General features: G+C 39.7%; 6 protein-coding genes across 6 annotated transcripts in view; 4 read left to right on the top strand and 2 right to left on the bottom strand.

Moving 5' to 3' along the window:
- Positions 1-2,510, top strand: part of LOC122657774 (scopoletin glucosyltransferase-like) — a 10,204-nt gene extending 7,694 nt beyond the window's left edge. The window contains exon 2 of the mRNA XM_043852568.1: positions 1,075-2,510. Coding sequence (XP_043708503.1) covers positions 1,084-2,508 — 1,425 coding nt within the window. The 5' untranslated portion in view covers positions 1,075-1,083 and the 3' untranslated portion in view covers positions 2,509-2,510. The remainder of the gene's footprint in view (positions 1-1,074) is intronic.
- A 14,092-nt stretch (positions 2,511-16,602) lies between these two features.
- LOC122659156 (zinc finger BED domain-containing protein RICESLEEPER 2-like) lies at positions 16,603-18,604 on the top strand. The gene is made up of 2 exons (XM_043854299.1): positions 16,603-16,828; positions 17,430-18,604. Exons 1-2 carry the CDS (start codon positions 16,603-16,605, stop codon positions 18,602-18,604), a joined length of 1,401 nt encoding a protein of 466 aa, XP_043710234.1.
- A 3,684-nt stretch (positions 18,605-22,288) lies between these two features.
- Positions 22,289-22,771, top strand: LOC122659155 (scopoletin glucosyltransferase-like). Its single transcript, XM_043854298.1, has one exon. The coding sequence runs from the start codon at positions 22,289-22,291 to the stop codon at positions 22,769-22,771; it is 483 nt and encodes a 160-aa protein (XP_043710233.1).
- Positions 22,772-22,856: 85 nt separating this feature from the next.
- LOC122659154 (UDP-glycosyltransferase 90A1-like) lies at positions 22,857-23,450 on the top strand. The gene has a single exon (XM_043854297.1). It carries the CDS (start codon positions 22,857-22,859, stop codon positions 23,448-23,450), a length of 594 nt encoding a protein of 197 aa, XP_043710232.1.
- A 20,988-nt stretch (positions 23,451-44,438) lies between these two features.
- Positions 44,439-45,129, bottom strand: LOC122657545 (RING-H2 finger protein ATL56-like). The gene has a single exon (XM_043852279.1). It carries the CDS (start codon positions 45,094-45,096, stop codon positions 44,518-44,520), a length of 579 nt encoding a protein of 192 aa, XP_043708214.1. The 5' UTR covers positions 45,097-45,129; the 3' UTR covers positions 44,439-44,517.
- A 2,609-nt stretch (positions 45,130-47,738) lies between these two features.
- Positions 47,739-63,775, bottom strand: LOC122659682 (trihelix transcription factor ASIL2-like). The gene is made up of 2 exons (XM_043854783.1): positions 62,104-63,775; positions 47,739-47,885 (listed from the first exon to the last, which is right to left on the bottom strand). Exons 1-2 carry the CDS (start codon positions 63,173-63,175, stop codon positions 47,881-47,883), a joined length of 1,077 nt encoding a protein of 358 aa, XP_043710718.1. The 5' UTR covers positions 63,176-63,775; the 3' UTR covers positions 47,739-47,880.
- Between the last annotated feature and the right edge of the window lie 8,314 nt (positions 63,776-72,089).

The raw sequence follows: 72,089 nt of genomic DNA, 5'->3' as shown, positions 1-72,089 counted from the left end.
AGCTGGCAAACTCTTCTTGTTGGACGTGCACTATGGTGTTGAGAGTGGTTTGTAGGGACTCCTTGAGCTCCCCCATTTGGCTCACTAGCTCCTCCTTGAGCTCCATCTGGCTCACTAGCTCCTCCTTGAGCTCCATCATGTGGCCTTCGAGTTCCTCCCCACTTTGCTCCACAACATCGAGGCGCTCCTTCACCTCGGCCGTTGCTAGCTCCACCCGAGCTAGGCGTGGCTCCATAGCTCTACTAACGTCCACAGACTTGTCCTTGCCTCTTTGCCTCTCCTTGGTGGGAACGGCCTCCCTCCCACGGGCTTGCTCGCTCACCATCATGTCTAGCACTTCCAATTTGTTAGCCATGATGTCGAATCCACAAGTATCTTCCCTCGCAACCGAAGCTTTGATACCATACTTGTCACGGCCTTAGACCTTACTAAGCAACCGCGTCGGCACTTAGCACTCACTCTAGCACTAAGTCAACCTTTCACCAACTCTAGCAAGGGACTTGGGAAGAGAACTTAGAGAACACTAGAGGGACTCAATTACTACCTTAAAATACCCTCAAGAAGGAGGAGCCCTTCTTGAGCCACCTGGGGGTAAACGATGCTACGTGGGGAAAACTTCAAATGTTTTGTCTACGTTCTCCAAACTCCAAAGTTTTTTTGCTGTTTCCAAAGTCCAAAGTCCAAAGTCCAAACTCCATCATCTTTTTTTTTATCCTTTTGTGCTATTACTTTTTTGATTTATTTCCATGTACCTTCTATGCTGACACTTGAGGGAGCCTTTGTTTATGGAAAAATATGGTGGCAACTTGATTCATTCATGAACAAGACAGTTAAGCTTATTAAATAGAATAGATAGAGGTTGCTGTTTCTGTTGCACCCCGGCCTATTCTCATCCCTTGTTTATATGATCACCTGCCTTTTTCTTTTCTTTAGATAGAGTTCTCTACATCTCTCTTCTTTCTTTACTCTTCCACAGCAGACAGAGATAGAGACGCTTATTTCTCTCTCCTTTCCTCTATCATTCTTCCTGCACATACAAAGGTGAAGAAAAGAGAGCAACAGCAACAGAAGCAGTAGTATTTCATGGGTTCTTCACCACCACCCCACATAGTAATCTTCCCTTTCATGGCTTATGGCCATATCATCCCATTATTAGATCTCTCAAAAGCTCTCACACACAGAAACATCAAAGTCACCTTCATCACCACTCCAGGAAACGCTTCATTCATCCACAAACGCATCTCCAAACACCACCCACAAATCCATCTTACTGAGATTCCATTCCCCATCACCCAAAACCTCCCCAAAGGATGCGAAAACACAGCCCAGTTACCTTCCATGGCCTTCTACTTCCACTTCTTAGAAGCTACGAAACAGCTACAAGAACCCTTCCACCAACTCCTCCAAAACATGTCTCAATCCAATGATCTCCCTATCTGTGTTATCTCCGATTTCTTTCTGGGTTGGACTCTCCCGATTTGTAGCGAATTCAGTGTTCCTCGACTCGTTTGCCATGGTATGGGTGTCTTTGCACTAGCCATGAGTAAGACCGTGTGGGTTCACACGCCTCAACTTCATGTCTCATCAGATTCTGAACCCCTAAACTTGCCTGGTTTTCAACTCAACTTCACTATGACCCGGTCCGACGTGCCGGAGATGTTCCTGACACCGGACCCGGACAACCCGCTTTCCCGGCTCACATCAGAGGCGGGTCAGTACGAAATGGCTAGTTGGGGGGTGATCGTTAACAGCTTCATGGAGCTAGAAGGGCCGTACGTCCCCACCTTTGAGTCTTTCTTTGTTAATGGAGCTAAATCATGGTGTGTTGGTCCACTCATACTCTATGACCCACCGGCTGAACCAGTCCAACCGGAGAATGGCATGTGTGAAAAGTGGCTTGACGAGCATGCCATGCCGGAATCAGTGATCTACGTGGCATTTGGTACACAGGCTGATCTGTCAGATGCCCAGCTGGATGAGGTTGCTTTCGGATTGGAGATGTCGGGTCATCCTTTCATATGGGCCGTGAGGTCCAACACTTGGTGTACACCTAATGGTTTGGAGGAGAGGGTGAAATATAGGGGTTTGATAGTGAGGGAATGGGTCGATCAACGGCAGATCCTTGCACACGGTTCGACCGCCGGATTCTTGAGCCACTGCGGATGGAATTCTGTTCTAGAGAGCATATCAGAGGGTGTTCCGGTTCTGGCCTGGCCCATGATAGCGGACCAGTTCTTTAATGCTAAGTTTTATGTGGATGGGTTGGGTGCAGGGCTGAGTATTGGGAAAGTGGGGCCCGAAGGCGTTGTCGGGAGGGAGACGATTAGTGAAGGTGTGAGGGAGCTGATGGGAGGAAAGAAGGGGAAGACTGCGAGAGAGAAGGTCAAGGAGTTGAGCCGAGTGGCCCGGAAGTCCGTTCAGGAGGGTGGTTCATCTTATGAGAACTTAAGCCGGCTACTGGACCAACTAGAGGCCTCTAGTCTTACTAACGGTTTGGGACCACACTAGTCTAAGGCTTTTTTTGGTATGATAAGTATATCTGTTCTTTCTTTGACATACTTCTATTTCTTCATGCTTTGTATGGTTTCTATCTCTTATTTCTTGTCATTAGAAATCAAAATAAATAGTTCTATCCTAAAAAATAAAAATCAAAATAAATAGAATTGAGGCTTGAAGTTAGTGCACTTGAGCCTATCCCCCATGAGATTTGGAGTTCAAGATCTCTTGTTTCTCATCTAGTTTAAGAATCTCTCCCTCCCCCCCTCCAAAAAAAAGAAATATTTGCGAGTTTGAAATCATGTATGCCTGTTTATGCACAAGTTGCTAAAGAGCACATGTGCATAGATAGAAGTCAAGGGTAAAATGGTCACTTCAACCTTAAGCAAACAAATCAAAATAGGGATATAAGTTGCCTATACTCATCCAAAATCATAGAAATGAACCCTAGCATAGAAAGAATGGAGAAAAGAAAACTAAGAAAACTAACATGGAGAGTTTCTCTCTCCTCTGTTTAATTTTATAAGTTAAGCTTAGCTAATACCTATTCCCCAAGATATTATTAATATCTTTGATTTGTTTAGTACGAGTTAGCCATGTGAATTAAATTATGAGAAAATATAGATCATCAAATTTAATTAAATGGGCATTTCATGTGTCCTATTTCATCTTTGTACGTAATTTGTATTCTTTTTTTAGTTTTTGACGGAAAATGACCATTGATTTGTCTCACATGGGAAAAGGTATAAAAGTGTGGAAACACTGCATGAGTATCCAATCCTTACAGGTCCTTTCCTTAGTTAATGTTTTAGATTAACTGTGTCATATTTCCACGTGGTTGAAACGTAAAAGCTCATTTGGAAAACAAAAAAAAGGGGAGGGGGGGGGGGGGGGAGAGGTAGGGGGAGAGAACAAAACACTGCTCATAACATTCATCATGGTTGATGAAACTTGCAAGTTTTTATGATCTATCACATGGTAGGAAATTTGTGACACATTAGGTGTATATATTTAAACATATGTGTGTATCCATCAAATCCATTTTAATAAAGATTATATATTTATTAATTTATGTTAATATTTTAGTGTGATGATTGCCCTAGGTATGACCTTTAAGTTAGAATTAGGCATTTTGTAGTCAATGCATTATGCGTCTGTAATATACCAAAGATTGATCCTACATTAGCAATATACCTGTGCGATCGATGTACGGTGTTCCACTGTAGATGGATGAGATGCACAACAAGGTATCCACTTCTGGAAAGAAATAACATCTTGAGAGAGTTAATTGTCTAACTGTGATGGGGTACCGGGTGACATTTTTATAAATTATTTACATGTATAAATTATTTTTAAAAATGTTGTGTCCAATCATCAGTTAAGTCTCTTTGATATTGGTTGTTGGCGGTGTCCATTTCCATACCCTTAAGTTCATTATGTGATGTCGCTATTCAGAGGGACTAAAATGTAATGAAAGTTTCTATCAATTGGGGGTTAAATGGTTATGTCCCACATGGATTGTCTTTATGTGTGATGATAAACAAGTTGTGAGATTAATCTTTTGGATCACACCACTTGGTTCAATCACAACCATTGGATCAAAAGAGGTTTTGTTATAAATATGATTGACATGAGAAACCTTGATGACTTTTATGAATTTAATATTTAGAATTCCGAATTGAGTGAGGATTACAGAGAGAGAGAGAAACAGATAGTCTCTTCTCCATTAGGTTTTCACCATTGAACTAGTTTCTTCCATCGAACGGTGACAAATACAAGTGATGTATTCATTTGAGGATTTACCTTTACCTTTGTGAATCTTAAGGTAACCCTAACCCCTTTATTGTTTTAATAATTTATTCCCTAATGCATGAGAAGAGGCGTTCTCAATGACCAAATTTTAATTTGACATTCTACATCCCCAACACTTACAAGGATTTAAGAAAGGGACTTATTATTATTATTTCACTTGTATTGATTTCTAAATTAATTCCTTCCCCCACAACCTACCAGCAGCAATCAAACTCTGAAATGTCTCTCAAAGTCTCGGCAGCTCCTCTACTCTTCATTTCTTTTCTTCAAAACCTAAAAGCAAAAGCCTCTTCAACAAACTCAAGTAAATATGATGAGATTTTCACACACATGTGCACGGACGCACGCATGTAAGGAGTTACTTGTTGAATTCACGTCTCCATATCACAGCGAAAAGACACTTAGTAATAGTAGTGTTTTCATGGTATAAGAGTGCATAGTAGGGTTCCATCGGTCATACATCTTCTATTTGCAGATGATATTTTTATATTTTTTAAGATAATAAATGTTGAGGAGATTTATCATTTGCAAGATAGTCCGTCTCTCTAATACAGAGAATCTGGACAATCTATAAATTTTGGAAAGTCCTCTTTGACCTTTACTCCAAATACCCATTCAAAGTTAAAGAGATGATTTTCTTGAATTTTGAAGATTTCATATGGTTCTGGTCCAAGGAAATATTTGAGATTACCAACAGATTTTGGAGTCTCAAAGGCTGCTCTATTTGAGGATATCTCTACAAAAATCGAAGGGCGTGTTCAGGGTTGGAAGTCTAAACTCTTATCTCATGTTGGTTAGGAAGTGCTATTAAAATATATGGTTTCTTCTATGGGTATTTATGCCTCAATGTATACCAGCATCTCATCATCAACATATAAGGAAATTGGCTGTCAAGGAGATAATGATGGACACCCAAAAATTCATTGGGTATTCTATATATTGGGATCGCTTATGTGAACTAAAAGAGAAAGGATGCATTGGTTTTCGTGATCCTGCCCTTCATAATCGTGCCTTATTGTCTTGTTAGAACCTGATTGTTTACTTTCACGTTTTACTAATTAAGGCTATAAAGTATCTCCACGATCAATTTTTTTGAAATCATCTACTGGTCATGAACCTAGTTGGGGTTGGTGTAGTATTCAGATTGGTAAAGATGTCTTGTTAGAAGGACTCGGCTGGTGTGTGGGTAATGTCCTCTCTGTTAATCCTTGGAGTGATAAGTGGATACGTACTGGCTAGGGTATGAAGTGTGCAGTTCCAAGACTGATGGACCCGATTCTCACAACTATAGCAGATTTTGTTGATGAGGAAAATGTGGTGTGGAGAAGAGACTTATTGGACCTCTATTTCTATCTAAATGATGTGGCGAGGATTAAAGAGATTAAACTTCGGTTGTTTCTGGCTGAGGAAGACTCGTCTGGACTGCTTCTTCTAGTGTTCTTTTCTTAGTGAAAAGTGCTTATTATTTATTAACAAATACTAAACCACAAGTGGAGTTCCAGAGGGCCTCAACTTCCTCTACTATATCTAATAGAAGGGTACCGAAATTTGTTTGGAAGTCTATGTGTAGGACACTCCATAAGATCCAACGGTTTCTATAGAGATCTTGTGCATCCGGTCTTGCTTCGGGAGATGTGTTAAGTCATCAACGTCTTCAGGTAGTTCCTAGTTGTTGTCGTTGTAGGTTACCTGAAACGATCTTCCATATTTTTTTGAATGTGTTTATGTAAAAGCTGTGTGTTGTGGGAGCAGTTTGGGATATAATGTTTGTTCAACAGCAACTCCACATATTACTTCTTTTATTTTAGAGTGGATGTCTTTTATGGCACCCATGGATTGCAAGATGTGATATGGTTTTTGGAAGGTGTATAAGGAGTCCAGAAGATGTCATTTGATGTTCTTTACAAGCTTTTGAGGAATAAAAGTGCACTTTCTTGGTAGCCAACACTGAGTTTCAAGTTCAGCCAGATAGACATCATCTATGGAATGCTCCTCCTGTTGATTGTATGAAGGTGAATTGTGATGCAAGTTTGCAAGTAAAGGATTCCAAAGGAGGTCTGGGTTTTGTTTTCCAGAATCACTTGAGCCATTCTCTACTTGCTTTTTTTACACCAACTGCCTTAATGGTGGTGGAAGCACTGGCGATCAGAATAGCTTTACTAGAAGGAATCTCAGAGGGTTATGATCATTTGTTGGTTGAATCTAATCACAAAGACATTGTTTCTTATTTGCAACTTAATGATGCTTCTCATCCCCTTGTGGTCAAGCCGATTCTGAAAGATATCATTGTTAATGGTGATAATATTCCTTGATTCATTCATAATCCCAAAAGTGTTATATATACAAGATACACGTTGAGATTCTAGTTCTGTTAAACTAGGTAACCCAATATTGGGTGATACAAGAGATATAGAATTCCTAAGAATTGATGATCTCAACAACCGATCAATATTGATATGCTATAGATAGCACAAATCATATCACATGTAAATCACATGTGATAATAGACCGAGAAAGAAGGTGAATTGTCTCCAGTGTTCTTTCTCTCAATACACCCCCTCAAGATGGAGAATCGGGTAACCGAATCTTCAGCTTGTCCCTCAGACTTTCAAATCTGGAGTGGGCTAGTGGTTTGGTCAGTGTGTTAGCTAGCTGATCATGAGAAGAGATGAACTAGACCTGTAACTGGTTCTTGGCCACACGATCATGGACAAAGTGGAAGTCAACTTCAACATGCTTTGTACGGGCATGAAATACTGGATTAGCTGATAGATGCGTGGCCCCTAGATTATCACACTAGAGAATAGGTGGGCCAGATAAAGGATAATCGAGTTCAGTAAGGAGTGATTCCAGCCAAATTAACTTTGCCGACGCATCAGCCAATGCCTTATACTCGGCCTCGGTGGAAGAACAAGCAACAGTGCGCTGCTTGCAAGATACCGAAGATAAGATTTGAGCCAAGAAAAATAGCAAAACCCCCAGTAGATTTACGGTCAGACCCATCATCGGCCCAGTCAGCATCGGTGAAGGCTTGCAGGGAGCGAGATGGAGAACGCTTAAGATGCAAGCCAGCCGAGTAGGTGCTTTTCAAATATCGAATAATGTGCTTGGCCAGTTGCCAATGCTCCTCCATTGGGGAATGCATGAATTGACATGCACAATTGACGGAAAAAGAAACATTGTAGACACTGATTTTTGTCACCCCCTGATTGGCGATGATGACAACAGGACATGGACGGTGGACGACGCATTATACCTGACCCATAAGCCCAAGAACCATTCTGAACACAAAATGGCCCATTTTAGGCCCAAAAACAAAGGGGAAAAGGTACTGCGCTCCCACGGCACCGTGGGGCTCCTTCCCACGGCACCGTGGAGACGTGTACCTGATTTCCACAGCGCCATGAGGGGGTGTGACATCAGCTTGCTGACGTCACCCACGACGCCATGGAAAAGTCCCCCACAGAGCCGTGGACATCTCCATGGCACCGTGGAGGACTTATTTGGCCCAAGAGTGAGGGGTCCCCTCCCCTATAAATAGGAGGGTCCCCCTCCCCCAAAAAACAAGGAATTTTGGGTAGAGAGACCCTCCCCAAGTGATTTCCACCCCTCTTTGTTCCATTTTCACCCTCCTTTCTCCCCTTTCCCTTATGAGAGTGTGAATGAGTGAAGCCTTCTTTGGCGTGGGTAGATCCTTCGATTATCCCTTCGAGCGTAGAGCATTTCCGCTCATAGGCATTATTATCCCGTCAGTGTACGGCTAACAGTCAAAACTCCTTATTACGGACGTTATTCTGTCCGTTTGCTCCCCCACCAAATCACTTGAAACAACTGTTGCTCTGCTCAGAAGGAATCGGCATCAGTCCCTTTGTCCATCTACCCCTAAGCCAAGGGAATATAACCGTACAGGTATAATTACTGCATTCTTGTTGTTTCAATGTAGTCCTTTCATATTTCATCGTCTTAGTCTGTGTCTTTCATATATGTAAGGTAGTTTATTATGTTCTAGTTCAATTTATAACGTCTGAATGTAGTTCATAATATCTCCCATCCCCGTAATAAAAGAGAGAGAACATTCGTCCTTATGTAGCATCTAATACAGAGAGACCGGCTTCGACCGGGCGAGGTGGGTGCCTAACACCTTCCCACACTCGTAACCTGATCCCTTACCCGAACCTTTGGTCAGACCATATAGAGTCACGTAGTCCGATTCCGTTCACAACGGATAGGGCTACACTTAATGGGTCTTAGGCCCTAACCCTAAGTGGCAACTTCACATTATGTTAGCATATTTTCATGCATGATCCCAATCCCCATTTATCACATTATTTGTTGTTATTGGAGTGGAAGAGGCAGCAACATCTGTGATGGAGAGTTTCTTCAATGATGTGCCATAAAGGAATTCATGACTCAAGAGCATGGCATGGAGGTCATCGTAGCAGATCGGGTCTGTCTGAGTCAGTAGGGAGGACACCATAGACTTAAACTTGGATTTAATGCCCCGATAGATATGAAGGTTGAAAGCACCAGGGCGCAGTGGATGACCAATAGCAGATAATTCCTTAGCAATGGACTTAGCACGCTGCAGAAAGAGGGAAACTGGTTCGTCTGGCTTCTGTTCAAGATCAATCAAAGCCATATTTAAAGACATCAATCGACTCTCAGAGGGAGAGGAGAAGGTAGTACACAAGGTAAGCCAAATACCATGCCTAGTATGTTTGCCAACTATTAGTGGAAAAACCTCTTCAAAGAGGGATGAAACAAGCATGCTATAAATTAGTGAGTCTTGACGACACCAAGCAGTAGCAGCAATAGTATGGTGCGTTGCCATCGACATGACCAAATAAATTCTATCCGTCAAGAAACGGTTCTATTTGGGTTTGCCAGAAAATAAAAATTTTGGATGTAAGTTTTAAGGAGATGTAATGGTGAGCATTATTCAAAGAGGGGGAAGAAAGAGACGGTGGAGAGGATAGAGGAAACGAGTGGCTGAATCATGGAGAGTGCTAAGTGGGGCATCATTAGTCGTAGTGTTGCCTTCGTCCCCGATGAAGAAGAAGATAAGAGTGGGAAGAAAAAAATCAAGATGAGCTCGGTGGAGCTTATCTGACTCTGGATACCATGTTAATGGTGATAATATTCCTTGATTCATTCATAATCCCAAAAGGGTTATATATACATGTAACTACCACAGTCCTCGGGACAAGGGTTCCTCAGCCTTATGGCGACAAGGATTGGTTTTGATGAATAACGACATATTGTTCCGACATATCATCATGGGGATTGAGATTATGCTTCATAAAGAAATGGAGTCACCACCTAGGATTAGAACCTAGGACCCAATGGGTGTAGTCCCATCTGGGATTAGCAGAAAGGGCTACATGATTCCATATGGTCTGGTCAGAGATTCAGGGTAAGTAGTCAGGTTACGAAAGTGGGAAGGTATTAGGCACCCACGTTCCCTGGATAAACAGGTCTTTCTATTAGATGCTTGTTTTTTAATATTCTCCCTTAATAATACATCATATATCAACATGTAAGGCTAGATTATGATGTACTAAACATGACAAAGAAAGAAAAAATAATCATTTACTATATAAGCTAAAGCAAGTTAGTTTAATGATCCACCTTATACAAAAAATAATAGGAAGGAAAGAGACAGATACCTGTCAAGAAATACAAGACATAAATGAAAATGTACCAAATACGAAATATACGATGTCTCACGGCTCAGGTGGAGACGGACGATCGGCTTGCCTCGCTCTTGTCGGACAGAGTAAGGACTATATGAGATGGGTTTCATTATTCAGACTTCGGGCAAAACAACGGCTATATAAGGGATTCTCGTTATCTGTATACAGACAAAATAATGGCTATAAAAAAGAGATTATTGCTATCCGTATGCTGATGGAATAGCAGCTGGGTTGGGACGGGAAAATTCATCACTCAAGTGGGTAATCGAAGGATCTACCCACGAATTGAGAGAAACCTCACAAAAATCACTCAAAAAGGCCAAAAAAATGGGCTAGGACCCTCTCCCCACTCTCCTCTTGCTTGAAAATTAAGGAGGGGGGCCTCCCTATTTATAAGGGAGCCCCACAAATCACGGCGCTATGATGCTCCTCCACGGCGCCGTGGAAGGCCTTCACGGCTCGGTGGATGACGTCACTTTGGTGACGTCTATCCTTTTCCAAGGGACAGCCGTGGTTGGGGAAGGTGAGCAGTACCTCCTTCAGCATTTGGTAAAATGGTCTTATAAGTCATTTTGCGTACCAAATCATGGGGATGTCAAGGTAATTTGGCTCAAATATAGGTGCAAGAGCCCTTCTTGAGAGATATCGATGTCTGTCCGTGTCTAGTTGTCATTATTGTTGGGGGGTGACAAAATTTAGTGTCTACAATACAAGATACACGTTGAGATTCTAGTTCTATTAAACTAGGTAACCCAATATTGGGTGTTACAAGAGTTATGGAATTCCTAAGAATGGATGATCTCAACAACCGATCAATATTGAGATGCTATAGATAGCACAAATTATATCACATGTAAATCACATGTGATACTAGATTGAGAAAGAAGGTGAATCGTCTCCAGTGTTCTTTCTCTCAATAATCTTTTATATATCTTCTCTCTTTGTTTCATGTAGTTTCTCTTAAGTTTCAAGGGAGCAAAATAGCTTTACTGACTCCTTGGCAAGGAGGATAATTTCGATAGTGTGTACAACAATTTGACCTAATTCCGATCCATGGATTAAGAATTTGTGTTTTTCATGATCTATGTGTACTACAGGTTAATCTAGATAACGTCTCCTATTTTTACTAAAAAAAAAAACAAGAGAAAGAGAGAGTTCCATGGTGGGATTATACATTGTTGTGTATCGTAAGGGGTTTGATTTTTTATTTTTGGTGTTATGATCCAGATTGGCCTCGTCCCTTACGTGTTATTATTCCAAATCATTTTTTTTATAAAATAATTTATTTATTTATTTCCTTTGCTGGACCTTTTTCCTTTTTTATTTTTTATTTTTATTGTTTGTGTGTGTGTGTAGGGGGGGGGATTATATTGACTACTTTCCTATTTCAGCATTTGGAAAGTTGTTCAAAGATGATAAACTTGTTGAGACTTTTAGTGGAAAGTCTCTATCAACGTGGAGGATGTTTATGATCAATATAGCTGATCATATTATATTTGGAAAATCATTAACATTGGAGGATTACACGACATTAACCCAAACATGGACAACAGCCATAGCCCACGATTTTGGGTTCTTTCCCTTTCATTGTTCATATTTATTTTGAAGAAAATGGGAGATTGTGAACAAGTTTCACTTTTCATATTTATATTTGAAAAGTCAATCTTGAAGAAACCAGTAGTATTGGGGGATTGGTTCTATTTATCAAAAGTATTGGTGGACAAAAATTGGTTCTTGGAGGCTCTCTTACAAAGCATTATTTTTTGAAGGAGTTTTACTTGTTGAAGATTGCAATTAGGGGAGCATCTATCCTAGCTGAATTATGGAATCATTTTCCCTCTAATTTGGTTTTATATTTAGTATGCCTTTTGTTCAAAGGAACTTAATTATCTTAGTAAAGATTACCTTGTTTAGGCCTATTTTCTCTGGAAATTCTCAAACGTAGGATTTAGGTCTTTATTGTTTAATCTTAGCCGAAGGATTGATAGATTAGAGGCTATAAACAATATGATTTTATTTTCTCTTTAAATATGTAAGAGCTATTTTTTTTTTTTAAAGAGCAATTTTATTGAATATATAAAAGGGGGCCTAACAAGCCTAATACAGAATACTGGCAAAGAAAGCTAAAACTTAAAAAGGGGAATTCAGTCCTAAACCATATTAGCGTGGGTTAACCCGAGAAAAATAATAAAACAAGCCTACGGGGGATCTACGAGGCGCACCGAGGGGGTCCTTGTCCTATTTGATCTTCGGGGGATCCCAGCATATACACCAGGCCGATCAAAAGCCACACGAGCCAAAAGAGCCTCCTCCTCTGGTGAAAAGGGAGATGAAGTCTCCTTGTCAACCAAGGGTTGTTCTACTGCCGTGTCCACCGCTTTAACACCATGCTTTGCCTTCTTTTGACGATGAGTTCTACCAATAACTAGGGTTGCCATATGGCTACTCATTCGACCACCTTGAGGGGGCATTCCTACGGCCTTTACAATTTGTACGACCCAACACCTGAGTCCACCCACCTTGCATCTCCTCATGATCAAATTGGTCATAATCCGGCCCACCCACATCTGCCCCAGATACACAAGCAAAACCCATACCCATATTTAGGCCCGAGTTCACTCGATCCAACCCACCTACGTGAGATGAACGCATCTTATTTGAACATAAAGACTCCTTTCTCAACTCAACCTCCACCTCCTCATTACTTTTAAAATCCTTATTTGAAAATAAAGAGTCCTTTCCTAACTCAATCTCCACTTCATCATTACTTTTAAATCCTATATTCCTTTTTGCAATAAAAACTCCATATTGATTGTCAACATCCTCATCTACAACCGTATGAGATCCACAATGGGATCAAGATGATTAATATCTTTGATAGACAAATCTTTACTTACCAAATTATCACCAATATCTTCACTATTGGACTCCAACGAATCCTCCACCAAGTCCACCAACAATGCAAAATCGTTATCAACAATAACCGACTTCCCTATATTCTCTCCAATGGTTTCAAAATTTAAATTTGAATCTTGAATTTGTGAAATTTGTTTCATCCCCTTGCCACCCTGGCCGGCTGCCGGATAACCATCTCCTCCAGACAAAACCACCATTGAAGGCGGTGGAACACCACCCTTGGCAACAACCACCCCCAACTCCTTCGCCTTGGAACAGCCATGCACACCTGAACCTGCCCCTTCGGCCACAACCAGCCTATCCTCCTACAATCCAGTCCCCATGCGACACCCCTCCTTTCTGCCTTGTACCCCCTCCACTACTGCTGCTGTGTTGCTCGTCTCGGCAACACCCTCTACCATCATGGCAGCACCCGGCTGCACAGGTTCAACACCATGAACCCCCTCTCGCTGCACACCTTTAGAATGGCTCCTGCATTGCTCCACACAGTGCCCCAATTTAGAGCAACCAGTGCAATAAACAGGTAGCCTTTCGTATGCTACTTGTTGGAAGAAACCTGTGGCACCACAGCCTATCCACACCCTCTCCGGCAAACAAGACTTCAATTCAATCTCGACGCAAGCTCTGGCAGCCACCTTGCACGACACCGCCGTGGTTGCACCGTCCACCTTAAGAACCTTGCCCACCTCACCAGCCACTGATTTGAAAAAATTTCCTTGATAAAGATTCATAGGAAGACTTGGAAACGACACCCAAATTGGCACAACAGACACCTCAACCCCTGCCTTGAATTCACGAGACCACTTAAAGAACCTAAATGGGTATCCTTTAATGTAGGTCTGCTCCTTAAGCCACACACGAACAAAGTCTGATTGCATCATAAAACGAAGGAGCAGATGCCTTGAATCCAGATAGGATACAAGAACATCCGCAGCTAGATGGAATGTTTCCTGCAGCGCTCTTTTAACTTCAAACAAAGGGGGCCTGCCCTGTGTGCACTTCGCAACCAATGCAAATTGCAGAAATTCTTCTGATCATGCAATCTCCTCTTCAGAAAAAAAGACCGCTGTTGCCCCCAAGTGCATCGTTGGAGCCTTCAGGGAAATCGAAGCAACTCCTTGGACATTCGATTTCACCACCACTACCGTAAAACTTGCCGCCGCTGGCTGGCCAGGGTCCGGCGGTTGCTCCCCCCACAGGGGAAGAGCAGCCATGAAACCCTGCTATTGGTATTCAAATATGTAAGAGCTATACTCATTGAGAATAATGAAGAAATTGAATTGTATTTATTCAACTATTGAGTTGTTTATCGGAACCTTGTAGTGTTCTACCCTATAACCTTGGAAAGTTACATAGCATCATCATTGTTGATAAGTTGCAATTTTCTCATGTCCTTGAGGAGTCATATTAAATTCTTTAAAACCACAGAGAGTTTTAGTACAACCTCAAAGAGTTGTAGTTTTCCCCTCTTGATCGATTGCTTTGTTCTCATGTTAGTGTTCACAGTTACACCTATGATAGAGTGTATTCTTTTCTCTCTCGATTCGTAACTCCCAACGAGGCTACATCTTAATTAGGGATGTAAATGGATAGCCGAAAATCCGTATCCGATCCAAGTTCGAATCCGTTTAGGGGCTTCCGAATCCGGAATTTTGGTTTTCGAATAATATCCGAATCCGTCCGAAACTTAATCGGATTCGGATTCGGATAGTTCCAATTCGGATTGGATAATATCCGGTTTTTTTTTTTATCCAATTATAAATATTATTATTTTAATATAGAATAAAAACATATGGCATATTACTATATTACCCTAATCTAATCCTAATTTCTAACCCCAACCACCCAAAGTCCCAAACCCCAATCGATCACGGTCTCACAATTTCACAAAGTCGAAGGGACTCATCTTCTTCTCCCAAACCCTAACTGAGTTCCGCCGCTCTCTCCACTCTCCAACTCTCCAAGCCCACTACTGTGTCTGTGTCGATCTTCTCCAGTTCTATGTAGGTATGTCCTCCTCTCTCTTTCTTTTCCTCTTTCCATGGATACATATCATCTAATACAACCTATTTGGCTCTTCCTACAGCCTGCAACGAGCGGTCATGGCAAACTAATTTTTTCTATAGTTGGATTCTGCGACTTCTTCTCTGCCTCGTGGCAAGTACCTACACAATCGCCATACCATAGCAATTCCAGATAGAATGACACTAACTTATGCGACTTCTTCACTGCCTTTTTTTTTTTTCTATAGTTGGATTATGACCCCTTTTAAGGTTATATTTTTGTTTTTTAATATTGGGTGGAAGTTACAAGGGTTGGCTTCTTCTCTATTCCCTAAATTTAGCCTAGTTGTAGATGCGGTGATGTTTAGCTTTTGTGTTTAAAAAAAGCATATGTATGTGTTTGAACTGGCTGACATTCCAATACTAATCCTTAGCCACCATGAAAATCAATAGACAAATTATGATCTGGTCTCAAAAGTTTTCTATGGAATTAATAGATGCGGGCAGCTGAATGAAAAAAGATCTGTAGCAATATTTACCAAATTTAATATTGTTGATTCTCAGACTCACTTGTAAGGCTCCTTGCCAGTTCGAGCAGAGTCGTTTTCACAAAGGTTACCTTAGTTTGGAGTTGCAATGATTCTGCGACTCACCATGTTGAAACTAACCTATTTGTTTGCTTAATTTGTGAACTGTTTTTTTTTTTTTTTTTTTGGGCTTTTTGGTGTGTAACTGTGTATAGAGAAGCATTTTCAGCTAGCCATTGTGACATGCAAGGTAGCCTCAGGATTTGTAGCCAACAGACTAGTTGGCTAATGCTATGAGCACTTATGTTAGTCTTATGTTGATTTGTAACAAATTCCTCATGGCCAGCAACTAGTTTTAGGCCAAATGGATTGAACACTTAAAGAAAAACTCATCTTAAAAGAGAATTTAATAACATTTCTGTCCGGAATTCAAAAGAAGATAAACATGAAATAAGATCCTCATCTGCCTACAAAATTCTGGTGCTTGGGATATGGATGCATTAATGGGTCATGAACTTGATCATGGGTGGGTTTCCACATCCCTCTTTCTAGATCTCTTATTTATTTATTTATTTTACTTCTGTTGAAAGTTCAATTTTCTTAAAGATATATGAAGATAAAATATATATATATGTGTGTGTGTGTTCAGTACTTGGAAAGAAATTCAACCTCAAACTTGTGAGATTGAGAAGTTAAAATTTGGCTCTTGGACACTTGGAGGAGCCACCCAATCTCTATCCAGTTGATGATTTCTGCCCACCCGGGTTACCTATTAAAAAATAGACCTAGCAATCTAGCATTTGATAAAGAATTAACCTAGCTTCCCTCGCAAAGAAGAAGCAAACAACATATACTTTTTTGTCATAGTTTGATATATTATATTGTACTGAATATTAGAAATACATTGGTTACTTTTCTTGGCATTCCAATTTTTCAAATGTGAACACCATCTTTTATAACTGATGATGGTAAATAACTGTTAATTGAGTATATAAAGGACAAACTTGATATACTTATTTTTTTTGCTTTACTATTCTCTTATATCTTCACTTTGTTCTTTTTTTTATTGATATTTTGTAATAGATACTTGACATTGCTACTGTTTTTTTATTTGTTTGTTGATGTTTGATAATTGCCTAATTGTAGAGACTAGAAATGGTTGATCTTCATTGTAGTACTGCATCAGCTGCTACACCTGGCAGTGTTGTTGCTCCATCTAGTACTAATCCTAAGGAGAGTGAGAATGAGGAGACAAGTAAACATAAAAAGGATGAGAAAGGGGAGAAGGATAATTGTGTGGGTGGCAAACGTCGAAAAATTACATCCATAGTTTGGAAGGACTTTGATAGGGTTGTCAAAGATGACAAGGTGACAGCTACTTGTAAGCATTGTGGAAGAGTCTTTAATGGCTCGAGTCCTATGGGGACATCTCATTTAAATAACCACAAAAAAAACTTGTAATAGGAGGACCCATAAAGATGTTGGTCAACAACTTCTTTCAAGGACACATAGTACTACAAGTGAGTTTACTAAGGTGGGAAGTAATAAGTTTGATCCTGAGCTCATCCGAAAACATTTTGCTCGGATGATTGCCAAACATGCTTATCCATTCAACATGGCTGAACATGAATATTTTCAAATATTTGCAAAAAGTATAAATCCCATGTTCAAGTTTTATTCAAGGAATATAGTGAAAAAAGATGTTATGGGTATCTTTGAAGAAGAGAAGATAAAAATATCTAAGGAGTTGGACAAGTTGTCTTCTAATGTTAGTTTCACTACAGATTTGTGAACATCAGAACACCAAAATCTTGGTTATTGTGTTTTGACCTGTCACTACATTGATGATGAATGGAACTTACATAAGAAGATCCTTTCTAATAAGATGCTTCCAACCCCCCATACTGGGGAAGCTATAAGTGAGCACATAAGGACTCAATTGTTAAGTTGGAATCTTGATAAGAAGGTTTGATCCATAGCAGTGGATAATGCATCCACAAATGATGTTATGATAAATCATCTAAAAGACTGGATTAGTCGAAAAGGAGCATTGATAAAGCATGGAGATATTTTTCATGTGCGATGTTGTGCACATATTTTGAATCTTATTGTTCAAGATGGATTAGTAGAGCTTAGAGATGCACTGATGAAGATTCGGCACATGGTTAAGTGGATAAATTCATCACCATCAAGATTTGAGAAATGGAAGTATGCTCTGTCTCAAAGTAGATTGTCTGATAAAAAGAGTGTTTCTTTGGACGTTCCAACACGATGGAATTCCACTTATGAAATGCTTCATAATGCTTTAGAGGTGAAAATAGCTTTTGAACGTTTGGCAGAATTGGATAACAATTTCAAGATTTTGCCAACTATGGAGGAGTGGGAGAAATGCCAAAAAATTGAGCAATGTCTAGAAATTTTTTATGATGCCACCATGCACATGTGGGGTTGCAAGTATCCTACTGCAAATTTCTACTTCAAAGATGTGTGTGATATTATTTCGAAGATACGTGGATGGAAACAAAGCAAAGACGATTGTATTAGTTCTATGGCCATCACCATGAGATTAAAATATGAGAAATATTGGAAGGGTGCTAATTTGTTTATGGCGCTTGGGGCTATTCTTGATCCTCGCTACAAGATGACACTTATTATGTTTTGCATGCGTAGGATTTGTGGGAATATTGATACTGAACATTATGTTTCACAAATCAAATTTGATGTGGCTGACCTCTACGCTAAGTATGCAAGTAAGTTTAGTAGTTCTTGTACTCAATCTATTGGGGATCTCTCTGATAGTATTGCTAATAGGAATGAGTCTTCTGATGGAAGTTTTAAGAAAGAGAAAAAAAATTACAATGATGATTTCAAGAAATTTGTAGCTGAGGAGTATAGTGTTTTAATGCAACCCTCAAAGTCTGAATTGGATCGATACTTGGAAGAAAGTTTATTTCCTGATGTCAATGATGATTCTTGCTGTGATATTTTACATTGGTGGAAAGTCAATGGCCCAAATTTTCAATCCTTTCAAGAATGGCTTGTGATATCTTGGCTGTTCCAGCTTCGACAGTTGCTTCAGAATCTGCCTTTAGTGTTGGAGGTAGATACATTACTGAATCTCGTTCTTTGTTACTTCCGGACGTTGTTGAAGCTTTAATTTGCTTGAGAGACTGGTCACCATCATTTAAGTCTGGTAAGTATTTACTAAGTTTATAATTTTAGCTATTCTGATATTTAGAATGCATATGAGTACATGATATAAATTTATTGTTTTCCTACTAATTTGGGTATTTCTGTTTTGTTTAATGGATCAGATTCCACTGTGGATGTATGAGCATGACTAGAAAGTGTTAGTTGTTGGTGTTATTTCTACTATTGGTAACGTTTGATCTTAATCTCTTTGTCTTGAGATTTTGTTAAATTCTTAGATTTCTGATTTTTTTTTTTTTTGTTTTTTTTTTTGTTTTGCTTGTAGGATCAATGTTTGGAGGTGGTCTTATCATCCTTTGGAAAATCAAAGAAAAGTTATTTTTGTAACGGGTTATGGATGGTACTGTGATTTGTAATGTTTTGAATCATGAAACAATGAGATATGGGTGCTATTGTTGGGTTTGTTGAATTTGTTGAATTACTTTTGCCTTAAAACTTACAAGCACAACTTTACTTGAGATTGTGGATCAATGGTTAATGTATTACAGTAGTTTTAATTATGCAGTTAACTTAGTCAACCTTAATTTACTTATGTATTTTCATCTCAGGGAATTTATATTTCTTACCTTAGAATTATTCGATTTATTGTTATTCATATGTTTAATTTTTTTACTTTCTTGTTTTTGCAAGGACCTTAGATCTAAATGTAAATATTGCTCTTTTTCCTTTCATTTTTAAGTAGCAAATAATTATGTACAAACGTACAGCAATGGCATTCTTTGGTTTATTACCTGTAGTTACTCTAAATACAGAATTGTGATGTGCATTCTTTGGTGTATTACCTGTAGACTATAGTTCATACTTCATAGTGGATCTATTACATCTGTATATTTTTAGACTCATTCAATTTATGACAGATCCATTTGATAATCAGGAGGCAAATCAACCCTGATCCTTTGTGATTATGATCCAAATCTGAATCAAGTATAAAGACTATGAATATCTTATGTGCATGTGTTTTTATTTCTTATGTCATGAAATAGGGAATTTTAACTGTTTAAAATCCAAGTTCATCCCAAATAAATTGATTTGTTTTCCACTTATCCAGGGGGCACACTAGTCATTGCGCGCGTGGCTTTGTTTTGGCGCAGATACACGCCCCGCAGCATGACTGGTTAACGTTCATTTTCCCATAAAATAAATGACCATTTATCTTACTAAACGGATATCCGGATATCCGATAAACATCCGGATTCGGATACGGTATTAAAGATCAACTTTCCGGCGGATATCGGATCGGATTCGGATAGTTGTTTTGATAAACGGATTCGGATACGGATAGTGCTAAATCCGAGCCGAATCCGATCCGTTTACATTCCTAATCTTAATGGACTTCCATTAAATGGTTGGCTCCATAAAAAAAAATGTGCATTCATTATGGTAATCGATAAAATTGGTTCTTAGGATTATTATATGCTGAATCTCATGGAAATAGACTGTCAAGAGCTGCAGAAAATCCCCAAAAGTCAATTATTTGTTTTCTTGGGGAATCGATAGGAAAAAAACTTGGGAATGTTCCTGCTACAAGGCTAGCAGCCAATGAAATAGAATAATTCACTTCCCTTTTGGGTTCATAAATACCCTCTTAGGTTTTAAAATTTTCTAAAATACCCCTTAAAATCTCATTTCCTTGGCTGCCAGCCTTGTGGCAGGAACATTCCTGCTACTAGTCTAGCAGCAAAATTTCACAGGAAACTAGTAGACAATATGCATTAATTAAAGAGGACTATCGACTTATGGGAAAAGGATTCTGTCCAGCCGCGGCAGAGCTAGAGCGTCCAGCCCCGCTAAAAGACAGCAAAATCAGGGGTGGGGTGGTCATTTTACAAGTGGGTCCCACCTTGGCCCCACATGTGAAATGACTACCCCCCATTTTTTGGGGTGGTTTCCAAGCATTGGACAGTCCAGCTCTGGCCACGGCTGGACAGGAGCCAGGTCCCGACTTATGACTTATGTGGCAAGGGAGTTATTGCACCTTACTCTTCTTAGCTAAGTGCCGAATTCAATTTTTTTTTTTTTTTGTGCTAAAGGGTCATGTATATTAAAAAGAAAGAAAAAAAAAAAAAGCAAAATACAAAAAGTATGGCAAAGCCCCACCCCCTCCCCCCACTTTCGGCATGGCCACCAATGGGGGAGGGACGACCTAGAAGTTAGGAACGTGTAGTAAACAAGGCTTTACTGATAAGAACATGTAGTAAGCATAGTTTCAAATTACAAGTTTCTAGAAGTCATTGAGTGGAAATTGGCCAATCAGTCCTACTCGTTAAAGACCGGGTCCTCTTAGTAAGGGAGTCGGCCAAACTGTTTGCCTCACTTAGAATAAAAGCAAAAGTACATGATTCTAAACTCAATGACAAATAAGTGATATCTTTGATAGTCTAGAATGAATGTATTAGAGTGGAAGTGGGAGTCGCCCTAATCAGTGACAAGCTTCGAGAGAGTCGTTTAAGATGGTATGTTCATATTCAATGGAAGCCTAGGGACGTCCCAATAAGGAGGAGTGATATGATCCTGATTGAAAGAGCTAAAATAGCTAGGGACAGGCCTAAAATGACCATAGGAAAAATGGTGACGAAAGACATGCATAGCCTAGGTCTTGTACCAAGTATGACTTCTGAAGGCAATGCTATAGTAGATCCCATATAGCTGAGACTCCTGTTGTGCTAGATTGGGCTTTTTTCCTCTTACTATTTTTTCAAGAAAATATATACATGTACAAGAAAATCCTAGATGATTTGAGTTGATATCACATGTGATAGACTTTTCATGCAAAAGGAGATTGAGTTCTAACGGGAGACTCAAGGAATATTTGTTTCTAAGTTGAGCTGAAACTCTAAATATGTCACTATGTGGCACAGAATATTTCAAAGTTTTTCAATGACTATTTTTTTTTTTTAACATTTTTCAATTAATATCTTGAAACACCCTCCTAAAGGAGCCCTTCCTTCTCCAAACTCCAAAGTTTTTTGCTCTTTCCAAAGTCCAAAGTCCATCATCTTTTTTTATCCTTTTGTGCTATTCCTTTTTTGTCCATGTACCTTCTATGCCGACAATAATGATCTTCTATCAGTTAGACAAAGGCTGAGGGGGGAGCCTTTGTTTATGATAAAATATGGTTGCACATGTTTCTGTTGCACTCCGGCCCATTCTCATCCCTTGTTTATATCACCTTCCTTTTTCTCTACTTTAGTCAGCCTGCGTTATTAAGGATGGGCCGGGGAGACCGAGTTCTCTACATCTCTCTCTTAACTTTCTTTACTCTTCCACAACAGAGAGAGATAGAGTGGCTTATTTCTCTCTCCTTTCCTCTCTATCATTCTTCCTGCACATACAATTAAAGGTAAGGAAGAGAGAGCAACAGAAGCAGTAGTATTTCATGGGTTCTTCACCACCACCCCACATAGTAATCTTCCCTTTCATGGCTTATGGCCATATCATCCCATTATTAGATCTCTCAAAAGCTCTCACACACAGAAACATCAAAGTCACCTTTATCACCACTCCAGGAAACGCTTCATTCATCCATAAACGCATCTCCAAACACCACCCACAAATCTATCTCACTCAGATTCCATTCCCCATCACCCAAAACCTCCCCAAAGGATGTGAAAACACTGCCCAGTTACCTTCCATGGCCTTCTACTTACACTTCGTAGAAGCTACAAAACAGCTACAGGAACCCTTCCACCAACTCCTCCAAAACATGTCTCAATCCAATGATCTCCCTATCTGTGTTATCTCCGATTTCTTCCTGGGTTGGACTCTCCCCATTTGTAGCGAATTTAGTGTTCCTCGACTCGTTTGCCATGGTATGGGTGTCTTTGCATTAGCCATGAGTAAGACCGTATGGATTCACACGCCTCAACTTCATGTCTCATCAGATTCTGAACCCCTAACTTTGCCTAGTTTTCAACTCAACTTCTCTATGACCCGGTCCGACGTGCCGGAAATGTTCCTGACACCGGACCCGGACGACCCGCTTTCCAGACTCACATCAGAGGCGGGTCAGTACGAAATGGATAGTTGGGGGGTGATCGTTAACAGCTTCATGGAACTAGAAGGGCGTTACGTGCCCACCTTTGAGTCTTTCTTTGTTATTGGAGCTAAATCATGATGTGCTGGTCCACTCATAATCTATGACCCACCGGTTGAACCGATCCAACCGGAGAATGGCATGTGTGTAAAGCGGCTTGACGAGAATGCCTTTCCGGAATTACGTGGCATTTGGTACCCAGGCTGATCTGTCGGATGCCCAGCTGGACGAGGTTGCTTTCGGGTTAGAGATGCTGGGTCATCCGTTCATATGGGTCGTGGGTTCCAAGACTTGGTGTACGCCTAATGGTTTGGAAGAGAGGGTGAAATCTAGGGGTTTGATAATGAGGGAATGGGTCGATCAACGGCAGATCCTTGCACACGGTTCGACCGCCGGATTCTTGAGCCACTGCGGATGGAATTCAGTTCTGGAGAGTATATCGGAGGGTGTTCCGGTTCTGGCCTGGCCCATGATAGCGGACCAGTTCTTTAATGCTAAGTTTTATGTGGATGGGTTGGGTGCAGGACTGAGTATTGGGATAGTGGGGCCCGAAGGCATTGTAGGGAGGGAGACGATTAGTGAAGGTGTGAAGGAGCTGATGGGTGGAAAGAAGGGGAAGAATGCGAGAGAGAAGGTCAAGGAGTTGAGCCGAGTGGCCCCGAAGTCCGTTCAGGAGGGTGGTTCATCTTATGAGAACTTAAGCCGGCTACTTGACCAACTAGAGGCCTCTGGTCTTACTAACGGTTTGGTACCACACTAGTCTAAGGCTTTTTTTGGTATGATATGTATATCTGTTGTTTCTTTGACATATTGCTATTTCTTCATGCTTTGTATGGTTTCTATCTCTTATTTCTTGTCATTAGAATGTAGAAATCAAAATATATAGTTCTATCCAAAAACAAAAAAAGAAACAAAAAAATTCAAAACAAATAGAATTGAGGCTTGAAGTTAGTGCACTTGAGCCTATCCCCCATGAGGTTTGAAGTTTTTCTCATCTAGTTTAAGAATCTCTCCTCACTTGAGCCTATCCCCCATGAGGTTTAGAGTTCAAGATATCTTGTTTCTCATCTACATCAAGAATGTCTCCCCTCCCTTCCCCCCCCCCCCCCCTCAACCCAAATATATATATATATTTCTGGACTAGAAATCATATATGCCTATTTATGCACAAGTTGCTAAAGAGCACATGTGCATAGATAGAAGTCAAGGATAAAATAGTCATTTCAACCTTAAGCAGACATATCAAAATAGGGATATAAGTTGCCTATACTCATCTAAAATCATGGAAATGAACCCTAGCATAGAGCGTTTACCCAAAACAAAAAAAAAACCCCTAGCATAGAGAGAATGGAGAAAAAGAAAACTAAGAAAACTAACACGGAGAGTCTCTCTCTCCTCTGTTTGGTGGTTAGTAAGATTTAGCTGGAAATTTTTTCTCGTGCCTAAGGGTGTCAATCGTTATGGTATCCGGTATTTGGTACAGTAAGGGTATGGTACCGAAGTCAAACATCCCATATTAAAACCGTACCGTATCAAGTATGGTACCATTTTCCCATACCGATACCATTCAGTATCGATTTGGTATACGGTTTTAAATGGTGTGCATATGGTACGGTATATGGTATATTTTATACGGTTTCTTATATTACAGATTATATAAATTAGTATATATAGTATGAAATATATTATATTTAGTATGTTATATTCTTATATATATATAAATTATTATAAATATTTAATACATATATACTTATATATCTATTATTTATTATATACATAAGTATATATTATGATAATACAATATGATATCGGTATGTACCGTCGGTATCAACCTCTATACTGATACCGTATCGTATCAAGCATGATACCATTTTTTTATATCGTTACCGTATCGAATTGTATTCGATACAATATGATATGGGTAATTCAGTACGGTACCGATTCAAAGTTTCGGTACCAAATTGACACCCTTACGTAGTAGTTGGCGGTGGTGGATTTGTTTTTTTTGGGGAAGAAAGCCTTAGTGGATTGAACGGTGATATCTATTCATTGTGAGCAAATGTGATTCTCGATCTCTATTTATCTATTTTGTTTTCTTTTTGAATCCATTCACTAGAATCGTTTTTTGTTCTTTTTGGTTTGTTCCTTACTTGAATATGGTTTTCTTCTGTTCATATTTGAATTTTTCAATTGTATGTCTAATTGAGTTTTTAATTGGCTCTATTTTAGATTTTTTGTAAACCTTACAAATTTGTTCATCATCTATGATACTATTACAAAGTGTTGGGGATGAATGTGCCACTATGACGAAGAAATCAAGCAAACAATCATATAACACAATAAATTTAACGTGGTTCGGCACGAATACCTACATCTACCTGAGAGAACAAGAGATTTTCCACTAAAGCTGAAAAACTCTTTACACAACTCTCCACCTCACAAAGTGATCCCCCTTTGCTTGTATTTAAGTTTTTTTCCACAGAGACAATATATAGGGAACCTAAAAACCCTAATCCTTGCATAGTTGCAATTCTACCTTCGTACATGTAATTGAACCAAACCTCGATCCAATTACAAATACAAACCCAATAATAATTATGTGTACCCGCAAGATACATAACACATCCAACCCCAACAATTTCCACCTTGGCTTGGATTCTACAAGCTACCCTGAAGAAGATTAATTAGTATTGTTGTCAATTATGCACATTCCACCATTATCTTTGCCTATTCACCAATACAAACTAGCATGGCCCACACCAGCACACTCCCACCCAGGGTGTTCTATACAGTTCACCACCTCTGCAGAATGTGACATGGTTCCACCTATTCTATTGCTGCAACTTGCTCCAAGAGATCAATGTCACTCACAAAATCCAAAGCAAAAGACACCCTCTTCTTTTCAAAATTGCACTATTTTATCGCCTGAACCATCTATAGTCTATGTCGTCCACCTGTATCTCTTGTATAAGTTCCAAAAATAGCTTAACATGTTTTAACACACCCTGCAAGTTTATACAGATTCCCAATCATCTATCCCTGCATCATAACCATGACCTTCTAAAGACCCTGAGAACTACAGTTTCAAGCGAGTATCTAAAACCTCTCAAATTTAGTGTTCCTAGTGAAATCAGATTCTTCCTTAGATCCTGCACATACCTCACTCTAGTCAAAGTTCACACAATTTCATAGAAATCGGAGGAATGAGAGGGATTTTGGCGAGTGAGGATTCCCCAGACCCCGACGGCTGCCGGGAGGTGGGGGTGGAGTCTCTCCGAGGTTAGCGTTCAATAATGGACTTTTTCTCACGGGTGGTGTCTCAGGCGGCGGTCGAGCCGGATGGGGTAAAGAACGGTGTTTCTGGTTCTAAAACTGTGGGGAGACCAAGGTCATATGCAGCTACAGTGGGAAGGGTGGCATTACCGGCAATGGAGAACCTTCCTTTGGCTGTGAAGGATGGTAACCTAACGCGAATCAAGATCCCACAACAAGCATATCAGGCACAGGTGGAACTACACCGTTTTTCTCTCCTAGACCGGATCAACTTCAGGTTTACTACCATGGAAAGGCTGCGAGACTATGTTGCTGCTTCATGGGCATTGAAACAGAGGGTGGTTTTGAAGTCATTGGGGAGAGGCATTGTGCTTTTCCGATTTGCTTGTGAAGAGGATATGGCATACATATGGAAACGTGGCCCTGTTAGGATGGATGGCCAATTGCTGCGATTCCAACGATGGCAGAGGGATTTTAATGTCAACGAGCACTCCATCACGCACAAGCTTACATGGATCAGATTCCCAGATTTGCCACAGGAGTATTGGCACAAGGACATTCTTCTCTCCATGCCGAATGTGGTGGGATGGCCGGTGGCAATCGACAGGAAAACCAAAACCTCTTCCTTTGGTCACTTTGCTAGGATATTTGTGGATTTGGACGAGGCTCTTCCCCGGGTGGAGGAGCTCTTTATAGAACGTGAACAGGAGGGTTCGCCGGAATCATTTGTTTTCAAACAACAGGTAGTGTTTGAAGAACCCCCCCCCCTCCCGATGCTCAATTTGTCACAGATTTGGACATCGGGCAGAGGGGTGCATGGTGAAGGCTGCCAAGAAGGAGGGCGGAGTGGAGAAGGCTACCGAGAAGGGGGAGGAGGCTGTGATTCCCGGTGCACACTACGTCCATGTCCAAGCATCAAGGAGTCGCCAGTGGCAGGAACGGGGATAGCATCTCAGGCATGGTGGTCAGGCTGAGGTGGTGTCTATTGATGGAGTTCTAGGTGTTGTAGGGGATGAGGTGGTAAGGAGTCCTGTTACGGCAAATCACTCTTTACAAAAGGATGACTCAGGAATCCATATTGGTGTGCATGTGGACTCTTCACGTGAATTGGTTAGTGGGGAGGAGTCTCCTATATTACAAGGTGATATTGGTTCCCCCAATGAGAGAGGGACTGTGGGGACTCAAGTTTCTGCGTCTCACCTCAACGGCTCCATGCTTAAGGTCGTGATATCAGGAAGGGTGGTGGATGCTGGTGAGGGGACGGGTAGTTTGGAGGTATCGGATTCGAATGGGTGTGAAGTGGTTGGGTTAAGTAACGATACTGGTGAACCAATGGGTAGCTATCATGGATCGATGGGTTTATCCATGGGTCAAGGAAGCGGGGCAGGGCAGTTAGAGGTGGTGTTATCGATGGCTACAGATGGAGAGAATGTGAATGCACCTTGTATTGGGGGAGATCGAGTGGAGGCTATGCAGCAGGATCAATCGGCTCCTGTACGTGAAGATACAGACCAGGCGTGTATGCTGTGAACAGGTGTGGTGGCACCAAGATCAGCGATGCTGGGGGCGCGATGCACGAAGAAGAGGGGCCAGGAGTTGGCCGTGGTGGATAATGCTATTGTTCAGACCCAACAGCGTGGGGTGGCAATGCGACACCTTACTAGAAATTCTCAGTCCAATAGGAATTTATGAAGTGTATGTTTTGGAATATTCGAGGCATTACGAATAAACGTGCGCAAGCAAGCCTTCGCATATTTATTCGGGAGAATGATCCTCTTTATTTGTGTTTAGCAGAGCCGAAAGTGGAGCCGAGAAATGCCCGGTGAAGTTTTTTGAAGCTCTGGGTTTTAGTTCGTAGTTCCTATTTAACCACAGAGAGGGAGTACCTAATCTATGGTTCTTTTGGAAGAGTTCATTGGTCCCACTGTCAATCATTCTTGGGTCTGATCAGCACCTCACGTGCTTGGTTATGGTGGGTGGGGTACAAGGGATGATTTCGATGGTTCACGCAAACTGCCGGAGGAGTGCGAGATGCCAACTATGGTTCAATTTGGTGTCGCTTGCAGGTGGCAACTGTCCATGGTTAGTAGTGGGTGACTTTAACTCATACATGCTATCGCAGGAAAAAAGAGGGCCTGGCAGGTTTGCTATTGGTTCTGCGGAAGACTTCTCTGCCATGGTAGATACAGCCTCATTGGTGCCAATCCCCTCTTCGGGGTGTTATTTTACGTGGTCAAACAACAGGAGCATGGGCAACGTGTGTGCGGTTCTGGATCGCAGCTTTGGGAATGATGGGTGGATGACTAAGTTTGAGGGGTGTGTACAAAGGGTGCTGCCAAGGGGGTACTCCGATTATTCACCTCTTATGGTGTCTTCTGGGAATGCTCCATGTCTAGAAAATGTGCCTTTTCGGATGATGAGATTTTGGGCGGATCATGAGGATTTTAGGAAGGTTGTTAGGGAGTTGTGGGTCTAGTGAGTTAGTGGTACTCTGATTTATGTGGTGGTCCAAAAACTGAAGCGCCTCAAAGGAACATTGAGGAAATGGGCTAGAGAGACTTTTCCACAGGTGGAGGTAGAATCTTTACGGACCAGGGGGCTGGTTGAGGAGGTTCAATTGAGAATGGAAGGGAAGGATTTAGTGAGGAGCTGTATGAGCTAGAAAATCAGGCCAAGGGTGCGCATGAAAAAGTCTTGGTGCTGCAGGAGAAGTTGTGGGGTGAACAGTCTAGGGAGAAGTGGGTAAGATTTGGGGATACGTGTAACAAATTTTTTCATCTATCTACCAAACTTCAGAGAGCCAGAAATCTCATTCGTCAGTTGCAGATAGAAAGTGGAGAGGTACTGGAGGATCCGGTGGGTATAGGTGCTCACTTTGTAAGCCATTTTGAGAATTTTTACAGGGGTGGAGATTCGGTTGTTTAGGAGGAGTTGCTTGATCAAATTCCAAATGTAATTACGGTGGAGGAGAACGATAAGCTTGTGGCTGTACCAGACATGGAGGAGGTGAAAGCGACGGTTTTTGCGCTGGATCCTGCAAGCGCCCTTGGGCCAGATGGATTTCCAGGTACATTATACAGGGTCTGTTGGGACATTATTGGGCCGGAGGTATGTCGTGCAATTTCAATTTTTTTCAAAAGAGGGGGTCATTACTAAAGGGATGAATAATAATTTTATTACTTTGATTCCTAAGGTGGAGAATGCTAGGCACGTCGGGCATTTTCTCTCGATATGTCTAGGGAATTTTTTTTTTAAATTATTCCTAAAATTATGGCTACCCGGCTCTCTGTGCTACTTCCTAAGGTAATTTCTGAAGAACAGGGGGCGTTCCAACAGGGGAAAGTAATTTTCTCAAACATAGGTGTAGCTTCTGAATTGACACACATGATGGCTTCCAAATGCCGTGGGGGAACTTTGGGGATGAAGCTGGATGTACAAAAGGTGTATGATACGCTGGATTGAAAGTTTTTATTTGATGTTATGAGCAAGTTTGGTTTCTCCCAGAACTGGAATCACAGGATCAAGGAAATGATGAGATCAACAAAAATGTCGATTTTAGTTAATGGTGGACCTGTGGGGTATTTTTGGTGTGGAGAGAGGCTTAAAGCAAGGAGACCCTTTGTCCCCTTTGCTATTTATTCTGGCTGAAGAGGTGTTATGTCGTGGTCTTGCTAACTTGCGGATGAAGGGATTGGTGAAGGGGATCCCTGGCCCCAGGAATACTTTTACTCCATCTCATCTCCTTTATGCAGATGATTTGTTCTTTTTTATGAATGCTGATATGAAATGAGTAAGACAGGTTAAGAAGTTTTTGGATTACTATCAAGACTATTCAGGGTAGAAAATAAACCTTGAGAAAAGCAAAATATTTATTGGGGGAACGTCAGATATTAGAAAATGCTGGGTAAAGGATATGCTGCAGATTCCAGAGTGTGTCTTCCCCACAAGATACCTTGGGGTGGACCTGTTCAGGGGGAGAGTGAAAAAAGATTTCATCCTTCCTTTGGTTGATAAATTCAAGGCTAGGTTGGCAGGGTGGAAAGGTAGGTTATTATCTATGGCAGGGAGGGTGGAATTAGTGATGTCAGTGATGTGTAGCATTCCGGTGCATAACTTCTCGGTGTATCTATGACCGGCGTTGTCTGTGGAACTAATGGAACGGTGGATTCAAAATTTTATCTGGAGTGGGGATGCTTCTACTTCAAAGGCTATCACGGCTAAATGGAGTAAACTTTGCAAGCCCAAGAGTGAGGGTGGTTTGGGGGTGAGAAGATTGAAGGAGATAAACCTTGCGCTGTTGGCAAAATTGGTATGGTTTATAAAATGTGACAACTCTAGGTTTTGATGAGTTATTGAGGGGGAGGTTCCTTACTACAGAGGGGTGTTTAAAGAAAGAGGTGAAGTCCTTAATTCTACCTGGCATTCGGAAGGTGTGGGAGAGAGTAAGTGAGAATGAAAGATGGATAATTGGAAATGGTATGCAAATTAATTTCTGGTTTGATCGGTGGGTAGATGGGAAGCACCTATTTGATGTCATAGCTCCATATGTGACAAATCCACGGTCTTGGCAGGACAAGGTTGTTGATTATATTGAAGAGGGGGCGTGGAGATTGCCGGTTCTCAGGTCAACAGAACTACAGGCGGTGGGCAATCAGATCAGGCAGATAATGCTGCCATCTTCGGAGCATGAAGATAAAAGGATTTGGGCGTTGACGGAGTCTGGTGGGTTCTAGGTCAAATCAGCATGGGAGGGCTTGCGATCCCATGAGCCTCAGCAGGGATGGACTAAGCAGGTATGGCAGAAAGGCCTGGCACCAAGGGCTTTAGTTTTTGGTTGGAGATTGATGCACCGAAGCCTACCAACAGATGAAAATGTAGCAAAGAGTGCAGTGCATGGGGTGTCACGGTGTGACTTTAATATAGGAGCATGGAGTCAAGTCACCATATTTTTATTGAATGCGACTTTGTTGCAGGGGTTTGGGCTGCATTTCTATCTATGTTTGAGCTGTGATGGGATGGTTTCCCATCCATTGAAGAGCTATTCTCATGGTGGAGGAGGAAAAAGGCAAGTGTGGTATTCTCAAAAATATGGCCAGCCTTGGTCATACTAGTGCCATACCACATGTGGATGGAGCGAAATAGGAGGACGTTCGAGAATTTGAAACGCAGTTTCACGGCAGTGGTAAAAGGAATTTGGTTGGATTTAAGTGATGTTTCAGCCTTGGTACCGGTGCAAATCTCTTCTGTGGCGGATCTGGTGCTATCAAGGAAGCTCTCTCTCAAGATCATCCTGCAACCTAGGAGACAGATTATTGAACTTGTTTGGAAGCCCCCTGATCAAGGATGGTACAAACTCAATGTAGATGGGTGTTCTCTTGGGAACCCAGGACGATCAGGGGTTGGGGGAATTCTAAGAGAGCACAATGGGAGGTCTAGATGTTGCTTTGCTTATTATGTGGGTGTGGGATCCAACTTCAGGGCAGAACTTGAGGGACTCTTCAACGGTATACAGCATGCGATGAGGCTGCAGGTGGATCATCTGTGGATTGAAAATGATTCGGCTGCTTTGGTAAGTTGTGTGGAGAATAGTTTAATTCCTTGGACCTTTCAGCAGAGATGGCGGATTTTCAATGCATACCTGGCAAGGATTGATTGGAGGATTAGCCATTGCTTCAGAGAAGTTAATGTGGTAGCCGATATGTTAGCAAAGCGGGCTGCTTCAACAAGGGCGTCAAGTAGCTTGGATGAGGCACCAAGCTTCATTGCCAATGAGATGAGGTGGGATGCAACATTAAGACCAAGATACAGGTTCTCTAGGTGATTGGGGGGTGATTTTTTTAATTGAATTGCTGGTTTTCTTCCCTGCTGATGGCCATGCCGAAGGTGGGGAACGAAGTCCAGGAAGTTGGTTGAGTGCTCTGACTGTATTTTATTATTCAATAGTTAATACAACATCTGCTGACCTTTAGCAAAAAAAAACACAATTTCATCAATTATGCGAATTCGTATGCTCCTGATCTCAGGAACCTTGCTTTCTACATTATTTCAACTTTGATAGCACCATTATCACATGCATGATATGTAGCAAAACTGGTCTTTGAATGAACACATATGAAATGAACAACATGAATCTAAATTTCAATCTGAAGTATCCATACCTGATGAAGTAGTGAGAATTGAGAAGGATATCTCCATCATCACCCCATGACCCTCCATAACATCAACATTTGATGATTTATCTCCATTTTCCTTCTCCCCTCTTCTTTTTTATCTTCCTTACGCGATAGAAAATTCTTCTTTATATAACCTTCATTTTCACAATAATAACAAGTTTTTTTGTGAAAATTCAACTTGGAGCAAGCTTTGTACTTGTCGAACTCCTTCGGTCTCATACTTGATCTGCCTCTTCCTTGACCACCACTTCTAACCAAAATACCCTCTTCTAACCCCCCCCCCCACCACTATTTTTCTGTTGTGTTTCATTATCAGCAAACCAACAATAACCCCACTGAGTTTGAGAATATCCTTACGAAATTGTAATGTAACACAATGTGATCAAATGAAGGAGGTAGTTATGTCAACAAGTGTCTTGTCCTCTTCGATCTTAATAACTAGAGCCGATAACAACCAAATACCATATAATTGTTTCTTCAAAAACAATTATTTGGCAGCTTGTGATGGAGCCAAGGAAGGTGTGTGGTTGAGAAAGTTCTTGACCAACCTTGAGGTTGTAACTGACCTCGTTAAATACCTTATGTCCCGATTATATGATCACAGATGAACCATTGTTCAAGCTAAGGAATCTAGATCTAATCAAAAGAACAAGCATGTGGAGTACAAATTAATATCATCTCATTCAGAAGATCATACAACATGACAATATCTTTGTTGACAAGGTTGATTCTATAGATAACTTATCTGACTCTATGACAAAGGGACTCACACCAGTTGTATTTAGTAAGCATATTGAGAACATGTGTATTATAGTAGTCAGACATTGGCTTTGATGTACAAGTGAGAGATTGTAGGATATGTAGACATTCGATGTGTCTCCATTAAATCTAATTTGATAGGATTAAATTAATTAATTACAATTGTATTATGTATTTGTTATAATTTCTCTTTTATGTGCAACTGCCAATCTTTACCATTATTTGTCCTCAATTATGGACAGGCTTAGGCACTCTATTCTAAGATTGTTGCATTGTATATTTTTCTAATGGGAATTGGTATGGAGATACAAATACGGGCACATTATTGTGTTAAGCATTGATCCATAGAAATTCTTCCCGAATGGTTCACCGCCAATTGTGTTTGTCAACAGGAATATCCGGCAGTCTATTTTTCCCATACTTGAGAGACAGTTACTATTGCATTCATGTTTTGTGTGTTTGTGGAATGCCAATGGTTGATTTTTACCGACATGACTAACTACACACCGACTGCTCGACGTATAAGATATGAATATGAATAGGGTGACATTCAATAAGTTTTCTATTGCCCATTTAGAGAGAACATCCAAGTGAGAGAGTTTTCGAATTGTGACTAGTCTAAATCCGGGGTCCAGTAGTTGTTCTGTAAAGTGTTTACAAAAGTATTTTATTTTATTATTATATTAAATAATATTATTTGAAAAATTCTTCAAATGTTTTTAGATCAAGTCATTGTTATTAGCACTCCTATATTGATGTATGAGGGATTAGGTTTTATGGCGGTGATTTTATTCCATGCTTGCAAAATCCATTGTGGATGTTAGCAGTAAGAGGCATAAAATGTAATGGGAGTTTATACCACTAAGGGTTGTCATATTACGCCTTTTATAGTGTCATCTTTTAGTATAATTAAAGATAACTTAAAGGCTACCCTTTAGGATCACACCACTTGACATGATTTTGTCTGTTAGATTGTAATCTTTATACTTAATTCATCTATAAAAGAGAAACTATGACTGAAACTCTAATTGCACAACACAATTTAGAGAAAAAAATTGAAAAGATAAATAAAGAGTCTTCTTCTTCTTCAGGCTTGGGATCCAGCTATTGGAGAAGGATCATTCGACGGAGATCGTGTTCTAGTGCTGCATTCCTTCGAAAGAACACACCGTCAGTGTGTTATAGGTAACCATTAATCCCCGTTATTAGTTTTAATAGATGTGTTCATCGAGATCCTTGACTGTAAATTTTTTGTGATGTATACTGTATTAAATCGGTTCTGTTGCCACCCTTCATGTTAAGGTTTGACAGAAGAAAGGACGCTACAAAGTCTTACATATGATGTTGAATTATCGTGCTTTAAGTACCTATTAAGGGAAGTTTAAAAAGACAAGGTCTAGGGAGCTTAGTAAATACCCATATAATACACATTATATGTGTACACATACATATAGCTCAATCAAATTTTTTTTCACGAATAAATGCATTCATATAGTATATACGTTCTTTTTATAAGATCGCATATTGAACACGCATAATACGTTTGAAACGTATAATACATATTAAATTATGTTGCTTTAAATATATGAAAATAAAATCAAAACCCACCTCCAAAATTCCAATTTCCTCCAACAACGGTCGATGATGTCAAAGCACAAAGTTTTGAGAGCATCACACTAGGTTTAGGGTAAAACAGAGTGTCATCTACTCATCTTTAACCTCTGGTTGGCCCTCCACTGAAACTTGGTGGTTCACTCCGTTCTTCACTGTGATTATCGCCTTCACGGAGGGTTTTTTTTTTTGAGAAATCGAGAAAGGGTCCGTCAGGTATGTTTCTCCCTCTCTCTTTGATTTCTGAAACCTATTTTTTTCTTACTATTGCTTAGCAAGAGACAGATGACTACGAGAACCATCGATGTCTCCTGATTTCTTCTTAGTTTTTCAAACTCTGATGAAATTTCTATTGTTCTATTATTGCAAAGCAGGATTCGATTGATGGATGGGGGCCTGATGTAGAGGAAATATTGGATGTGTTCTTGAGCCGGTTGGATCTACAGAAGTCCACCCGGATTGGTCGGAGATATTAAGCAATATGAGTCAAATTATTGTCTTTTTTTGGCCTTTTTGCACCTTTCGAAGGCGGAACAGCCCGCCAAACTTTTAAAATTTGAATTTTGTTTTCTTCTTTTGTAAGCAAGCCTCTTTATATTAGGATGGTTAATGCTCCTTTGTAATCAATTTGCATTTTGAACAGAGGAAAGTTCTTCATTTTCCCTATTTTTGGATTCAAGTTCGTTGGCGTTAGAATGAGATCTAACCTCTCCATTTCCTTCTGCGTTAGGGCGTCTCCTCTATTGTCGTAACCACGGCCTTAAGGCATAACCAGAGAGAGAGAGAGAGAGAGTAATTACTTTTTTTTTTCCGGTAAAAAGCCAATTTATTCGAGAGTGTAATTACTAGGGATAGCATTGGAAGTGGGACACACCAACAATTTCCCCATAAAGATACCTCTCCCACCCTCAAGCTGCATCTATACCCGATTGCGTAAGTCCCCCCCCCTCTCTCATTTCTAGAGGTGTCAACCGGCCGGGCTCACTCAGGCCTAGCCAGACCTCACCTCAGACCTGTTTAAATATAAACGGGCTTTAAATGGTGCAGAATCGGGCTATGGGCCTGTTTAAATATAAACATGCTTTAAACAATGCAGCACATTAAAACTAAATATTTTAATTTTACAAAGAGGTGTATCATCTTGACACCTATTTTCTGTCTTTTCCATTAAAATTGAATATTCCAACCGTTCGTACATGGCCGATTCATCAGAAATAAGTTGAAATAGTGCAACTCGTGCTAGCCCATGTCTCATGATATAAATTTAAGCTAAAAAAATATCATAAAAATATACCCAATACATCAGGCCAAACCCAACAGAAAGTTAATGTCATAAAAATATATCCAATACATCAGGCCCACTCCAACAGAAATTTAATTTCATAAATAGATTTGGGCCAATAAATCAAAGCCCCAAGCTCATAGCAAAGTTTACAAGTTAAAGGGTTTGGCTAGGTCGGGCTACACCGGTCAGGCTAGGTTGGGTTTGGAATCGGTCGGTCCAGTCGGGCACCCGACGAGCTAGGACCCTACACCGGGACCATCCGGTTAGTAAACTTGTCAACATGTTTATTAAACGGGGAAGGCTGGGCAGGGCTTTAGTCTAGCGGGCTCAGTCGGGTCTGCCGAGCCGGGCCTGGAATTGACACCCCTACTCATGTCCGCTCCTCCTTGAATTAGTTCTCTCCCTTCTCCTTCACATAATTACAAGAGTATTCATAAGAAAAGATTACTAATGTGCAAAAAAATTAAAAAATTGCAAAACTAGAATTATGAGATAAGGAACCAATTATGTCGATAATTTGTTTTTTTTTCTTGTGTTTTTCTCAATTGAGAGGGTTCATATTGGGTGGAGTCTATTTCGGCGGCAATGGTTTCCTCCATTCTTTTAGGCAAGATCCCATGGAGGTTTCGGCAGGTATGGTCGTCACTCACTTCTTATCTTGGTTCCATTCAGTGGAGAATCACGCACTGTTTCCGAGAGGCTAATTGATGCTTTAGCTAATCAAGCAGCAAAACAGCAAATTTCAACCTTTTGGAACTTTGCTCCCTCGGTCATCTCTAGGGCTGTCACTTGGGAAGCTCTAAGCCAGCCATACTACAGATTCTCTTAATTGAGTTTGTTATCGGGTGGGTGCCCTTCAGGGATTGCAGTGTTTGGTTTTTTGCTGATGACAATGCCGAAGGTGAAGGGCCAAACATCAAAGAAGTTTTATAAAATTTCTTCTCATATTAATATACATACTTTGCTGATCTTTAGCAAAAACAATAGAGGGTTCATATTGATAAATTTGTAGTTTTCATCTATCATGTTTGTTGAATGATACGTGCTTGTTGCACAGTAATTATGTGTCTATATTTCACCCAAAGGACACGTACTGAACACATACTGTATCATTGTCATACACGTTTTATTGTGCCAAATTTTTGTAAAGTATTATTATTGTCTAGTCCGTTTAATTATCATACATATCCATATCCTTTATTGCTTCCAAACTTACTATGCTAGGGAGAAGCGAAGGTCGTATGAGCTGAGGGGTTCCATATTTTACAATAGAAAACAAGAAAATAACTTTCTTTTCACTGATCCGACTTATTAGAGTCTTGTTTTTTGCCTTTAACTTCACGGTATTCTTGCTCAAAGAGACGAAATTACCATTGCACATTAGATTGCTTCTTCAGCTTTAGGTTTTGAAAGAGATTTTGTTTAGAAGAATTTTCAGACGTCTGTGGTTGATAGATGACTTCTTAGCTCATATGTGTCTTATAAATTATTAGGGCAAGAGATCGCTGCCTAATCGCATGGCCCCTGCGCCAACATGGGGGCCAATAAGAGTGCAATTAGGGCATCATAGATGAGATTTTTTATTTCACAAGGACTAAGGCGATAATTTTACAACTGGATGCAGGATCCATGCGACCAGGCAGCATTCTTTTTTTCCAATTAATTAAATACGGACCAAATTATGGACAACAACCAGAGTGAAGCTATGAACTCAGTAGTAGATAATTATCAAGCAGATACCAAAACCACCACCACAGGTCCACACCCCGACGTCCCTCTTAAAAAAGCATATTAAAGGGTATCTCGGTATAAAATGTTCGAATCTGATTACATCTAGTGCCAGAATTCAATTTATTATTTTATGGACATTTGCTTCAGTATCCAATCAAACAAGCTAAGAATTAAATTATCAGTCTAAATATGGGGAAATTGATTCAAATGGTTAGCTTATTTTTTAATGGGTTAGCATAATTTTGTTTTCTTCACGTCTCGTTAGTTCTTATGCGCATAATGATGCATTTGACTTTACTTTGGAAGTGATGTATTGGGCAAATGGTTAGCTTATTTTTTAATGGGACATCCTCTCTCACATGGGTTTTATTAAATTATTTTCTTTTTCTCTTGACAATGTGGACCCATGCGAATGACATCGTTTCTCAAACTACCATTGGTATGGTGTAGGAGATTCCCCTACACTGGCAGCATGGGAAACCGTTCACCCCCTCCCTCATATCCTGTCTCAAACTTCATAAGAAGCTAGTACACCAATATTGGAGTCAAGTCAAGGCCTCTCAGGGACAACTCTCCCACTAATAGACCACTAGAAGGCTCTCACCGTCTCACGTCGAGGCCTAAAGAGTAATCACAATCACCCGAGCAAACACCCAACCCAATCCATCTGTGCTCAGTGCTCTTAATAGTCTCATGAATCCATATCAAGAAACCTCTCATGGCTTTCCAACATCACATGGTCATCTTTCCTCTCATGTCAGTCGCACCCCTCCCATTACTCCCCACCTCTCAAAGTCTCTTTCACGTCGAGGCATCAAAGTAACTATCATAACAGCCCCAGCAAACGCCCTGTCCATTCGCTTAATGGTCTCCAAATATCCAGAAATTGATATCACAGAGATCATTTTGCCCTCTGCCAAAGGTCTCCCAGATGGATGTGAGAAAACCACACTAACTTCCCTCCACGGACCTCTTCCTCATTTTCTTAGCAGCCCCAAAACAACCCAAAAGCCCTTCGAAAAAAAGTTTTGAGAGAGATGTCTGAGGATCAAGAAAGACCCATCTGTTCAGTTTCTGATTCTTTCCTAGGATGGAGAAACACATCATGTCTTCCATTTGATATCCCTCGGCTTGGCTTCAGTGGGTCACCTTCATTGTTCATGGTAGTAAGAAAATCTATTTTCATTCACCCGATGCAGAAGGAAGCAGAGTCAAACACAGAACCTTTGCAGCATTTCCATTTTCCACTGACCAGAGCAGACATGCCAAATCTCTTAAAGAGAAGGATAATGAAAGCTCCTAACCTAAAACAATTTCAGATATTGATGATTTCGACCTGAAAGGCTCAGGAGTAATCCTCAACAGTTTCATTGAGCTAGAACCATATCATGTCGCTTCTCTAGACAATCGAGGCCGGATATGGTGTGTTGGCCCCTTGTTCCTATATGATCAAATTGAGAGTGCCCAGGAGGATGGTGGTAGAGGTAACACCAATAACCAGTCCCCAACTAATAGGTGCATCAAGTGGTTAAGTGAGCATGCAAGAAGGAAGTATGAAATATGTTGCATATGGCACACAGGTTGATATTTCCCACAAGCAACTTGATGAGGTTGATAGTGGATCAGCCACGTATTTAGCCACTGCAGCAGAAATTCACTGTTGGAGCTTGTCCTTAGGGGTCTCATTTTAGGCTGGCCAATGATTGCTGAGCAGCAAATGAAGCCAAGTTTGTGGTTGAGGGATTGAAGGCAGGGAAGCTGATAGCAGCCAGCCCTGCAGCAGGGAGAGAAATCTGTGAAAGACTGAATAAGCTTACGAAAAGAGATGAAGGAAGAAGGGCATAGGAGAGAGCAGAGCATATTTGCAAAATTGCTTCAGAAGTAATACAGGAGGGTGGTTCTTGTCACCAAAGCTTAAGCAAGATGATCGAAAAGTATTGTGATGTGAAAAGTAGAGCTCGAATACAAAGGTCAGTAGTTGTATATATATTACAACAATATTGTGTTGATTTGATTCAGGCCACACTGATCATGACCTTGTGTGTCTTAAATGCCGTTCACAGTTGAAATAAAATGATTTCATTCCATGTGAGCCCAAATGCACCCTGATATATAGTTCACCTATATATGAGTTAAAGCAGCTTTATTTACCTTATTACTTTATTTCAAATGCTAGCAAAGGGTAAAGAAAAAAAGTGTATACCAATGTGTGTGTGTGTGTGTGAGAGAGAGAGAGAGAGCAGAATTGGGGAATTCTAATAACTCTCAATAGATGAGTCAGGTTGGGCCAAAACTCTAGTTGAGTACCCTCCTTGGTGCAAGGAATGGTCCCTCAAAACTGGAACAAAATCCGACGGATGGATCAGGAGATCTGGCCTTGGACAGAGAATAGAAACTTGTTAAATCAGTTTTAGAAACTTAGAATAATAGTAACTGACAACAGAAATAGAAGGCCAACAAATCTGATATGGTACTAGCAACTCAGAACAGAATAGTAAGTGACAGACAATAGAGTGATAGAAATAGAAAGTAAAGGGAATGAAATTAGTAACTACTATACTAAACCAGAATTAGAAAGTTAGGCACAGCAGTTATTATCAGGTTTAGAAACAGAGAGATTAGTAGTTAACTCTCACTCTCAACTCAGCCTTATCCCAACTAAATGGGGTTGGCTAGAGTAGTAGTAAACTACGGATAATTTAAGAACAAGAATCAGAATTTGTGAAAAGGAAGACAGATCTATTGAGACAACCTTCCAGCTTACAGAACCAGAAATTGATGTGCCGAGTATTTTCAGAACAAAATCTGAGCTTGCAACAGAAAAGGGTTCAGAAGTGAAGCATGAAAAGGGATTGTGCCACAGGATACACTAGAAGACACTACTCTGTTCCAGATGGGAATTGATGGAAATTTGAAGGCTGTCTTACAATATAGGATGAGATCTGGAAATTGTAGACAAAGGAATGAAGATAAAGAATGAAAGATCAACCCAAAACACAACAGAACAGTAAAGAAGAAACTGAAACACAAGAGTAACAGTAAGAACTGACCTTAAAGGAGGAACGATATGTAGTGAGTATGATCCCCTACTCTTTATTTATAACTTCATGGAAACAAGCAAAATAGGTAACCCCTATGTATGGTAGAGAGAATCCCTTATAATTTACGTCTCCCTTAAAAATAAAAGCTATTCCAAATCATTACAAAATATAAACTAATTACTTAATCCCATATAGGACTTGCATCCCTAATTTTTGGATTTACAGAATTGGCCCATTACAACAGTAAACCCAAAATTATAAAGCCCACGGCCCATACAACCCATTGGGCACTGAAATTAAGCCTATTAATCCGATCATGATTCAGTTTGATGGCCTAGTTTGCTGTTGGCCTTCTTGTTCTTTTGAACTATATTGCACTGTTTGCTGGATCAGCTGGCATCATAGTAAATACATGTAAGAACAAAAGATCTCCATGCCCTCAGTGTGGGCCTGTGGGGATGCTTTCCCACATACTGTCACATCCTTGATACTCTCTCTCCTCCCTGACCATGTGGGCACCCTATTGACAAAACCGATTCCCATGATCCAATTGGTGTGGCGTGGGAGATCCCCCCCACTGGCAGCATCAAAAACCTCTCCCATACATACAACAACTATAACTCGGCCTTATCCCAACTAAATGGGGTCGGCTACATGAATCCTTTCAAAACAACGTAGGGAAAAACTGAGGTCCACACAAAGAAAAGGAAAATAAGAGTAATGCAAAATAAAAAAGAAGAAATGAGATAAAAAGGTGAGAAATGGAAAATGAAAAAAGAAAGTAAGAGGAAAGAGGATAGCCCATAACATCAGGAAAAATCCCAGCTACAAGGTGTCGACAACGTGGTTCCTTGCCTCCAATAGGCTCTATCTGAGGTCATACTTGGCACAAGACCCAGATTATGCATGTCATTCTTCACAACCTTACTTATGGTACTGGCCTTACTTCATTGGTTCAATCATCAGCCCCTTGAACACCTTTGGTCTTGGGCTTTATTGATCACTGCATATTTAACCAATCAAATGCCTACTAAACATCAAAATGGCAAATCTACTCTTGATAAACTGTTCACTCAGACCCCAGATAACAGCCCGCATAATTTTCTTACTGTATGTAGGCCCTTACAAAGTTACAAACATGATATTAAGTCCCAATTCAGCTTCATGTATACTTGTTATGTAGCACAACCTCAAAAAGCATACCACTGCTTGATTCCCAAAGATTATTTTCCTTTACAGAGTCATTGGTCCCTCCATCTATGCAACCCATCTCTCCATCGACCTTGGAGTCGACACTACCCATCTCTTCACAGCCACTTTTCTAATCCTTAATCTTCCATGCTTACTTCTCATACTGCAATCCGATCAGATATTGAACCCACTGCCTCTGCTCTCATTCAGCTCCTCCAGCCTCCACTCCTTCACAATCCACATAGTTCCATCTTCATATTCCTTCCACACCGGCCTGCCTACCAACTACCACTTCACAACCAATTGCCACATCATTTGCCCCTCCAAACCAGAACTAAGCCTAAAGGCAATATCACCTCCCACCTCTCCTCCCCTCCCCTCCCCTCCCCCCCCCTACAAACCCTCAAATCTTCAAACAGGCATCTCAAGATCCAAATGGATGGGAAAAAGTAATTGAAGAATTTACTGCACTCATGACCCGAAGAACCAGCATGTTGGTTCCTCATCAACACCACATAAACATTAGTGGCTGCCAGAGGGTATACTGTATCACTATCAATCAATGGCTTAATTGGACTATTGATACACAGAAGACTCTTTTGGAGACCACAAAATTCAATCAAGAACATTGCCTTGATATTTGAAACCTTCAGCTGCATTGTTACACCAGCTGAAAATTGTTTTGTTGCATGAACTGTTGTTTCTAAGAGCTGGTCCATCGAACAATTGAATGTTAAAAATGACTTTCTGCTTGGTACTTAATCAAATGATAGATATATGCAAAAGCCTCCCAAATTTGTGCACCCTGCTCACCCAAGTACATAAGGTTATTTATGGTCATCACACATGGTAATCTCCTTTTTTTTTGGGTGAATGGAATTATACTCAACAAAGTGTGGAAATACAAGAACACCCAGAATGGAGGAAAGAAAAGGAAAGAGGCCTAACCAAGTTGGGAAGTCCACTAGGGTGTGGGATTAAACGAAGAAAGAAGACGGATGCTCCAACCAGACACAATAAGACGGTTTCTACAAGAGGGTAGAGAAGCTGGAATATCGCTCCCAAGTCTGCCCCCAATCTCAAACATAATACAATCCCAAATCTGTTGGTGAGTTCAAGACTTCCCCACCGAAGTTCTCAGGTTTCTCTCATACCAGATATGGTACAAAGCAACGCAGAATACGAGTCTGCCCACCCAATCACAGCAAGGATTACATTTGAATACCGAGATTACCCAACGCTATTCACTTTCAAAAGCAAGAATCTGCTGCAGCCCTGGCCAGCACTTCTGGAGGATGCCAGCCCAAGGAGATGGAGAGACTAGGATCAATCGAAAAATAGATGCTCCACTGATTCATCTCCGAACCAGCAACGCACGCATGAAGAAGAGACCCCAATCGACCTAGCCCATGGTCATCTCCTTGGTTATTTTTCTGTAAATATGATTAAACACTCATTACCCTTGTCAATCTACTACAGAATTTATTTCTCTGCTCTTATCAGTGGACATGCTCAGCGGTACTTCCCCTTATCTGATGACTTACTTCAATCTATGTAACATGTCTGCTCTTCTCAGTTGCCACTTCATCTCATAACATCAGTTTATTCGGGGCCGTCCATCAATGTTTTTGCTCGCCCAATCAAAGAATAATGTTGATCTCCTACAATGTGCTACCATTTGTGACTGCAAACCTTCTTCCACTCCTATTGCAGCTGGATTGAAATTGCCCGCCTTAGAGTTCTCTCCTACTTGACCTCATTGCATCTTTGAAGCTTATTTGGCTGGCTGCCCTGACAGCTGTTGGTCTTCCACCGACTTTGTGCTTTCCTGATCTCCAATCTTTAATCATGGAGCTCCAAGAAACAATCAGCCATGCTGTGGTACAATACAGAACAAGAGCATAAAGTTATCGTTGTCAATGAGGCTATCCTAACTTTTACGTGACTTGGCTACTCATTTTCATTCCCTGCTCGTTCTTGTCAATCAATCCAAAATTCCTTGTTCAATGTCACCATATCGAAGTTGATTACCACATTGTGGGTGTGGGTAATCTTCTCTGATCAAAATGCTTTCCTAAGAAGGCTTTTTCTGTTTAAACTTTTATAGCTATGCACTCCTTTTTTTCCCCAACAGAAGGAAGCGACTTTCATTCCCTGCTCATTCTTGTCAATCAATCCAGAATTCCTTGTTCAATGTCACCACATAGAAGTTGATTACCACATTGTGGGTGTGGGTAATCTTCTCTGATCAAAATGGTTGACATTTCCTAAGAAGGCTTTTTCTGTTTAAACTTTTATAGCTATGCAGTCCATTTTTTTCCCAACAGAAGGAAGCGACTAATAAAAAAAGCTATACTGGATCCTTTACAAGCTTCTCTAGAGTATATATCATACCTATCAGCCACCTAAGTGCTTCCATTACAAAATCTATCTGTTCTACCTTAAAAATGAATGCCTAACAATTGAGTTCAATTTAGGCATTTGTTTAAACTTTAGACTCTCCGTACTTACCAATAAAATTCGATCCATATTCAATGACATCACATATGATTTACATTCAAGCAATAAAATATATCCCACAAAGTGCCCAAAAGAAAGAAAGGAAAAAATTTGTTCGAAGAAACAAAAGAATTAGAAATCTAAAAATTGTATTCTGGTTAACATACTATACAATAGTGCATAACCTAAAAAAAACGGAGGCCAAAAAACTAAAAAAGACTTACAGATTCATCAAAGGATGAATTAGGGTCCCAACCCTTTTCTTTACAAACCCTGTTCCCTTTCCCTCAATTTCCTACAATCCTCGGAACCAAATCGTAACCCTGGTTCAACAGTCGCACGACAAAGCGGGCAAGCAGCGACCCTGATCAACCACGCATCAACACAATTCGCATGAAACACATGCTTGCATTTTGGAAGAACCCTACATCTCTCACCTTCCCTAAGCCCTTCCAAGCAAACAGCACAATCTCTATTCAACGCGCGTTCGAACGCAACACTGTAATTGAAGCTGGGAAGCTTACGGAGCTCTTCTTGCGACAACCCAAGACCGAATTCAGCATTTTCGTAAGCAAAATCGGAGGAGAGACTCTGCCGGCGGCGGCGTCGCTGGAGGGCACCGCCGGCGAGACAAATGTGAAGGAGGACGATGGCGGCGATACCTAAGAAGATGAAGAAGAGGGAGATAACAATGGCCATGACTATGGCTTGGAGGAAGAACGAGAGGAGTTTACGGTTCGGTTTTGTTGTGGCGTTGTGTGGCCGTGATGGATATTGGCCTGAGAAAATTGGATTATCACGGCGGAGCCGTAGGGTGATGCCATCTTCTCCGTTGCTGCTCATCTGTTTCTTCTTCTTCTTCTTGTCTATCTCTTTCTCTGCTTTGGCTATGCCGTGGCCAATTTGTCTTTCTTGAAAGCTTTCTTTAATTCTTGAAGTAAGATGGGATATATATCCATAGAAGGAAGAGAGAGATCGATGGAGGGGTTCTGTTTGGGGATATTCTTAGGACAAGTTATAGATCATCATTCCCATAATACTTACTTTTCCGTACGAATCATACCAATCAGACCGTTCATCTTGTCGGTCTGATCAATGATATGATGACGTTTGCATAAAGTCTACTAGCAAAGATTCTAAAGGACCGGTTTCAGGACGGGGTCTACAGTGTTAACTTTGGTCCACTAAACGATCGGTGATTTGTACCACGCAAGCATGAAGCATCTCCCCTGGAAGGGAACATTAAGTCGGAAATGCCCTTACCAAAAAAATCATAAAAAAGCGATAGTGCCGTGGTGCTGTGGGCGCCAGCCGCCAAGGACTCTCTGGTCTCTAGTCTCTAGTCTCTAGTCTCTAGTCTCTAGTCTACAGTCTCAAGTCTCCAAAAAGGTACTGATTTGAAAAGGTCTGCATGAGACGATAATAAGAACCAGAATAAAGTAATGAGTTAAATTCCTGAGGGAAATAAGATCATAAGGCCCAGTTTGGTTGGAGGTGAAGTAAAAAATAGAAAAAATTTGTGTTACAGCCTTACAGGTCCCTGAATCCTGATGTTTGGAGAAGTAGCTCTAGCAGTCCAATGACTGTTTTCTTTGTGACATGTAGAAAATTGCTGGATTGGAAAAAAATCAAGGAGAGAGAGAGAGATTTATGCTAAAAAGGACAATGGAGGGATTTAGGGCACAAATCTCTATTTATGTACTAATATTAGTCCATTAACCATTGGAGGATTTCTTGGCAAGAATCATGACTTACGAAAATTCTACAAATGCCTCCCATCTTTTTTTTTTTTTTTGGTTAAAATACCTCCATCTGTGGTTGGATGTAGATTTAATGTCATGTGATAAAAAATTGATGGGGGCCATGACATAATGTAGGTAGGAGGTGAGAAAAAATATCTAATTTTGGACTGAAAAAATAAAGTAACTTGAGCATCAATTGGGTTTTTTTTTCTAGGAATTAATAAATTGGAATGACAAGGAAAATTCCAACACCAACCCTCCCCCCCTCCTTTTTGTTTTATTTTGTTTATTCACTTCACTTCTAACCAAACAAGACCTCTTAGAAGGTAATGAAGATGAAATAGATTCAAAACCCATTCAAGTCTTGGATTGGTAGGTATGGAAAGATACTCTCAGTATTTAAAACCAAAATGTTAAAAAGAAAACCAATCACAAAAGTTTATATTATTGTATAGCAAATCCCTAGGAAAAGGTTCTTTTTATTTTGGATACATTAATCATTCTTTTAGTATATTTTGGTCAAACTTTTCAGTAAATTATATACATTGTAAACATGGTATAGGCATGTATCAACTATAAATCATATAATAATGACACTAGCATTTAAAATTGTACTTTTTTCCTCATCAGAAGAACCATATCTGATATTTGGTTAAAGATTAGATGTATAATAATATGGTGGGTTTTGTACACTTGCCCTCTCCAAGTCTGCAACAGTCATCATTGAGGAAATAATACATAAACTTATATGTTTCTCCCTCCATACATATATTAATTATGCACATTACAGTCAAGATCATCAGACCAAGCTGATGATAAAAATTTGAGTACAGCATTATGTTAGATGATTATACCAAGCTAAGGTTTTAGTCCAATTGACTGTCAATAGAGGTGGCTGTTCTTGTCAACTATTAAAGGTAGCTGTAGCACTACCTAATTTCAAATCTAGGGAAACTTGGGCATTTCAATCTATTCAAAAAGAAGACTATATAACAGTTAGCTATTCTCTGAATGCCCTTGAATTAATCACATGGTTAAATTAATATATTTTTTTCCTAATTCCTCAGTCTTGCAGGTGGAAAACCCAGTATACTGCAACTTCAGCCAAGTGTGCTGCTAAGTCACTAAGTCAGCAAGGAACATCCAATAGCAACAAAGATTTTGATGTTAAGCTGTACCTTTGTGGATGGTAGCTCCAACTTCCAACATCAATCCAAGCATCTCATCTTTAACAATTTTCTATTTAGATTTAACCAAAAACACTGCACATAAGTTCCTTCAAACACCATTTCAAACCTAACAGTATCAATCTAGCAGTTTATGAATTTGTCAAATCAAATGATGAATGGGGCAAGATCTCATAGCCATGGTGTTTGAACATTGCCAATTAAAGGAATTGGGAAAGGTGGCATCCAGATAAAACACCATGGATTGTGGGACTTCCAGAGTTGAACCTGCAACATTTAATTTGACTGTGACCAACCAATTCAAGCATCGAACAGCAAACTCCACGTAATATGCCTTCTTCGGAAAAGAGGGTTCAGAATTATTCTTCTCTAATCAAGATGGTCAATACATGCTTTAACGCAATATTTCTGGAAGACCAGTTAGTTTATAGCACTCCCCCCTTCCCCCCCCCCCCCCCTTTCTACTTTACAGCAATTAAATTTCATCAATGTTTTGAAATCAATTATTCCCTTAGTTCCATTGGACTCATAGGAACTTTCTCATGACCCCTTTCCCTATATTTGGAATTACTAGAATTTGGCATAAAATACAAATAACTGATACATGCTCAGATCACCCTGGGCCAAGTTACGCTTGCGATAAAAAAAACTGACATTGAAGTTTCTTCTTTATGCCATTCCCTACTAATCAGCATTCATCACCCTGAAAAATGAACATACTTGCATCAATATTGTTGCATTTATTACTTTATTTCTTTCTTCTTCTTTTTTTTTTTTTCTTTTGGGTATTTCTCTAATGGAAGATTAAGCTCAATTTGCAAGCATAAATGTTGCTTAAATGACACATTAACATGACCAGAAGCAAATGGTAGAAGTAGACATTAGTAGCAGATTTTCTAACACTATTTGCTTATATTTGATTTCAAATGGACAATAGGAAGTGAAGGATTCACTTGACCAGGAACTCTCAGTAAGACAAATGGCAACTGGAGCACATATCACAGCTTCAAAATAATACTAAAATATGTCTAGGACCAGCCCAAATGCCATATCTTCTGCTAAGCATGAGTTCTGCTACTTCACACCACATTTTCACTTGCCCTTCTCTGATCAATCTCCAAGCTCAAACCAAGGGGTGCTTTACTGAGGCTGGAAAGAAGGGCTATAACACTATAACCAGACTGGGCCTGATCAATCTGTAAAGTGAAATTGGAGTTACCCCTAAGCTGTCACTGAAAAACCCCCTAGTGCTTGATGCACATTAAGTTCAAGCAAGAACTCTCAAAGTTGAATTTTATTTTTCAGGAGGCAGCAAAGCCCTGGTATTGCAGTGGAAGACAAGATGATATCAAATATTTTTGCCTACTAGGAATAATAATATTTCTTTTGCTAAGATGTATTAATTCTTTTATGAGCTACTTACTACCAAAGGTAATATGGGCATAAGATTTGACTCCACAAAACAGACCTCCTGTAGTACAAAAGTGAATGGCTCAGCTTCCTCCAACTCAGCCTCTGAAAAATCTGCAAAAGCGTCTGTCTTCCAAGACAAGCTGCATATTCTACTTTCCATAACTAGCCCCCCTTTTTTTTCTTTTTTCTTTTTTCTCGGATTGAGAAGAAGATGAGAAAAGATGAAGAAATATAGAGGAAATAAGTTGCATCACCACCGAAGAATTCCCCCGAAGTCAACCTATCCCCTATTCACATATCATATATCATGTATCTAACAAAAAGAGAGAACATAGGAAGAAACCAGAAGCCTACATATGTTCCTATATGGGCATGCTAAGGTGACTTTAACAGTTGAACCTGAATCCCTGTCACTTAAATGTAGTCATATTTTGCTTCGAACCACTTTGGTCATATCTGAATCCCTGCACCAATCAAGTAATCAATGCATGTAGAGCAAACAACAGTGACCCATTTCAGGTAGTTCACAGATTTGAGCTACATCACCCTGGTTGTGTTAGTTTGTTACCAAGCACCCTCACATGACACATCAAAAGGAGTCTAAACCAAACACACAGTTTTTAAGTTCCTACAACTCCAATATCATTTCATGGGATGAGAACAATCAACAGAATATGTTTAAAACAGAATATTACTACACTGCCCCAAGTGCAGCTTAATTCACTGAACTATTTATCCCTTGCATTGTAAGGGCTTTCATTTCACTGTTATCTATAACTGCTTGGGAGGAATTTGCATGGCTGTCAAAATGATTGGGCAAATAAATCAACTATGTTTTTTTTTTCCTTCTTCTTTAATGCTTTCTTTGGAGAACAACTATTGCCCCCCAAATACTCAGATATCTTATATTAAGAAGGTCAAACTGTCTGACATATTCATCAAGGCTCACCAAGATACTCAATGTCTGAATAGAAAATTAGCATTTCATTGGCTTCATCCAAAGCTAGGGTTGTTTATGAGGGAGAAAAATCCTCTTATCTTACCCCCCCCCCCCCAAAATCCTCTTACCCATTTTCTATTTCATTATTTATCCACCCGTCTCCTTTGGATAGTCCGCCGTGTTAGAGCTCATGTATGATATACATATTGTTTCCTTCCTTTCCTACAAGGTCGGCCTTTTAGAGGAAGTGGTTCTAACAATAAACAAGGTGAGAAGTATCAATATAGGTGCGATAGGAAGCTGGTTGAGCGATGAAAATACTAAGAGCGTGATCGCATGGTATTACTTATGATACAGGCAAGTGTGGGCAACAAATTATCCAACAATGTTAGATTATCTCTGTTTTCATGCCAGCTATATGATTCATATCTTCATTAGCAAGTGCAATATCAAACCTTCTAATAAGTAAAAAGAAATAATTAAGCAAGAACATGTGAAAAATAAAAATTTATTTGCATATTAGGATATTGGCTTAAAGAAACCCCTAAAGGTCCAAGCAAAGCAAGCAAAATGTAAGTATGAAAATACTACTAATTATTAAGTAACACACGTTAGTGTATAAACATTAACCATACTGATACTTTGTTAGTAACATATTAAACAAACCTGAAGCAGTATGCAACTATTAATAATAATTATAAATCAATAAAATAATTATACATGTATAGATCATTTATACATTATAGATCATAAATCATTCAAGAATATCAAAACCTAGATATCAGTTTTCCCATTTAGATGTGATAATGGCAAAATCAAGTTAAAAAAACAAAATTCAAGATTCAAGCAAAAAGAATCAGTTTTTTTTTAACATACCACAACCCACGGCTTTGATGTTCGATTTCCACTTTGATGAGCTTTAATGACAATTTTTGCTTGTTTAATCACTTCTATGTCGTTGTTTAGCATAGATGGGATCCACTAAAGTTTTGGCCAAAAAATTAGAGTCAAAAGAAGTTTTTTTATTTTTTTTTTTATTTTTTTTTGGTTTTGGTAGAGTCTGCATCGAGTGCATCGGTTTTTTATATTCTTTTTTATGTACCGGTTCTGTATCGTATCTATAAAGATGAGGGTTAATTTGGTCATTTCTGATGTATATTTGTATATACCTGTTGTGTCTTATACTTTCCAATACAAGAGTATTTTTGCATTTGTATACTATATAGATAACCTAGAAATATAATCAATTTTGGGTGTACCAATGAAGACCATAGTTGTCATGGCGCCACCATGGCGTCCTGGCACTGGGAGAGGTGGCATATCGAGCTACGCCATGGTGGATGTAAATATATCGTTCGATATGGCTTCCATGGCGTCGCCATGGACGCCATACCACGATATGTTGGCATATCGGTCGATATTTGAACATATAAAAGTTAGATTTAAATTTATATTTTTTAAACCATTTAATAGCTTAGATGCTTTGCTCCAAATCACACACACTGAAGAAAGACTATTGCTATCAAGCTTCAGTAAACAGGTTAGCCTATCATTTGATTTTTACTATTGCTTTCAATTATTTGATAGGTTAATCTATATTTTCAATTTTTCATACTTTCATATACACTAATGGATATTAGTTACACTTTCTTGAATTAAACCATAGTGGCATACTATATTAGTAGTAGTGTAGTACACTTTCATTTTGATTTTTGATGTTATAGGACATATATTATAACATACTAAATGACATTAAAAATAGAGAAAATAAAAAATTAAACATGGTCGTGACACCCTTCCACCGACTTGGATCGCCGTGACGCCGTGACAACTATGATGAAGACGATCACCCTCCAAAACCAGTATTTTGCATTTTCTTCCCAAGTATTAGTCTGATATAAGATTGACATGGTATCAGAGCCTTGATACAACATCCCCCATCTCCATTAGCATCCCTGGCCATGACCATCTCAGCCTCCGCTGCATCTTGCTAATGATCTCTGCTTGCCTGCTCCATTGCCTCTACTGCCCTGTTCTGTCATCATTGCACGATCCAACACCACTGTGCCTCTGCTATACTTGCTCAGTCCATTTTGCCACCCATAATCGTCCTCTGCTGTCCCCATGGTTTTAAGTATCGACCTGTATCGTATCATATCAGCCGATATGTATTGGTATCAATGGGTAATGATACGATATAGGCCGATGCGTATCTATTTTTTTTTAAAAAGTATTATGTATCGATTGGTATCGATGGGTATTGATACTGATATACCTTTCTCATACTCGGCCAGATGTTGCATATGTTATGGGAGTTGATAGCCGGTTTTTACATGATCCAAGGACAGCTCATTTTGAGGCCGTCTAACGGATTCTGAGGTACTTAAAATCTGCCCCAATAAAAGGCATTCTATTCTCCAACAATAGTAATCTAAAGTTGGAATCCTTCACCGATACCGATTGGGCAGGCTCTGTGGATGATCGTCGCTCAACCTCAAAATATTGCACATTTCTTGGAGGGAATTTGGTCACATGGCGCAGAAAGAAACAATCTGTAGTGTCCAAATCAAGTGCAGAAGCAAAGTACAGAGCAATGGCACAGGGTGCCTGTGAACTCATTTAGCTCAAGTTTTACTTGCTGATTTAGGAGTGACTCACTCGTCTTTACGGTGACAATAAGGCTACAATCAATATAGCCCATAATCCAGTTCAACACAATAGGACCAAGCACATTGAAATTGACAAACACTTCATCAAGGAGAAAAACTTGAAGAAGGCTTGATTTGTATTCCATTCGTCACTTCAGAGGATCAACTAGCTGATGTATTCACAAAAGGATTGACATCTAAGTCATTTCATCTTGTTTTATCCAAATTGGGCATGAAGGATATCCATGCACCAACTTGAGGGAATGTTAAGGATAAGGGTTACATACCCGTCTAGATTCAATGTATGTAGGGCGACTGTAATGTGACTCAGCATACCATATTTGTAATCCATATCCAACCTATAAATAATAAGGGCCTCTGTCACTATTGACAAGCCAATCTATTCTCCCTAATCTCTTCTTCTAAACTGTTTCCAAGCAGAATATGGGTAATATTACAAACACTGATTAACAAATAACAAACAGAACCATAATGGGATTCACAATAGCTAAGCTTTACCCAAGGCCCCAACATCAAATTTCAAACTATGACAACCAAATTAGGGGTGTCAATAATGCCCGGATGGCCCGAACACGCCCAAACCCGCCCTGAGCCCAGCCCTGACCCGACCTTGATTTGTCAACCCGAAGGGCGGTTAGGGTTGAGATATAGCCTGGCCCTGGCAGGGTCGGGTTGGGTTCGGGATAAAACCCCGGGCTTAGCCCGGCCCGGCCCGACCCTGTATTAGTTATAAGTATATATATAATACTGTATTATAGATAGGAAAAGACAAAAAAGCCCTAAGGGCACATACGGCTAAACCCTAAATGGCTAAATCCCTTTTCAGTTTTTCACTTTTCAATCCTAATCGCTGTCTTAAGGGAGTAAGGGCGCCGCTCGCTGCCTTCCTCTTCCTCCTTCCTTGAGTTCCCTCGGTCTCCTTCCCTCTTATCTCTGCTTCCCTTTCTTTCCCTGATCACCATATCTCATTCCCTCTTGGATTCAGCTACAAGATTTTTTTTTTTGTCTTCGTGTGACGGTGAAGCTTACTGTCGGGAACCAACAGGCCAAGGTTTCTGTGGTGCCATTGGCAGCAGCTTTGGTCATCAAAGCCCTCAAGGAGTCCAAGAGAGATAGAAAGAAGACCAAGAACATCAAACATTCTGGAAACATCTCTCTAGATGATGCGATCGAGATTGCCAAAGTAATGACACCTAGATCAATGGCTAAAGAACTGAGCGGTACGGTCAGATGTACGGTTGATGGAAAGGATCCTAAAGATCTTCAACAGGAGATTGCCGATGGCAACGTTGAGATTCCTCAAGATTGATGATAGTATCGAGTGAGAAATTATCGGTTTCCTCCATTTTTTCCCTGTTAGTCTAATTTTGTTTCGAGGATAAGGATTTTGTTTAAAACATACTTCCGAGCGTTATTTGGCCTTTTCTTTAGTACTGTTTTTCAATGCCCTATTTTGTTCTTTAGTTCTACTTTTTAATTATTGTGCGGCTTATCCTTGAAAACATGGTCCCTTCAGTTATCTAAATGTACCACTTGATGATTGAAGTTTATCATTATTTTCATAAAATAAAAAAGCTGATTGTTTCTTTACTTTTCTGTGATTGAACATATAGTATTCCTATTTTACAAATGGATCCAACCATCGAAGTCCATTAAATCATTCACTGATTTTTATTTTTATTATTTTGGGGGATCTCCAATTTCATTTTCCTTTCTGCACTAGCATCATTGAAAATATCAAACCTTAGAGATTTCCACCTCTCTATCCACCAAACCCACTTAATTGGTTTCATCTTTCATGGGCTTGATGTTCTGTATTCCTCTGTTCTCCTCTGTTTGGGTGACCTTTCTTCTCCTGAGCTGGCTCACCATGACTCCACCGAAAGAGGACCAGTACCTTACTTGAGTAAATACTAGTAAATACTAAATAGTACTAGTAGTAATAGCTGTTAGTTCTGCAAGCGCCTCTACTTCTTTCAGGGAGACAGGGTCAATCAGGGCTGACTCGACCCTGCCCGACCCAATCAGGGTCAATCAGGGTCGAGTTGGGATAGGGAAAACCCTGGCAGGGTCGGATTGGGTTGAGGGTTTCTTAGGCCCTGCCAGGGTTGGGTTGGGCTTGGGTTTAGATTAAGGCCCCTAGGGTTGGGTTAGGGTTTAGGGCAGGCCCAGCCCAACCCGACCCATTGACACCCCTAAACCAAATTTCAGACAATGTAAAATGTGCAACTTTAACAAAATACCAATTCATTGTAATCATCCAGACGTTTACAACAAGGAGCATATGATATCAACGGAATTCAAAAATAGCATTGGTTTGGAAGACTTATAATTCACAAGGGTAAACAGGAGGCTAAGGGTCCAATATCCAACAAAAATAATAGAAAGGTTCGTAGGACACCAGTATCTAATTGCAGGGTGTTACGTGCCTTATTCCTTGAGAATAAGATATCAATATTTTATTTTTATTAATAATAATAAGATATTATCATGTGCTAGTTGTAAAGAAGTGTTTGATGATTAGTGATAGAAGTGGAGAGTGTTTTTAGGAGTTGGTTATTATCTTGTTTAGTATTTATATGAGTTCAGGTTGTAATTTAAAAAGGAGAAAAATCTTAATTTAATTCTTGAGTTTATCTTGAGAGAGGATTGGCAGCCTCCCAATTGCGCCAAGACGCCCGGCTTCGTCCGTAAAGACAAATCTCTACTGTCTCTCCTATCTTTTCTCTTATTTTTCTATTTGCTTTCTATTTTCTCTGCACCAAGATCCGCGCACCTATCACAGGGACTCCATCTGGACTGCTGCTATACCAATCTTTCCCCGCCAGGTTGTGGGTTGTTGAACAAAAACAACAGCAGCATTAGAACAGAACAAGAAACTCTTTGAAGACATATCTTAATGAATAATGAATTGACTTATCTCACAGAAGTGTACTGCCACGCTTGTGGACTTCATTATCATCATTAGAAAAATGAAGTCAACAATCCATAGAAATTTCCTTCTCAGGATGGTCCTATCTCCTAGCATAAAATGTGGGAACAACAGTAGAATCATCAAAGCTAATTGCTGTTTACTATCTGTTTGAAGTTTGGGGGCAGTTTCACTAGTGTTTTCTGAAAGTTTTGAAGTGACAACCTAAAATAATATTCTAAAGATGGAGAAACCTAAAAAACAAAGAAGTAACTAAAATGGATAAAACATGTTTATCCTTCAGAAATTTGAAAATCCAAAATAGAATATGAACTTTATGTATCTTCTAGTTTTCACTTTTCAAAAGGATATATTGGTTTCAGAATTTTCAGCAAATGGCCATCAACACTAAGATCTATCTTTCCCAATGAAACAAAAATCAGCAAAAATACAATGACCAACTCTTGCAAAGAAACATAAGTTAACCTGAAAACTATCTCCAATGTTCAACTACCCATATGACTAGATATTAGATTGCCAAAATGATTAACAATTCAACCCACTATTATCCATATTGAATTTCCCCTCTTTCTTCAAGGATTTTAGCCCTACACAGCGTCCAGAATGGATGCCAGTGGCATGGGAAATCTGCTCATAGGTAGGCCCTCAACTAATCAATGACAATGATCCTCATTCAGAACAGAAGGTTCTTAAGAATTTCATTTTCAATAAAAAGATAGAAATCAACAAAACGAAGGTAATGAAAGGTCAAACTAAAAAGCAAGACCTCAATGACACATAATCATGTCCAAAGATGAGTATACTGGTCCAGAAAATTTGCATTTACTTTGTTAATGAGAACTAAAGGACACATGACTGCTTATTCAGCCTTCATATATCAAAATTCTTCTAAATAAAAATTTCACAAAATAATTATTACATTCATTTGAGAAAGACCTTTGAACATGGAAAAATTGCTTAATCAAGTGATTCAATCTGTACAGACAATCAAGTTTGTGTGTTAGGACCACCTGTTTCAGATCTCTAATCCTATTTCCAGCTCATTAGTTTCGCTTGAATCCTGTTGAGGGATAAACAACTATTAAACCCTTAAGATCGCACAGTTTAAGACTTTAAGGTTTTCTTTCACTTTCAGATCTTCAGGAGCTTAATGTGTGATGTTTCATTAAATTACATTAAGCTCCAGTAGGTTTCTCTTCCACTCTTTCATATTCTTCTTCCTTTTCGTTTTATTTTCTTTTAATTGAAGACCAGTAAGAGGGTGGGCCTTGGTGCAACAGTAAGGTTGCTGGTTCGAGTCTGGAAACAGCTTCTCTGCAAAAGCAAGGCTGCGTAAATTATAACCCTCCCCAGACTCTGCAGTGGCGGGAGCCTCGTGCACTGGGTACGCCCTTTTTTTTTTAATTGAAGACCAGTAAATGACCTTAGGAGAAGTGGTAAGGAAAGAGATGCATATCTTAGAACTTGCAAGTATGACCTCGAATAGAACTGAGGATCCATGTAGCCGACTGGGATAAGGCTGAGTTGTTGTTGTTGTTGTTGAAGACCAGTAAATATTTTTCAAGCTACTAATTTCCACCAAACTATTATGTACCATACTAGTAAGCTGATAGGGACAAACCCATTAAGTCGATCCATCTTCCTTCATCAGCTTTTTTATTTTTGGTGTACTCGCGGCTTTCCAATGTTTAAATGAAATCCAGTTTTATTTATAGATTTTTGTAAAATTTCAATTGATCATCTAAGTATTATATTTGTTTATGATGAATTTGGGGAATTGAACTTATGTCAATAAGACAAACCCTCTTTATTTATAATAGAATGTTGTGAGGTACAAATTACAAATGCCCCTAGGGCAACATTAATAAACCCTAATAGACAATTCTACCCTTTTACGCATATTACAACACTCCCCCTCAAGTTGGTGCATAGATATTAGGCATGCCCAACTTGCTAACAATAGGAATAAAACTCTTAACACTAAGCCCCTTAGTAAACACATCAGCTAACTGAGCATCTAACTGAACAAAGGGAACACAAATAACCCCTTATTCCAACTTCTCCTTGATGAAGTGACGATCAATTTCTGAACTGGATTAAGTGCAACGCTGATTTCTAATTTACTATCACAGTATAGTCACATATGCAGCTCAATGGAGGCACAGAGATCCTGAAGTAGAACTTGAAGCCAAAGAAGTTCACATATGCCGTGAGCCATAGCCCGAAATTCAGCTTCTACACTAGACCTAGCAACTAGAGCTTGTTTCTTGCTTCGCCCAATACTAGGTTGCCACCAACAAAAGTGCAATATCCTAAGGTAGACCTTCTATCATCTAGGCAACCAGCCCAATTTGCATCAGTAAAGGCCTCAAGACACAAATGATTGTGAGGAGAGACAAGAACACCTTTTCCAAGAGCTGATTTCAAGTACCTCAAAATCCTACATACTGTCTCAAGGTGTGTTGAGTGTGGATTATGCATATACTAACTGACACACTAACAACAAAAGCTATGTCTAGTCGAGTGGGATTAGTATATTAGTCCTCCAACCAACCTCTAATAGCTACCCTTGTCAACTGGTTCACCATCCTTGTCCTTGAGATGAGAGTTAGGCTCTAAAGGCGTATCTGTTGTATTTGATAGTAAATCAAGAGTATACTTCTGTTCAGAGAGGAAGCTTAAGTAGAAGCAATCTCTATCCCAAGGAAATATTGCAGTTTCGTCTTTGATCTCAAACTTTGTTCCCAAGTAAGTCTTCAGTTGAGATATCTCATCAACACTACTTCTAGTAATAACAATATCATCTACATAGACGATCAGAACTACAATGTGGACACCTGTCTTCTTAATAAATAAAGTATGATCTGCATTACTCTATTTATAACCAATAGACACCATGGTTTTATGGAAGCGTCCAAACCATGCCATAGGAGAGTCGGAGACTGCTTCTATGGGTTCCCTGTGATGCAAAGCTAAGAGGGATGTCCATATACACCTTTTCAAGTTCTCCATGGAGAAATGCATTCTTAAAATCAAGTTGTTGAAGATACCATCCTAGGTTGACTGCACAAGAGAGGATGAAGCGGACAGTGTTCATTTTTTGAGCAAAGGATTCCTGATAGTCGATCCCATATGTCTGAGTGAATCCTCTAGCAACCAGCCTTGCTTTATATCTATCCATTGTTCCATTTGCCTTCTGCTTGACTGCAAAATCACTTATAGCCTACAGGTATCTTTCCTGGAGGAAGATGTACCAAGTCCCACGTGTCATTCTTCCCAAGAGCCCTCATCTCTTCATTCATTGCTTCTTTCAACCTTAAGTTAGCCAATGCTTCCTGCTAGGCGCTAGGAATAGAAAGAGAGGACAACGAAGAGACAAAAGTATAAAAGGTGGGAGAAAGGGAGTCATACGAAACCACATTAGAAATGGGATGCTGAGTACAAGTTCGACGGGGTTTATGAAAAAGCAATTGGTAAGTTAAGACTAGGATCACTAGGAGGAGACGACTCACTAGATAGAATATGGTTTGTTGAAAAGACTTGGATCCGGTGAGGATAGTTGACTAGGTGCAATGGTGGTAGTAGTGTCAACTTGCTTCTTACTCTGATTACGGACAAAAACCTTTAGCGAAGAAAAAATAGGTGGCTCCCCCAGGATTGTGGGTTGTCCCTGTTCCTGTCTTGTCGTACCTTCTTCAAGTTGCTCCCCCTGGACTGAAGGTTGTTCCTATTCCTATTCCACCGTAGGCACATCCAAAGAAGTTATTAAAGGCGCATCTTCCCTTGGAGAAAACTTCCCCTGAAGAGGTGCAGAAGGATAATAAGCCTCAGATTTATGAAAGACGACATCAATGGTGATAAACAACTTCTGTGAGGGGGGATGATAACATTTATATCACTCCTGTGTAGCAGAATAGCCAAGAAAAATACATTAGAGTCCTCTGGGATCAAACTTGCCACACATGATGATTGCGAGCAAAGACAACATAACCAAACACTTTAGGTGGCACAACAAAGGAGGAAGAGCCCAGGAGTATCTCAAGAGGGCAGCGGGATGCTTAGCACTTTGGATGGCATCACTACATCACTCCAATATTGGGGAGGAATGTTCATGGAAAATATGAGGGAGAGAGTTACTTCCAACAGATGGCGATTCTTGCGTTTAGCTACACCATTCTGTGCAGGAGTGTCAACACAACTGGTTTGGTGAATAATCTCATGATCTGACACATGTGACTAGAAAGAACCATCAATGTACTCCTTGCCATTATTAGTGCGAAGGATTTTGATCTTGGCATCAAATTGTGTCTGAACCACCTTATGAAATAATTGAAAACATGGGAACACATCGCTCTTTTGTTGTAAAAGATAAATCCAAGTAGTTCGGCTAAAACAATCAATGAAGGTAACAAAACACCGGTATCCAGAAATAGACATACACTAGGCAAGACCCCACACATCAGAATGTATCACGCCAAAAGGAATCAAACTTCTACTATCAGAAATAGGATAGACAAATCTAGTTTGCTTTACAAAAATGCAAGCATCACAACAGAAATTGTTTGGATTACATTGTTTAACTAATTCTGGGAAAAGCTTAGATAAAGTGCCTAGAGGAGGGTGACCCAAACGACGAAGCCACCTATGTAACTCAACTAAAGCAAAAGTAGAGGAACCAAGGAGAGATCTCATAGTAGTCAAAATTGATGGAGAGCTATCAAGAAAGTATAAACCACCAACAATCTTACCATTCTCAATCGTACATCTAGTTTCCAAGTCGAAAAAGACAATGAGTGGGAAAAAGAGGTTACTTCGCAATTAAGATCTCTAGTGAGACTACTAATTGAAAGAAGATTAGCAGAAAATTTAGGGACATGTAAAACAGAAGAAAGAGATAATAAAGAAGAACACTTGATGGAGCCCTTTCCAGAACAGAGGAGAGTGAACCATCAGCAACACAAACTTTATTGTTACCTGACAAGGGATACTATTGAAAAGATTGATCAGAAGACCCAATCATATAATCGGTGGCACCTGAATCGATTATCCAAGGAATGGATACAATTGGGGTACAATGGCCACCGAAAGATATACTTGAGGGAGCAGAAGATAAAACTAAGAGCACTAGCAGGGATGTAGCAGAGGCGGCACTTACAGATGACACTGATGAAGAAGAAGAGTCTCGCCTAGACATCAGATAGCGCAGAGCCAGTAACTCCTCTAAAGAAAGTGGTGAATCTATAGGTGCATCATCAGATGTGGAATGATGGGCAACAGCAGAGTCAGGTCGACCCTATCCTTAACCACGGGAATTGGTAGGACGCCCATGCAACTTCCAACACTTATCTTTGGTATGACGTTCTTTCCCATAGTAATCACATTTCACAGGTACTCAATCAAGTGCAGGAAGATCAGTAGTTCCACAAGAAAGACCCTAATGAGAAAACCCCCCACGAGATGGAGTACCTGAGCCAGAGTAAAAGGCGGACCGCTCCAACTGCATAGGATGGAGCATAATAGTGCGATGACTGTCTTCAGATTAAACCATGGCATAAGCCTACTCAAGAGATGGGAAGGGATCACGATTCAGGACATGATCCCGAATTTGATCGAACTCAATATTAAGGCCAGCGAGGAAGTCATAGACCCGAAGCTTGTCCTTCCATTTTTTTAATACAGTAGTATTTGTATCACAAGTAGCAGAAAAACTACTATAGAAATCCAATTCTTGCCACTGACCTCTCATGGTAGAGTAGTACTGAGATAGGGACATCTCCTTTTGTTTGGTCTCATGAATCCACTTCCGTAATTCATAACATTGTGCATCATTACCAACCTGAGCGTATGTATCCTTAGCAGCCTTCTAGATCTTAGTTGCAGTATCAAGGAGGAGATAGCCCCGAGCTATGGTAGGATCCATGGTATTGATGATATAAGACATGACAAGACAGTTATTTGCATCCCATTTATTCTGAGAAGGACCAGCAATAGAAGGCTTGACAGACTCCCCTGTAAGGTGGCCAAAGAAGCCATGGGAACAAATAGCAAGAGAACACGAACAAGACCACATCAAATAATTGCTCCCATCTAGTTTGATGGAACTCATAAGGAACAAAGGAAAGTCGCACTGAATGACTCTTTCCTGTCTAGTAGATGCTGTTGACATGTTTGACATTGTTGTTGATCAGAGATGGGCACTAGAAGAGATCCTACCACATGGAGAAAAATAACAGAAATCCCCAAAGATTTAGATCATAGCAAGGTAAGAGACCCTTGGTGGGAAAAAAACTCACCACCAAGGGTGAAGAAAAGGGAAAAACAAGGGGACGGGTGGTGGTGAAAGAGGGCGGTGGCAGTGAAAGTGGCTGACAGTGAAACCTAGAGAGAGGGGATGGGTGGTGGGTGGCAGCAATAAAATCAAGAGAGAGAGAGAGAGGATGAAGGCGGGGGTGGTGGTTCTAGGGTTTTGTGAGCAAAACCATTAGAGTTCGGATCCCAAATGTTGATCCTAGCTCTAATAGCATGATGAATTTGGGGAATTGAACTTGTGTCAATGAGACACAAGCCCTCTTTATTTATAATAGAATGTTGTGAGGTACAAGTTACAATAATGCCCCTAGGGCAACATTAATAAGCCCTAATAGACAATTCTACCCTTGTACCCATATTACAACAGTTTATATACAGATCTCTTCCAGAACCTTATTGATACTCAACTTTATTGTCATCCAAGTACAAGTAAGAAAAGAAGAGAAAAGATGTTAGGTTCCACGAAACGAAATACCAAATTAGAAAACCAATAGCATGAATCCCACAAGTAGAGTCAAAAGTTGTGAAAAGAACCAAAATGAAGCACGCATAATTTCCTTTTAAATCGTACCAACTTGTTAAAAGAAAATCTACAATGTACCAGAATCACTCAAAAATTGATCAAGGACCATAAATAGCACAAAAAGACATAACTTACCACTCCCCTCAGTGCTTGTGGGAACAGTTGGTTCAGCTCTCAATGATGAACTTCCACCATTATTCTTTTGATTACGTGGTCTCCTAGCTAAAAGCTTAGCAATCTGCAATTGAGTATTAGCTATTATTTCTGTCCTCTTAAGCTCCATTTCACTCCTCCTGATCTCTGCCTCAGCTCTCAGACGCTCTGAATTCTTATACATTTCCATCCGTGCCCGCTCAATCTTCAAGAGAGAATGCGCAAGCAACCTTATACTTTCTGCCACATTGCTGCTCGAATTCTTCCTTCTCTTAAATGGGTTGACCTTGCCAGACCCTTCTCCCATGTTGGCAATCTTGCTCCTTGGGGTACTTTCATCACTGTCTGTTACCCTACTGGATTTCCTGTTATTGGGAAGTGCATTAGACTCATCATCTTGATTGCTGTCTTGCATATGTGCATCAGCTTCTACATCAACAATCTCACAATTTAAAGGCTTCCCAAGGTTCTGCGGATGGATAGGTCCATTGTCATTAACCCATTGCAGAACATGCTGTGTAGTATCATCAATTTCTACTTTCGACAGAGGATGCAAACCAGACTCAGGCACACCATTGACACAATCGTCAACCTTGGATTGACAACAGTAAGTTCCTTTCAATAATCCATCCATCCTGGCATAGAATTGCCAGGAAGAGGTGGAAACAGAGTTGTTAACAGCTGATTCTGCCCGGTAGCGTTTTTTCATGGATTCTATCTTGTTCTTACATTGATTGGGAGTCTTTGCAGACTTTGTGGCAAAACATCGGACTGAAACCTGCTGGGCTATCTCCTCCCAATCGCTTCCCTTCAACTTAGCACGATTCCTAAGCAGCCATTTTGCTTCATAAACATCAAGCAAGCTCATCACCCCTCCTTCACTCCATTCATCCCTTTTAATCCTATCTGGGGGTTTTGCTGCCGCAATTTCTCCAGCACCCACTTGGATTTGTGCTGATTGCAGGCACTCAGCAGGCTTATACTCATCCTCCACTGGGACTCTTATCTGTGAATCCTGAGTGGTGGGATGATTCCCTATTTGCAGACCCTCCATCCGATCCACAATTTCAAGCAAAAATCACCTTCAAAACCCCTAAAACATGAGTCAGTCCATAAAACCCCATCATTTTCCTCAACAAACCCAGACTGGAGAATCAATTTCTCTGAGAATTTGGAAGTTTTGCAGCGAAATTATCATCTGGGATAATTCACTATTTGCAGACCCTCCATTCAATCCTCAATTTCAAGCAAAACCCACAACCCAATCCTTAAAAAACCAGTCAGCCCATAAAAATCATCGCTTCCTCAACAAATCCAGACCCCAAAATCAAAATTTAATGAGTTTGCCTAAATTTAGCAGCAAAATACCACTGGGTTTAACGTTAACGAGAATCGGAGCTTGTTACAAGCTCTCTTCTTAGAGTGAAGAAATGGGTAGAAGCAGAATTCAATTGGGTGCCAATAAAAAGAAAGAAATGCACATTAACAGATGAACTTACAAGTAAGCAATGAGTTTCAGTCCAAATGAACAGAGAAGAATCTCATGAATGGACTCATACCCGGTTGAGCTATTGAAATGCTCCTCTTTTCTTTCCTCCCTCGGCAAGAAGATGCTGAGGTAGTGAAGTAGCAAAATAAAGATGAGAAAGAAATCGTGCGAAGGAGGGATAAGACTAGAGAGCATCAACCATCAACGTATCAGACACTCAGGTACCAATTGTTGTTGATCATTATATTGGGCCACGTGGTGGGATCTGCGGCGTCAAAATGAGAAAAAAGGGCGCATCTGTAGAGAAAAGCAAGTGTTTGGGTGGGTGGGAGCTTGCGTCAGATGCTGAGGACAAGATGAAGAAGGGGAGACTGTTCATAGGATTCCCTTACGTAACATCACACAATCGGTTGAGGAGAGAGCACCGACGAATGATGCTGTGCGTGTGCTGTAAACCTGAAAACGATCGATGCATATGTGCTCTATTTATTATCCAACATCCAGTGGTTGTGCGGCTTGTGCCAATTAAACATTCCTTTCGAGGACTGAGGTGCACCCATGTATCTCTAGGGGTGTAATTGTGTAAATGAACAGTTAAAATTTGATTTCGTATTCGTGTTTGTATCCGTTTAGCACTATCCGACTCCGTCCGAAAGCTAAACGGATGCGGATACGGATAGGCTATAGTTATCCGAAAAGCTATATTTATATGTAAACGGATAAAATATCCGATCCGTATCCGTGTCTGTATCCGTTTAGCATTATCCGAATCCGTCCGATAGCTAATCCGATGCGGATGCGGATATAGCACTATCCGAGCCGAATCCGATCCGTTTACAACCCTATGTATCTCTTGATCAGTTCATCAAATTCCCTTGTAGTTATCCACGAAACAGAGCTTTTTTCTTTGTTTTACTTTCTTTGGTCCAAGAGGACTGTTCCTAGGGGTGTCAATTGGTTGGGTCAGATAGGTTCAGGCGGTTTCAGCGTGAGAATGAATCAAACCAATAAGGGAAGGTTTGATTTTGCTCGGTCAAGATTTGATTTATTTTGGTTTCCTCTTGTTGGTATGTTATCGGTTTGTCATTGGGTACGAGAATCAATCGGTTGGTTGGATCCAGTTTTGGACAAGCTGAATCGGTTCTTGGATTAGTTTCAATTTGTGTTCGGTTTTGGTCTGATTTTTCCTGTTTAGTCCAGTTTTTTATCAATCGAATGCGATCTAATTTTCAATCAGTTCCACAATACCCCCAATCCGAAGCAGATCCAATAAATCTTAATTTCGATTTAGTCTAGTTTTTGACATTGTGGACATGGACAACCATCGAATGCGAAAATTAAGCAAATTTCAGGGGAAAAAAATTTCTCTAAATTTGTGAACTCATGAATTGGTCTCTTCATGACTATTGAGTCTAATGCGCCAATATGGTCCAAGCAAATGGTATCATATATTAAGGGTAGAGTGATATCAATTTAAGCGAAAAGGAAAGAGATGCCAATTCGTGTGAAAAGGAGAGAGATAAACATAACGATGCCATCATAACTAAGTCGAATGATCTTGAGAATCTTTTTCCTTTAAATAGATTAGATTCGGCTCAAATACAGATCGAATGTGATCGGATCCCCATATTCCTTGACCAAATAGGGATACCTCTAAACGAATTTGGATGCGGATCGAATCCAGATTTTCGACCATCCGTTTACATCTCTACCTTATGTAACCAGGACCTTCCTCCCCCTAGCAGATATAATTCACTCTCAATCCATATCTCTTAGTTCACGATTCTATGTTCCTCATATTCTAGAACCTGTTGAATCTTCAAAAACCCTCAAGATCATTATTTACTTAATTTTTTATTATTAATTATTCGGATTTTTTTTCAGACGAATTTTTATCAAAATACTCAATTTTTTTTTTTTCTGAATATTTCTAAACGAATATGGATGTCCCTAAACGGATACGGATACAGATCAAATTCGAATATTCGATTATCCATTTACATCCCTAGGTGGAAGGGGCCTTAGATGCTGAATATAAAACTATACAAGACTCTCAAATTATGAAAACAATCATGGTACTTTTGGATAAGGTTTTGAATACTTCTTTTAAAACATAGAAAAAAGTTTGGAGAGGGGATTTGTGTACCGTTGCTTTATTCTCATCTAAGGGTTTCATGTAGGATCGTGCACGGTCATACATGAAACCTTTTGCCAAAATTTTTTTTTCATAAAAACATGTTTGATAATATCTTTGCTTTAAAATACTCTTTTGTATTTTTTTGGAAACTAAAAGAAAAATGTTTTTTATCTCAGAAACTTACCATACTTGGTCAAAATGTAAGAGACACCCCAAATGTTAAGCACAGTTAGTATCCAAAAGTGAAATATCCATTTTACCCCTTAGTTATTTAAATAAAAAGGCAAAACTGTCATTTCATCTTCTTCCCTAAATATTCATATTACCCCTTAATTATTTAAATAAAAGGACAAAACTATCATTTCATCTTCTTCCCTCTATGCCTGCGGCTCTGGCGACCATCACCTGCTCGGCTATGGCGACCATGGAATCAACGCATGCAGCTGCCCCATTTGCAGAGATAGTCTCTTGACAGTAGCCGTTGCTGTCTCGTTCTAATGACGTGGCTGTTTACGGCGCATGCTAGGTTTGCATTGTAGGTTTTGGCACCAGCTCCGGCGTCTCCCATTCTGAAGAAAGGAAACTCGTAACGCTTCTTCTTGACTAAATTTTTGACTGCTTATGTTGGATTTGGGAGAATGAAAGAAGAATATGAAATTTTTTCTCATTAAACAGAACTAAAGTAAAAGGAACTCAACCCCCAACTAAATGGCTAGAACTAGCAGAAAGAATCACAGGAATTCCTTGATGCAAAACCACAAAATAGAAACGAACGTAATCGACCTAAATCCTCTGCTTCTGCATGTTGGACACTTGGACCAACTACAGGATCTCGTCAAAATTCCTTAATAAACTGCAAAAAAGGAGGGGAAATTTTATACGGCCTCTTTTTCCCCAAATAACCTCAAAACTGTTCAAGCCCAAGAATCAGAAACCCTAGTTATTGCCTTTTTCTTCAGAAAAAATAAAAACTTGGAATCGGACATGAGGATCCGAGCAGAGTAAGTCCCTTCAATCCAAGCTAAATCAAGACCAAGCAAACGCTCTTCTCCTCAAATAAAAAAAAAAAAGAAAAAGGCCTAATTTTTGTTGGGTAAAATTGATTCTGAAAAAAAAAAATAGGGTTACAAAAAATATAAGATGAAAAAGATCGAAGACCTCTTCGACCTCCCTTCCTCTCTACCACTCATCTTCCTACAATCTATTCTGTCACTCTGTGAAATCAATTGCAGGTTGTGGCCTCTCCCCCTAGGGTTCGCACGACTCTCACTCGTACATCCAACAGTTGAAATTGAGGCACCGTCGGATTGAGATCTTGATTCTCTATCTGAATTCTTTGCCACGTAAGATTTTGAGGTGGTGGCGGTGATGGTGGTGGTGGTGGCGGCAAAAGAAACAGCAGCAGGGGAGCAAGAGAAGGAGGGCTGGAGGTGGTGGCGGTGGTGGTGGTGGAGGTGGTGAAGAAGGAGAAGAAGGGGAGAAAAAAGGAATAAAACAGGGTATTATAGGGATTTCACTGTGGTAAGGGTAATTTCACCATTTAAAAAGAGTTAACAGACACTTAACTGCAGAGACTAACAGAGTGGATTAAATTGAAACAAATTCATAAAACTAGGGGGTGTCTGTGATATTTTGACCAAGTATAATAAGTTTCTGAGATATTGTATACTTTTAGAGGGTGTCCGTGAAATTTTCCCATAAGATTTTTATTTTATTGGGGGTAAGGTGATAATTTTACACTCTTCTGTGTCTAGCCACAAGTTCTGTGCGACTAGACAACATTCTATATAAATGGGTTAATCTGTCTAGGTTACAAAATCTTATAGGGACAAACAAGACATAAATTATAGTGACAAAAAAATGTTCCTACAAAATTTTTTAACCAGCCATTTTTTGTCCCTATAAGATGGTATGTCACTGTTTACCAAAAAAAAAGAAGATGGTATGTCACTTATTTATAGAGGATAAAGATGACATGTCCTGATTTTGGTGAAGGATTAGGATTCATACAAATTTACTTCTTTATCACCTATAAATAAGTGATGTGTCATCTAATAGGGAGAAAAAGTGTCTAGTTACAAAATCTGTCCCGGTTACAAATAGATTAATCATTTAAGTATTACCTATCTGAAAAAGACATATAATGTAATTTATTTGGAAAAAATTACTCTTTATTCTTTCTTAGACCTAAAACATCTAAATGACACATAATGCAACTACACTTAGAAAGAAACAACCATACCCACATAACATGATACAAAAATAAACAAGGAAAAAAAAAATGATGACCTCAACAAATGTGCATGTGATGACGGTAGCTTACAATATTTCTAAAGAATATCACACTTTTTTTTAGCTAAAGGTATGCAAAAGAATATATAAATAAGAAAATGATATGATATACATGATTAACATCAGGGAATTCCCAGACAAAAAAAATAAAATACATGAAAGGAATTGCAATTCGACCTTCGGCAATGCTATCAGTAGTAAGCAAAACCTCAAGTTTTTTGATTTAGGGAATCGACCTTCGGCATTGCCATAAATAAAAAAGCCCAAACCAAAAACAAATTAGGATAACTAAAAGCCATATATATCATGTACGTGTATACAAATTTGAATCTCAATCTTTCCTAAGCATCCCAAAATACTCCTAAGCAAATAGGGGATAGGAAGGCCAAGAGAGAGAATTAAGAGAAACTGCACCCTTCTTGGCAATAAGGTTTGCAACTAAATTCCCTTCCCTGTAGTAGTGTGTAATTTTCTTTTCTATGTAATTGTAGAGAGGAAAAATCTGAATGAGAACTACTGCTTCTGGAATATCCATGGAATCATATGATTCTTCACACACATCACCACTACGTTGCAATCAAATTTAATAGGCGAGTGATGTAAGGGTATTTATGTAATATCCCTTCATATGTTCTAATATAATCCTACTTGTATTAATACTCAGGCTGTGAGAGACAATCTAGTAATTAGCCAATCTGACCTAAACCCTAGTTTCCTATAAATACTAGCTGGAGGCAGCAGTCTGGGTATTCCAAACTAGATACTCAGGGTGTAATGCTTTAAGCAACCTTGTGCTTAAACCCTAAACCCTAACAATCTTAAAGCATTCTTATTTCGTTTCTCTACGATCAAGATCGGCTTTGGATTTTTGAATTTTTTTTTTGAATCAAATTTGTGGTTGATCGTATGTCACCATTCTACAATTTTTCTTTTCTTTTGAGAGATCGGCTTCAGCAGAATTGCATTCTTTGTTTTATACGATCTCGGTCAAACACTTTGCAAGTTTTTTGTTTGAGAGATTGGCGCAGGTTTTGAGAGATCGGGTTCAGCTTCGGCTTTTAAAACATTTTTTTGTTCGTACGCATCTGGTTTACGAATCACTGCTTCGAACGTGACAATCAACAATTTTTTATCAGGTTTTCCCTGATTATTTAAAACAAAAAAGATGTGGCTGCAGCTTTTTGGTTGGTCAAACACCCTCTTGCTTTGATTGATTATTGAAAAAATAAAAAATAAAAAATTCAACAAGGGTTGATTTGACGTTGGCAGAGAGGCAGAGAGCTCTTTTGTTTTGATAAGAAGAGAGAGGCAGAGAGCCATCTCTTCAACGAATTGGCTTGATTTGTTGAAAAAAAAAAAAAAAAAAAAAAATCAGAATTCGTTGAGAGAGAATGGTCTAAGCTTTTGTTTGAGAATAGGACGAAAAGTCAAACTTTGTTTTTGATTTTGAGAAAAAAAAAAAAAAAAAAAACAAAGGAAAAGTAGAAGAAGACAAAAAGGCTTTAGCTTCTGATTTGTTTTTGAGATCGGTCACTACCTACAGGCTACGACCAGTGCCAGCCGTCATCAAACAGCAGCCAGTGACTCGTGCCTACCAGCACTAGGGTGCACACCACGACTGTCGGCGCCACTGCACCGCCACCATCCTTTCCTCCGTCATCTAAATCCGGGGTTCTCCATCTCAGGTGTGACTGTTCCTTGAGTATTTATTTTTTATTTGAAATTTTACTTGGGCATATAAACAAATCACATAAATATGGAGAAACACATTGTTTTAATTGAGATGATCAAATTGGAAAGCTTTAGTGGCTCTGAGTTCAGTTCTTGGAAAAGGATGACTCAGTTTGGACTGAAGTACCTCAATATTTTCTACACTATAATAAATAAATTTTCTGATTGCACGGACCTAACTGAAGCCCAATGGATAAGTGATGAGGACTTTTGCAAAGACTACCTATTGAACTGCCTGTCAGATAGGCTGGCAGAGACCTATAGTAAATATAAGACTGCAAAAGAGATTTGGAAAAATCTAGAAGCCCAATTCAAAAAGGAGGATGACCTATCAAAGACTCACTTGGTTGACAAGTTTATGGACTTCAAGTTTCAAGAAGACAAGGAAATACTTCCTCAAGTAACAAACTTTGAGAACTTGAGAACAAAACTGAACCAAGAAAACATCCTTGTTGTTGATGCATTCTTAGTGGGTGCAATTATCTTTAAGTTACCCTCTACCTGACATTCCTTTAAAACTAAGATGCATAGGAAGAAAACACAAGTGGGGCAAGATGATCTCAAACGGTTCATTAGAATCGAAGATGAGAACAGAGTCAGGAATAACTTGGAGATGGTGAAACAACAATATGCATCTGCCAATTTCATTTCACAACCTAAGAAAAATCCTAGGTAGTCTAAACCACCTAAGAAAGAACCCCAACAGTTGGAGGCCAAAAAGACTAATTTTAAAAAGAAGGACAAGTGCCGCAACTGTGGAAAGTGGAGTCATTATGCATCTGAGTGTAGGGGTCCTAAGAAAGAGAACATTGACACACCACAAAAGAAAGTTCACATGTTGGTGGACAAAACTGAGCCTACTAACTTTGTTGCCATGGTTGGCAAGGGTAAGGGGTTGGCCAGTACATCTTCAGATTAGTGGTTAGATTCTGGAGCGACTTATCATGTTTGCAATAGCTAGGACCTGCTCACTGATGTTATTCAAGTAGCAAAGACTGTCACTGTTGCAAATGGAGACATCGTGGAAGTGATTCAACAAGGGACAGCGAACCTGGTTCTTTCATCAGGTAAAATACTTACTTTGAAAAATGTTAAAATTTTTCCTGATTTTGAAAAGAATTTAATTTCAATTGAAATTTTGCTTGATGCTGGCATATCTATTACTTTTAGTAGTGGTAGAGTAACACTGTCTATTAACTCTTTTTATTTTGGATGTGCTTATAATTTGAATGGTATGTTTAGGTTGAGTTTAACTAATGAGATAATAAACCAGGTTAACCATATTTCACTTGATCCCAAAATACTACACTATAGGTTAGAACATGCGAACTATAGAAAAATGCTTAAACTAGCTAAAACTCATAATTTACCATTAGACACTTTAATTAGATTTAACAGATGTGAAGTGTGTGCTCAGACCAAAATAACTCAAAAACCTTTCAGACTGATTTCTAGGAGCACTCAACTTCTTGAACTTATATATTCTGACATTTGTGATTTTAAAAGCTACACAACTAGAGGAGGTCGAAAGTATTTGATAATATTTACAGACGATTTTTCTAGATAGTGTCATTTATACCTGTTAAAATCTAAAGATGAAGTATTTTAAAATTTTAAAATTTTCAAGAATAGGGTAGAAAATTAGTTAAACTTGAAAATTAAAAGATTTAGAAGTGATAGGGGAGGAGAATACAAATTGACAGAGTTCAAGGAATTGTGTGTCTCTGCAGGTATAATCCTTGAAACTATTGCTCCTTACTCACCTCAATCAAATGGCATAGCTGAAAGAAAGAACAGGATGTTAACAGAGATGTTAAACTCCATGTTATTGACAGCTGGCATGCCCTCTTGCTATTGGGGAGAAGTAGTGTTGACTGCAAATCACATTCTAAATAGACTATCATATTCAAAACTGACTTCTACACCTTATGAACTATGACATAACCATCCCTGTAGATATGACACTCTTAAAGTTTGGGGCTGTATAGCTTATGTTAGGATACAAGACCCTATGAGACCTAAGGTGGGACCTAGAACAACACTTGTGTGTATCTAGGTTGTGTAGAAGACAGTGTTCCAGATCGATTTTTGGATCTATCAACCAATGTGGTGATAGAATCTAGGGATGTCATATTCTTTGAAGATAAATTCCTCAGAGATAAAGATCTGACCTTGCCTGGTTTGACTGAAATGGTTACAGAATCACCTTTGGAATCTGAACCAATTGTTTCTGCTACTACTCTCACAATGCTCCCTGAATCAGAACCTAGAAGAGTTCCGGATGAGTCTATAGCCAGGTGTAAAGCATGGTTAGTAGCT

This window comes from Telopea speciosissima, chromosome 4, assembly GCF_018873765.1.
Source record: "Telopea speciosissima isolate NSW1024214 ecotype Mountain lineage chromosome 4, Tspe_v1, whole genome shotgun sequence".
Lineage (NCBI taxonomy): Eukaryota > Viridiplantae > Streptophyta > Magnoliopsida > Proteales > Proteaceae > Telopea > Telopea speciosissima.
The sequence above is the reverse complement of the archived record's forward strand: the minus strand, read 5'-3'. Positions and strand labels throughout refer to the sequence as shown.

Bases quoted from the DNA above. Each gene is read 5' to 3' on its own strand.
- LOC122659682 (XM_043854783.1), bottom strand. From the start codon at position 63,175: ATGGAGGGTCTGCAAATAGGGAATCATCCCACCACTCAGGATTCACAG.
- LOC122659155 (XM_043854298.1), top strand. From the start codon at position 22,289: ATGGCCTTCTACTTACACTTCGTAGAAGCTACAAAACAGCTACAGGAA.
- LOC122659156 (XM_043854299.1), top strand. From the start codon at position 16,603: ATGGTTGATCTTCATTGTAGTACTGCATCAGCTGCTACACCTGGCAGT. The intron at 16,829-17,429 runs GTAAGCATTGTG...GATCCATAGCAG, and splicing joins TGACAAGGTGACAGCTACTT to TGGATAATGCATCCACAAAT.
- LOC122657545 (XM_043852279.1), bottom strand. From the start codon at position 45,096: ATGAGCAGCAACGGAGAAGATGGCATCACCCTACGGCTCCGCCGTGAT.
- LOC122659154 (XM_043854297.1), top strand. From the start codon at position 22,857: ATGCCTTTCCGGAATTACGTGGCATTTGGTACCCAGGCTGATCTGTCG.